This window comes from Nicotiana attenuata, unplaced genomic scaffold, assembly GCF_001879085.1.
Source record: "Nicotiana attenuata strain UT unplaced genomic scaffold, NIATTr2, whole genome shotgun sequence".
Classification (NCBI taxonomy): domain Eukaryota; kingdom Viridiplantae; phylum Streptophyta; class Magnoliopsida; order Solanales; family Solanaceae; genus Nicotiana; species Nicotiana attenuata.
In genome coordinates this window covers 297,052-369,140 of record NW_017670713.1, presented here as the reverse complement: position 1 = coordinate 369,140, position 72,089 = coordinate 297,052, and positions in this window count along the sequence as shown.

Sequence of the window (72,089 nt, the reverse complement as noted above, 5' to 3'; positions counted from 1 at the left end):
TGTAAGTTGGATTTGTCTTAAGATACTTGACATAAGTTCAAGGACATGATTATTTTTGAGGTTATAAGTGGTTATGCTAAGTTTAGAAAGTGTTGAGGAAGTGTCGTAAGATTAGAGGCCAACAAATCGAAGAAAATAAGTTTCATCAATATAATAACCCGTGCTTTCAGGCTATGGCTTGAGCCGCTTGACTTATGTAAGAAGAACCGAGCCATAAAGAATTTTGATCATATTCAAGTATGTAAATAAAGAGCACGATGTATAATAACATGAAGTCCCAAAATGATGTAGGACTTAATAGCGTGACGATGGTGGTAGGGCATAATATTTTTTGCGTATAAGGAGGATGTGGACTAGAATTATACCACATGATAGTGATAATGCATTTACGAAGTGTGTATAAAATAATTATTATTGAGATCTAGAAATTAATTATGTGACTAATTGGTTAAATATTGGATTTTAATGAAAGATTAATGGATTAATTATTGGATAATTATTGTTGTGGCCATCAATCCACGTGTGGTAGCTGGAATGACTAAGAATTATAAGTTATTAAGTGGCCTCTTAGGAGTTAAGTGCTTTATTAGGTGTATTCATGTTAGGGAACCTACATTTTATTATGTGGAGTCCAAACTCATTATCCAACTAAAAATAGTTATACATATTTTAAAAAGGACTAGTGTTCAGCAGAAAGACATACATATTTAATGAGTGATGTATTCCACTTGTGAGGAGTAGGGAAGTTTATGTATAAACTGACACAAAGGTCTCGGATGGAGGCAAATGGAGGTAGCAACATCACCTTCACTTTTGTGTGTAGCAGCCCATGATTCAATTGTGTAAACAGCAACGTCCCTCCTCCATTTTTAAGGAGATAACTCATATTCCTTCTCAACAAAATGGGTACTAATCTCTATGATTGAGGCAAACGCAGAAAACGACATAGATGTTATACCCACAGCGGTTTCCTCCGGATAATAGCAAATTTGAGATTTGTTCGTAGTGAAGTAAGGTGGAAGAAGACTAGTATTGGCATATAAGATTGAGGCGTGGAAGAGATTGTTCACGGATACAAGTAGGAAGTTGACATTAAAGGTATTTTAAGGCTAACCCTTTATTCTTTTGGCATGATCCATGTAACGAAACATAAACATAATGTTATTCCATAAATGGTTCTACTCTTAGTAGTTAAGGATGCCTACATTATTCATTCCTGTAAAATGCTATTCAAAATATGTCTAAGTATGTTTCTAAATCGCTATTGAGTCATTCAATAAAGATGTTAACGTTCATAATTAGAGTTATATCCATCTTAACTTACCATCGAGCTATAACCGGTCGGTCTTGCATCTTTATTTACTATAGAGCTACTGCCGGTCGGGCGTTCTTGCATCATTATTTACCACCGAGCTACAGTCGGTCGGGCAGTCATGCATATTCGTTTACCACCGAGCTACGGACACCCGGGCAGTCTTGCATCTTCATTTTCCACCTAGATACAGCCGGTCGGGTACTCATGCATTTACCACCAAGCTACGGCCGGTCGTCAGTCATGCATTTACCATCGAGCACGGCCGATTGGGCAGTTTTGCATTTACCATCGAGCTGTGGCCGGTCGGGCAGTTCAGAGGTTCATGTTGATTCTTATATTACTCTCATTAATGTTGACTCATTGTTATGTTTTAGTCTTGTCTTACATACTCGGTACATTATTCGTAGTGACGTCCTTTTTGTATTGGACGCTGCATTCATGCCTGCAGGTGTAGGTAATTAGTTTGACGAGCCCTCACAGTAGATGAGGTTAGCATTCAGCGAAAGATCGGTAAGATTCCACTTCATTCAGAGTGCAGCTGAGTCTATAAGTCATCGTGTCAGAGTTTTGCTACAGACTTATGGGTAGGCCGTGGGCCTGCCCGTTTGATCTCAGATACTATTAGAGGCTTTGTAGACACATGTTCATTTTGTATAGTATGTCAGAGGCCTTGACGACCCATGTGTATACACGTTTTAAGTACGATGGATCGCTGATATGGCGTTTGCCCACTTATAATCATGCATTACGAGTTGTGGCCATGTTGTCCCATGATGGTTACAGAAAGAATGAGTTTAGCCAACTCGACCTATGTATGCTCTAATTTTGGTCGAACGATTATGAGTCATAGAGGGGTTCACTCGGGCCAATACGACTCCAGGTGCCAGCCACGCTCCCCTAGGTTTGGGGCGTGACAAAAACCATAAATCCCATCCCATTAGGACAACTTTATTCCCGAAAGTGAATATTGTAGCAGCGTAAGATAAGTCTGAAAAAAGACAAAATAATTACCATGGTTGTAGACTTGGACGTAGTAGATGGCGAAATAGTTATCGTCATCATGATTGAAATAAACGGGAGAACAATAAGGGTTCTCAAAGTGATTCTTCAAAATGTAAAATTAATATTTGTCACCGATATGGTATGAAAGGTCATTGAGCTCGTATTTTTCGTATGCCCGATAATTTTGTCAATCTTTATCAAGCCTCCCTAAAAAAGAAATAAAATAATATGGAAGCACACTTGACCTTTCAAAATAATGATGAAGCAGGTCTCTCAAACAAATATAATTTTGAGGCACATCTTGCATATAAAGATGATGGTTTTGGAGGCCTTGCAAACATTACTCATTTAGAAGCTGGAGACTTCTTTATGGATATTGACTAAAGAACTAATCATCTTACTGGGGAACGAAGCTACAAAAAAAGTTGTTATTCTTTTTGGTAAATAAATTTGATTATTTACCAAATTAACTATTTACACGTATAATCGCAAAATTCCGAAGTTGGAAAGATGGCCCCAAGTTTCAGGTATCTCATCTCATCACTCCTCTTCCCTGATTACATGACTTAGGCTAGGGGTAGAAATTTAATCTATTTAGAACTCTAGACAGTCTTCGCTTCATACCACCTCTTAGTATACCTCTTGAATTATCAATCTAGCAATATCTGCACTGGTTCTCTTTCTTGATGTAAAGTTATACAATTCTTTTCTAACCAAAGATGATATATAGAACCTACTAGGGTAGTCCTATTGTAGCGATCCGACCGATCGTTTTGAGTATTATATCCCTCTTCCCCTATTTGTTGCTTATTCTCTGCTCATTTATTGTTATGTGACTTGCGGGGGTGGTTGATTTGTTTTCAGGGATGTTCGGTTTGAGTTGGGACACTTAGTCCCAAGTTAGAAGCCTAAGTTGAAAGAGTTTATTAGATGTTGACTTATGTATAAATGACTCTAAAATGGAGTTTTGATGGTTCTGATAGCTACGTATAGTGATTTTGGACTCAGTAGTGTGTCCGAATATTGATTTGGAGGTCCGTAGGTGATTTTTGGCTTGAATTGGCGAAAGTTGGAAAAGTTGAAGTTTGGAGAGTTGAGAAGTTTGACCGAGAGTTGACTTTGTGGTTACCAGACTCGTATTATAGTTCTGGGAGTTGGAATACGTCCGTTCTGTCATTTACGACTTTTGTGAAAAATTTGAGGTTAATCGGAATTGGTTTGGTATGTTGCGGCATTATTCTTATAAGTTAGAAGTTCATTAGGCTTGAATCGATGTGCGATTTGTGGTTTTAGTGTTGTTTGATGTGATTTGAGGCTTTGTATGATGTTTTACGACTTGTTGGTAGGTTTGGTTGAGGTTCCAGGGGCCTCGGGTGTGATTCGGATCATGTTCGGCTCATTTTTTGACTTGTTGGATTGCTATCATGACTATTGCTAGTTTCCTTATACGCGACCGCGATTGGAATTCTGTGATCGCAAAGGGCCGTTTGGGTGACTGGGCAGTTTTCTCTATGCTTTTGCGAGAAGGGGTCTATGATTGCGAAGCTTGGGGAGTCAGTTCTACGCGAACGTGTATGTTAGGTTGCGTCTGCGAAGAAGGAAGGATCAAGCTAGGTACTCCATGCAAGTGTTCTTCGCGATCGCGTGAATGAGTCCGTGATCGAGTAAGTTGATGATCCGGTGCATCGCATTCCTGTTGGTTTATATGCGTTCGCGAAGAGTAGTTTGTACGCATCATATTTGTTTTCCTCGCGATCGCGAGGGACTTCCCGCAAACGCGAAGAGAAGAATCTTGGCAGAATATAATATTTCAAAAATGAGGGTTAGCATATTATTTCATATTTGGACTTTGGGAACTCAAATTGAGGCGATTCTTTGAGTGATTTTCAAGGAATTGATTAGGGTACGTGATTCAAACTCAAATTTGGTTTACATACATGAATCTATCATTGTTTTACCATTTAATTAGTGTTTAGGGTTAAAACAATGGGGGAAATTGTAGAAACTTCATAGGCTTTAATTTGGAGATTGGAAGGTTGAGTTGAGATCGGAATTGAGTAATTTTGGTATGGTTGGACTCGTTGTGGAATGGGTGTTTATATTTTGTAATTTTCTTTAGATTCTGAGATGCGGGCCAGGGGTTGACTTCTTTGACTTTTGTTAAAGAACCTAGCTTTATCATATGGAATTGATTCCAATAGATTACGTTGATCGTATCAAGTTTTTTGTTAGATTCGAGTTGTTTGGAGGACGATTCGCGAGGTAAGGGGTTGTTGGAGTAGAGATTGGTATTTAGGTGAATCCTTGAAATACGTGTTATGTGATTGGTATTTAGGTGACGCACATTCTAGGTGACGGGCGTGTGAGCGTGCATCGTAGTGAGCGTGCAACGTAGTAATTGTGACTTGGTTGATTCCGTGGGACTGTGTGGTCATCTATTCTTGTAATCATCCATGTATTCTCCATGTGTTAGAGAAATTGAGATGTGATCCATGTTAGGAATCATGCTTAGGCTAAATGCTGGTAATGTTGGGACCCGCAGAGGTCGTTTTGCTATTGAATTATTTACTTAATTTGCAACTATGTACTCAGTCATATCTATCATTTGCGTATCATATCTCAGTCTCTGTTGCCATTCATTGATACATCATATTATCATTTTTGGGCTGATAGTCATGAGATATGTGAGCCCGAGAGACTAGGGAGATTGATGACTGATTTAGGGCCTCAGAGTCGTGTTGTGAGTGAGGTATGGATTGAGCTGCACGCCGTAGAAGGACTTCCTTGCTTTATATATATAATTATTATTATTATGGGTCGGGTTGCATGCCGCTCTAGGCCTTATAGGATATATATATTATTATTGAGGGGTCGGGCTGCATGTCGTTGCAAGATAGATTGGCTTTATATTAGAACTTGGGCAGGATCTGCCCCTCTGGAATATGACATACCAACAGTGAGCGTTGGTACCGTACATTGATGAGTGATTGAGTGTGATGAGTAAGAGTTGAGGTGATCAGATTGAGTATTCTGAGAGAAAGAGTACGTGAGGTTATCATTGTGATGCATGACATGCACATTTGACATGTAGATATAGAGATATAACGTTCCTCATATCATTCACAGTTGGCATATTTTATCCGTGTTGAGCTTAAACTGTTAAACTTGAAAGCATGTCTACATCTCTATGCTGTGTGCAAACTAATTATGACTTTTCTCTAAGATATTAGTGTCATTCTACCTGTCATATATATACTGTAAAAAATCTGGATTTGGACTGTACCTATCTTAGCTGGTCACTGCTTTCAATCCAAGGTTAGTCCTGTTACTTAATGAGTACATTAGGTCGGTTGTACTCATACTACACTATGCAGTTCATGTGTTGATCCAAGTACTTCTGGACACGGCGGTTGCTAGGTTTGGAGTTTCAGTTGCTTGTAGACTTTTGAGGTAGTTGCCTTGACGTCCGCATACCTTGAGTCTCCTTCTTTTTAGTTTATTAGCAATGTTCTATCTTTCTAAACAATTGTTTTTAGCAGTTAGACTGTACTGCCACTTAGATGTTCATGTACTCAGTGGCACCCGAATTTTGGGAAATTTTGTATTGAGTCGCGGTATTCTCTTATCAGTTATTTATTGGATTTTCATTATTAAGCTTATTTCAATGCGTGGTTATTTGTAATTGTCGGCTTGCCTAGTATTGCAATAGGCGCCGTCACGACATGTGAGATTTTGGATCATGACATGTTGGTATTAGAGCCTAGGTTACATAGGTCTCATGAGTCATGAGCAGGTTTAATAGAGTCATGCAGATCGGTGCGGAGATTTCTGTACTTATCTTAGAGAGGCTACTGCACCCTTAGGATTACTTCACTTTCTTGTATTCTTGTTGTGCTGATTTGTTGATTCTAGAAACTAAACTTCTGCTATTCTATTCTCTCACAGATAGTGAGGACACTTGCTACCAGATCGGACGGACGACCACCAGTACCACCTGCTAGGGCCATGAGAGGCTTGGGCTGTGGTAGATGGTGAGGTGCAGCTCGTACAATAGCTAAAGTAGGACCTGTAGACCCACCAGTTGCTCTGGCTCAGGAGTAGACCCCAGATATGGTTGAGACGGTGGGACAAGCTCAGGCACCAGCTGTGCCCATTGTGATTCCAGGCCTTCACGAGGCTTTGGCCTAAATATTGACTATATGCACTAGCCTTGCTTAGGCGATTTCAGTTCCGGTCGTGCCAGCCACTTCTCAGGCTGGGGGAGGTGCTCAGACTCTTGCCTCCCACACTCCAGAGTAGGTGGTTCAGGGATTTCAGACACCGGGGATATTACCAGCCCAACCAGTTGCAGCTGCTCAGGCCTAGGTGGGTCCACCGATGAGCGACTAGGAGCCGAAGAGACTAGAGAGGTTTGGGAGGAACAAGCCTCTAACATTCAGTGGGGTTGAGTAAGAGGATACTCAGAATTTCATAGACAGATGCCATCGAATTCTTCACACGGTGGGTATTCTGGAGACTAGTGGAGTCTCAATTACTACTTTTCAGCTGTCGGGGGCAGCCTTCAGAATGTGGGAGGCCTATGAGTTGAGCAGGACAGCCAGTGTTGCACCACTTACGTGGCACGATTTCTCTGTTATCTTCTTGGAGAAGTTTGTTCCACAGGCCCACACAGAGGAGTTGTATAGGCAGTTTGAGTAGCTATGCTAGGAGGGTATGTCACTAACCCTGTATGAGATGAGATTTTTAGAGTTGGCTCGTCACGCGATCAGGTTGGTTTCCACAAGAGGGAGAGGATTAGGAGGTTCATTGATGGCCTCAACTATGGACTGCACTTTTTCATGACTCGGGACATTACATCAGGTGCGAGGTTCAACAAGGTGGTTGATATTGCTAGGCGGCTAGAGCAGGTCCATAGTCAGGAGCGTGAGGAGAGGGAGGCCAAGGGCCTCATGGTTCGGGTGGTTTCAACAGTGTTTCTTCTAGGGGGCAGTCTTACCACAATAGGAGTCATCCTTATAAACTCGCTTAGATGACTCGATCGTGGTGCATCAGCTAGCCACGGTTCAACTAGTGCTCGTCCGGGCCAGTAATTTCTCATTGCCCTCCCAATTCTGAGTTCATCTCGTGCTCCATCAGTTCAGGGTTCATTTGTACTAGGTTCTGCTAGTAGCTATTCTAGTTCTCGGGGTTCGATTAAGTCTTCATCACCATTGATGGATCAGAGTCACACCGAGTATGGGGAATTTGGTCACGTGAGGAGCTATTATCCTCGTTTATTGGGAGGTCCAGTTCAGTAGAGGGGTCCGGTTATGACTTCTTCACCAGTTACTTCATCACCCGCTCTGCTAGCTTAGGGTGGGGCTCAGGCAGCTAGAGGTCCCCTAGAGGGGGAGGCCAATCAGGTGGCGGTCAGGCTCGACGCTATTCTTTCCCTACCAGGCCAGAGTCCATTGCTTCAGACGCAGTGATCACATGTATTATCATAGTATGCCACAAGGATGCTTCTATATTATTTGACCCTGGTTCCACTTATTCGTATGTATCATCATATTTTGCTCGTTATCTGGTATGTCCCGTGAGTCCTTAGTTTCACCTGTTCATGTATCTACGCTGGTGGATGATTCTATTATTGTAGACCGTGTGTATCAGTCGTATGTGGTGACCATTGGGGGATTGTGAGACGAGAGTTGATATCGTATTATATAGTATGGTTGATTTTGACAAGATTCTGGGCATGGATTGGTTGTCCCCATGTCATGCTATTCTGGATTATTGTCACGCCCCAAACTCGGGGACCGCGACCGGCACTCAACATAGTGAACCCGGTCAAGCAAGCCCATTGAACACTTTCTACCCAACTCACCCATGATTTAAAGAGAATGCTAACTTGAAGATTAACCAACAAGGAGATCATGTAGACAATACCAAATACCTAACCATTAGTTACTTCATTTAATAAGTCTCCAAAATAGTATGTTTCACAACCATAGTTTACAAATAGGAGCATGTGATACGATTAGGACATTTTTAGTTCAACTTTTCCCACACAAATACACAACCCACACTATGTCTACGGAGCCTCTAAAAATACCAATGAGTACAATGATAGTGCCGGAAACAAGGCTCTAGCTATACCTCAAAACATGATAGTACATACTAAATAAAAGATGCACAACCCCGGAATGAGATGGGGCACACCACGTCAGCTGGGAAGAATGATCGCCACTATCACTCGTCAATGACCTTCGCTGTGGAACAACCTGCATCCATTAAAGATGCAGTGTCCCCGACAATATGAATGTTAGTACATGTCGAATAATACTAGTATGAAAACCAAACACCTAATCAACAACTTGAAAATACAACATGAATATGGTGAATCTAGGTGACAATAAAATAGCATAGATGGCCATTGAAGCCAAAGCAAGTTTATCAAGAGTTGCCAATAACATTTGTAAATTTTAAGACGAGATCCTTTGTAACCATCATTACACAAAGCGGCCTCGCCACCTCACCCCAGTGCATGCGGGTGGAGGTGCAAGCACAATAGCATAACTTTACTCAAGCTGCCCTACTGCCTGACCCCAATGTTTGCGGGTGGAGGTGTGACCACTATACCAAAACCTACACAAATCGGCCCTGCCGCCTCACCCCAATATGTATGCAGGTGGTGGTGTAACAACAATACTCAAAATTTCACACAAAGCCGACCTGCCGCCTCATCCCAATGTGTATATGGGTGGAGGTGTAACAATAATACCCAAAATTCCACACAAAGTGGTCCTGCCGCCTCACCCCAATGTGTATGCGGGTGGAGGTGTAACAACAATACCCAAAATTTCACACAAAGCGTCCCTTCCACCTCACCCCAGTGTATGCGGGTGGAGTTGTAATCCGAATCGCAATCTCTACACAATTTGGCATATTAACTTTCATATGAAACATGACTTGGAATTACAATATGTAGATACACAATCCATATTTTGGAACACATCCTCCGTTTAGTAGTACAACATGACAAGGGCATTTGAAATATGTATTGAACATACATCTTTATCACAAGGCTTATTTAGAATAATCGGTTCATAGTGAACATCTTTGAACTTGCAAAAGTAGTATGGGGATCAATTCTTAAAGAAGAGTTTAGCCAACATAACTCAATTGAGCTTCCTTAAACTCTAAAATATTCTCGATTTCTTAGCAACTTATATCTATTTTAGAAATATAACAAATTGAACAAAAATTAGGAAGATGATCATGGTTCCAGCTCATTTGAGCATTTTATCAAATAAGAGGTGTGCATTAAGGTTTCAAGGTCCCTTTATTGAGAATCCCATCATCCCACCACCCATTCTTTACCATTTTTAGCTCACAATATTCCTACACCCTTTGATACACATGCATGCAAAATAAACAACTCCCACGCCCAAGAACTGTCTTACTTAGTACCCATTTTTAAATAAATCTCCAGATTAAGAGTTAGGGTGTAGAATCATACTTCTAGGATGAAGACCTAGTGTACTTTCCTTGTTAATATTCCAAGATATAAGTAAGACTTGGTGGATGAATCTTAGGAACTCCCTGTCTCACTCTATGTCACTCCGTCTCTCTAGAAATATATGGTCTGTCGTCCTAAAATGATCCCCAAGGGCGTTTTATTAGAATGGGGTGGGGTTCAAGAATTAGAAAAATAGGAACCCCGATGCAGGTCTGCGATCGCATACGCGCGACCTCATAATGCTTCTGCGGTCTGCAAAGTGAGCCGCAAAATGGCCCTCCGGAATTGGGAAGGTCTACCCCACTCTGCAGCCATTATGCGGTCCACAGACTTGTTCCGTGGCCGCACAATGCTCCGCAGAACCTCCCTCTAATAAATTTCCATGCTGAATCTGTGATCGATGTGCGGCTCGTGAAATCGTTGTGCGGCCGCATAATGGACCGCAAATTTGTCCTAAAATTTTTCTCAAGTTTCTGCTTCACTCTGCGACCTTTCTGCGGCCCGGGGAGTGATTCTGCTGCTGCATAGTGGGCCGCATAAATGTGTTTCTCTCTACGATCATGATCTCGTAAGCCTACCTTAGCACAAAAAAATCCTGGATTTTAGGTGAAATTTTATTAGGCCTTACATCCTCCCCCTCTTGAGATCATTCATCCTCGAATGAGGGTCAAAGTTCACTATTAGCACCCGATGTAACACAACTGCCATACTACATACCAGCGGTCCCAAATTATGACTAACTCCCAAAATTTCCAAAACATTCGCCAGAGTTTCCCTTGTAACTTTGCCTATCCACCTGCTAGAGAACCCTAGAAAAAATTCCTAACAACATATACATAATCCAATGACGTAGCATAACAGAAAACAACACCAACCATGCACTCTTAAGAAACATATAACCAGAAATGAACACCTTTAACATCATCTGTACAAGTGATACAAAATCCATAGGCGATAATTTGTTAGAAAGATTACATAGTTATTCAAACAAATAAGGATACTTCTTATTTATTTATTCATCGGCTTCCCATGTAGCCTCTCCAACCTGTTGGTTTCGCCATAGAACTTTCACATAGGCGATTTCTTTATTTCTCAACTTTCAGACTTGACTATAAAGAATGGCAACTGGAGTTTCTTCATATATCCGTTCTTCATTAACCTCAATAGTGTCAACTGGCACAATAGCCGACAGATCTCCAACCACCTTCTTCAACATAGACACATGGAATACCGGGTGCACTAATGACATCTCAGGTGGTACTTCAAGCTTGTACGCCATCTGGCCAATCATCTGAATGATTCTGTACGGCCCAACATACCTCGGACTCAACTTCCCTTTCTTTCCAAACCGCATTATACCCTTCATGGAGGAAACCTTCAAGAATACCCAATCATTTTCTCTGAACTCCAAATCTCTGCGACGAACATCCGAATAGGACTTTTGATGACTCTGGGCACTTTTCAACTAATCCTTAATGACCTTAACCTTCTCCATAGCCTGATGCATGAGGTTTGGTCCTATGAATTCCGCTTCCCTAATCTCGAACCACCAATGGGAGATCTATATCTCCTACCATATAAAGCCTCGAATGGTGCCATCTGAATACAAGTATGGTAACTGTTGTTATAGGAAAATTCTATGAATGGCAAATGGTCATCCGAGCTACCCTTGAAGTCAAGAACACAAGGACGCAACATATCCTCAAGATTCTGAATAGTCCGCTCTGCCTGCCCGTCGATCTGTGGATGAAAGGTTGTACCAAGTTTCACCTGAGTACCCAAACCTTGCTGAAATTTCTTCCAAAAATTAGCCGTGAACTGTGCCCTACGATCGGAGATGATAGAAATTGGAGTACCATACAAACCGACTATTTCCTTGATATACAACTGAGCATACTGTTCTGCTGTGTCGGTAGATTTAGATGGCAAAAAGTGTGCTGATTTCGTGAGCCGATCCAGAATTACCCAAATTGAGTCAAACTTTCGCGGAGTGCGCGACAGTCCTACCACAAAGAACATATTAATCATTTCCCACTTCCACATTGGGATTTCTATGTTCTCTGCCAACCCACCGGTACTTTGATGCCCGGCCTTCACTTGCTGACAGTTTGGACATCTTGCCACAAAGTCTACCACATTCCTCTTCATGTCATTCTACTAGTACATTTCCTTAAGATCATGATACATCTTTTTAGAGCCTGGGTGCACGGAATACCTAGAAATGTAAGCTTCAGCCATGATTCTTTCCCGAAGACCATGTATATTTGGAATACATATTCGCCCTTGGTACCGTAGTGCACCATCACTACGCCAAGAGAAATTGATGTGGTCTTATGTTTATGAATCCCCTCCTTCAACAGTACCACCAATGGATCATTGTATTTCTTCTCTTTGACTTCTACAACAAGCGATGCTTCAGCTCTACTTTGCACAATTACCTCTCCTTCACTAGAGTCCCCAAGACAAACTCCCAACCTAGCCAACCGATGAACCTCCTTGGCCAACGGCCTTTGATGTGCCTCCAAGTGAGCCAAACTACCCATAGATTTCCGGCAAAGAGCATCCGCCACAACATTGGATTTTCTTGGGTGATATAGAATATCGATGTCGTAATCTTTAAGTTCTCTGCCTCAAATTCAATTCCTTCTATTTGAAAATTTGTTGAAGGCTCTTATGGTCCGTGAGTATATCCACATGGACCCCATTCAAATAATGACGCCAAATTTTGAATGCAAAAACCACCGCCGCAAGTTCTATGTCATGTGTTGGATAGTTCTTTTCATGATTCTTGAGTTGCCTAGAAGCATAAGCTATAACCTTGCCATGTTGCATCAATACACACCCAAGCCTGATCCTTGAAGCATCGTAATAAACCACAATCCCATATGTACCCTCTGGTAGGGTCAACACCGGTGCCGTAGTCAATCTTGATTTCAGCTCCTGGAAGATCGTTTAACAAGCATCAGACCATTGGAACTTAACCGCCTTTTGCGCAAATTTTTTCAACGCAGAGGCAAGAGTAGTGAACCGCTCCACAAAAACATCCTATAATGTCCAACCAAGCCCAAGATACTGCGAATGTCTGTTGGAGTAGTAAGTCTAGGCCAATTCTTTACAGTTGCAATATTCTGAGGATCAACCTTAATTCCTTCCTTGGAGACGACATGACCCAAGAACGTGACAGAGTCAAGCCAAAATTCAAATTTTTAAAACCTCGCATGCAACTGGTGTTGACGTAGAGTCTATAGAGCTGCCCTGAGATGATTGGAATGGTCCTCTCGATTTCGTGAATATACAAGAATATCGTCAATGAACACTATCACAAAGGAGTCAAGAAAAGGCTTGAAGACTCGATTCATAAGAACCGTTAAAGTTACTGGGGCATTTGTTAGCCCAAAAGACATCACTAGAAATTCAAAGTACCCATACCGGGCCCTGAAAGCTACTTTCGAAATATCCTTCTCCCTGATTTTCAATTGGCGATACCCGGATCTTAAATCAATTTTTGAAAAGTACCTAGCACCCCGCAATTGATCAAACAAATCATCTATCCTTGGTAGTGGGTAGTTATTTTTGATTGTGACTTTGTTGAGCTTGCGGTAGTCAATGCACATCCGTAGCGACCCATCTTTCTTTCTTACAAAGATAACCGGTGCGCCCCAAGGCGACACACTCGATCGGATGAAATCCTTCTCTAGTAAATCCTTCAATTCCTCCTTTAGCTCCTTCAATTCTGCCGTTGCCATTCTGTAAGGTGGAATATATATAGGCTTCGTGCTTGGCACCGCGTCAATCCCAAAATCAATCTCCCTGTCAGGTGAGATCCCAGGGAGCTCATTAGCAAAGTCATCTAGAAATTCATTCACGACAAGCACAAACTCAAGTGTAGGTGCCTTAGCATCGGTGTACGTGACCTGGATCAAATGATATATATACCCCTTGTTATTTATCTTCGTGGCCTAAGGTAAGATATAAACCTACCCTTCGGCACCATGTTATCTCCCGTCGATTCAATCACTGACTCACTTGGAAATTCAAACCTGACAGTTCTAGTTCGACAATCAAGCTTGGCAAAATAGGAATAAAGCCAATCCATCACCATTATTACATCGAAGTCAACCATCCCCAATTCAATGAGATCGGCTATGGTGTCCTGACCACACACCGTGACAACACAATCCCTATAAACCCTTACAGCCACAATAGACTCACCAACCAGAGTAGATAAACAAAACGGCTCATGAAGCTATTCCGATTCTATCCCAAATTCCATACCAACATAAGGGGTGACATAGGACAAAGTGGAACCGGGATCTATAAGATCATACATATCATGCGATTGGACAGTCAATATACCTGTGACAACATCTGGAGAAGCCTCTGAATTCCGACGCCTCTGTAGAGCATAAAATCTACTGGGCCCTCCTATATTTTTGTTACCACCCCTAGATGCGCCATTTCCTACGGGTGCTGGAGTGCCCCGAGCTAGAGGAGGTGCGGATGTAGTTGCTGCATAACTTGCTGGCTGTGCCGCACCCCTGCCAATGGTCTGGCGAGCCGAGCGGCAATCCCTCTGAATGTGACCCCTTATACCGCACTAATAACATATAGGTAGGTCTAGGAAATAGACCCCAAAGTGCTTCCTCCCACACTTAGGGAATGGGAGCCTCCACTGCTACTGGAATCTCCCTCCAGATCGACCCTGCATGTGGGGTCCCTTGTTGCCCTGACTGGGCCTGAAACGACTCCACTGCTGCTGACTGGGCCCTGGTGGCTGTGCACTCATGGAAGACTGCGCGAAAGACTGAGATGGCCCTGATGGTCCTCCACTAAATGTCGACCTACTACCACCACCATCGGAAAAACCGCTAAAGTTGCCCACTGACCGGGCCTTGCTTCTACCTTCACGTTCCATTCTACTTTTAAGTTTACGGTTCTCTGTAGCTTGTGAAAATGCCACCATCTTACCATAGTTCATATCAAAATTCAAGGCAGTTGTCGCAGCCTCATTGATAACCAAGGGGCTAAGGCCCTGCATAAACTGGCACACTCTAGCCTCCATAGTGGGAAACCTGTGAATAACATACTTAGACAGGCGCGCAAACTCAATGTGGTAATCCCACACACTCATGCTCCCTTGTTTCAGGTTCTCAAACTCAATGGCACGGGCTGCCTTTGTCTCGGCAGGCAAGAAATGATCCATAAAGGCATCCGTGAACTTACTCCACCTTGTTGGAGAGCTCCCCTCCTAGCGGAACTCCTCCAACAACTCAAACCAAGAATAGGCTACCCCTTTCAAGAGGTAGGAGGCCAACTCCACTCCCTCTGTCACAGTGGCATGAACAACCCGGAGAGTCTTGTGTATCATATCAATGAATTCCTGGGGGTCATCCTCGAGATTAGTACCCGTGAACACTGGAGGATCTAACTGAAGAAACTTGTTCACCATGAAACTAGAAGATTCCCCTGGCTGATTGAAGTAGGCCCAACACTCGATCTCTGGGCTTGAGAAGCCACTAACTAAGCCAACATCTATATGGCTCCCCTAAGATGCCCATCGAGAAAACCAGGACCGGAAGCTGAGGCTGGAGGTGGAACTAGAATATCGGTTGGAGGATTTGTTGCACCCTCATCATGTGTAGGAACTGGCACATCATGAGCAAGAAGAGTAGAATCAGGCGGGATAGTAATTGGGGGAATATCCTCACCCCTTGGGTGTTCACCCGCATCATTAATTATAGAATCAAAAACCACTCCTGGGGTAGCATTGGCTCCTTGGCCGGTTCTTGCCTTCTTCCTTGGCGCCATTTACTGAAAGTTAGAGCCATGCACTAGTCAAAGGAGGAGCAATCTTACAGTCAGCTTTATCGCATGATCAAGAACATCAAAGAAGGATACTATTTCTAAATGTCCAGGTAGCCTCCTAATTAGATGTGGTCGACAACACGCCGATAAGAAGGACTCTACTAGTCACGGCTCGGAGACATCCTAGGACACATTAAAACCTTAGGCTTTGATACTAAGTTTGTCATGCCCCAAACGCGAGAGCGCGACCAGCTCTCAACCGAGTGAACCCGGTTCAGCAAGCCTGTCGAACACTTTCTACCCAACACACCCATGATTTAAAGAGAATGCATAACTTGAGAATTAACCAACAAGGAGATCATGTAGACAATACCAAATACCTAAGTTAGTTTCTTCATTTAACAAGTCTTCAAAATAGTGTGTTTCACAACCATAGTTTACAATTAGGAGCATGTCATACGATTAGGAAATTTTTAGTTCAACTTTTCCCACACCAATACACGACCCACACTATGTCTACGGATCGTCTAAAAATGCCAAAGAGTACAATCGTAGTGCTGACAACAAGGCTCCGGCTATACCTCAAAACATGATAGTACATACGAAACAAAATATGCACAACCCTGGAATGAGATGGGGTTCACCAAGTCAGCTGGGAAGAATGATCACCGCTATGACTCGTTAATGGCCTCCACTGTGAAACCACCTGCATCTATTAAAGATTTAGCACCCCCGACAAAAGGGACGTTAGTACATATCGAATAGTACTAGTATGAAAACCAAACACCTAATCAACAACTTGAGAATACAACATGAATATGATGAATCTGGGTGACAATAGAATAGCATAGATGGCCATTGAAGCCAAATCATGTTTATCAAGAGTTGCCAACAACATTTAAAAATTTTAAGATGAAATCCTTTGTAACCATATTTAGGTAAAGCGGCCCGCCGCCTCACCCTAGTGTATGCAGGTGGAGGTGCAAGCACTATACCACATCTCTACTCAAGTGGCCCTGCCGCCTCACCCCAATGTGTGCAGGTGGTGTGTGACCACAGTACAAAAACCTACACAAAGCAGCTCTGCCACCTCACCCCAATATGTATGCGGGTGGTGGTGTAACAACAATACCCAAAATTTCACACAAAGCGGCCCTGCCACCTCACTCCAATGTGTATGCGGGTGGAAGTGTAACAACAATATCCAAAATTGCACACAAAGCGGCCCTTCCACCTCACCCCAGTGTATGCAGGTGGAGTTGTAACAACATTACCAAAAATTCCACACAAAGAGGCCCTGCTACCTCACCCCAATGTATGCGGTGGAGGTGTAATCCCAATCACAATCTCTACACAATTTGGCATATTAACTTTCTTATGAAACACGACTTGGAGTTACAATATTTAGATACACAATCCACAATTTGGAGCACATCCTCAGTTTAGTAGTACAACATGACAAAGGAATTTGAAACTTGAATTGAACATACATCTTTATCACAAGGCTTATTCCGAATAATCGGTACATAGTGAAAGTCTTGGAACTCACAAAAGTAGTGTGGGGATCAATTCTTAAAGAAGAGTTTAGCGGACATGCTTCAATTGAGCTTCCTTAAACTCTAAAATATTCCGTAATTCTTAACAACTTCAATCTATTTTAAAAATATAACAAATTGAACAAAAATAGGAAGATGATCATGGTTCCAACTCATTTGAGCATTTTATCAAACACTAGGTGTGCATTAAGGTTTTAAGGTCCCTTTATGGAGGATCCCATCATTCAACCACCCATTCTTTACCATGTTTATCTCACAATCTTCCTACACCCTTCGATGGCACATGGATGCAAAATAAACAACTCCCACGCCCAATAATTGTCTTGCTTATTACCCACTTTTAGTTAAATTTCAAAATTAAGAGTTAGGGTGTAGAATCATACCTCTAGGATGAAGACCTAGTGTACTTTCCTTGTTAATCTTTCAAGATTTGAGTAAGAATTGGTGGATGAAGCATAGGAACTCTCTTTCCCACTCTATGTCACTCCCTCTCTCTAGAAATATATGGTTTGTCCTCTTAAAATGATCCCCACGGGTGTCTTATTAGAGGGTTGAAAAATTAGAAAATAGGAGCCCCAACGCAAGTCTGCGGTCGCATACGGGACCACATATTGCTTCTACGGTACGGGAAGTGGGTTGCAAAATGGCCCTCCGGAACTGGGCAAGTCTGCCCCACTCTACGACTATTATACTGTCTGCAGACATGTTCTGCGCCCGCATAATGCGCCATAGAACCTCCATCCAAAAAATTTCAACTCCACAGCGCACTGTTCACCCCAAAAAGTTGGTATTGCGGCGAGCTTGTGAGGCCTACCTCAGCACCACAAAATCTCGAGTTTTAGGTGAAATCTTACGGGGCCTTACAATTATCATGCTAGGACCGTGAAATTAGCGATGCCAGGATTACCTAGGATTCAATGGAGAGGTTCTCTGGACTATGTTCCTAGTAGGGTGATTTCATACCTGAAAGCCCAACGGACGGTTGGGAAGGGGTGTTTTTCATATTTGGCTTTTGTGAGTGATGTTGGTGGTGATACTTCTACTATTGTTTCTGTTCTGGTACTGTGGGACTTTCCAGATGTATTTCCTATAGAACCACCGGGTATGCCGCCTGAAAGAGACATTTAATTTGGTATTGACTTGGTGCCAGGCACTCATCCTATTTCTATTCCTTAGTATCTTATGGCACCAGCAGAGTTGAAGGAATTGAAAGAGCAACTTCAGGAGCTTTTTGATAAGGGGTTCATTAGGACTAGTGTGTCGCCTTTGGGTGCACCGGTTCTGTTTGGGAAGAAGAATGATGGCACTATGTGTCTGTGCATTGACTATAGGTAGTTGAACAATGTTTCAATTCAGAACAAACATCGTTTGCCACGTATGGATGACTTATTTGACCAGCTTCAGGGAGCGAGAGTGTTCTCTAAGATTGATTTGAGGTCTGGGAATCACCAGTTATGGATTCGGGACTCAGATATTCTGATAACGACATTTAGGATCCTCTATGGTTACTATGAGTTCCTTGTGATATCTTTGGGGCTGACCAATGCCACAGCAATATTTAGGCATCTGATAAACAGTGTATTCTAGCCATATCATGATTTGTTTGTCAATGTATTGGCTTAGTTCGGTGGCATTCTTGGGGCATGTGGTTTTCAGTGAGGGGATTAAAAGGATCAAAAGAAGATTGAGGCGGTTTATAGTTGGCCCAGACCGTCTTGAGCTACTGAAATTCTGAGTTTTCTCGGCTTGGCAGGATATTATCGTCGCTTCGTGGAGGGTTTCTCATCCATTACAGGCCTTTGACCAGGTTGACCCAGAAGGGTGCACCATTTAGGCGGTCGGATGAGTGTGAGGAGAGCTTTCAAAAGTTCAAGACTTCCTTGACCACAAGTCGAATTCTAGTTTTGCCTTCAGCATCGGGTTCTTATATAGTGTATTGTGATGCTTCTCGGATTAGTATTGGGTGTGTTGTGATATAGGAGGATAGAGTGATTGCTTATGCTTCACGCCAGTTGAAGTCTCATGAGAAGAACTGCCCTGTTCATGACATAGAGTTGGCAGCCATCGTTCATGCATAGTAAATTTGGAGGCATTATCTCTATGCCGTGTCTTGTGAGGTATTTGCAGATCACTGGAGTCTTCAGCACTTGTTCAAGCAAAAGGATCAAAATTTGGGGCAATAGAGATGGTTGGAGCTGCTAAAGGACTATGATATTACCATTTTGTATCATCCCAAGAAGGCCAATGTGGTGGCCAAATGCCTTGAGTAGGAAGGCGGTGAGTAAGGGTATCTTGCATTTATTCCCATTAGTGAGAGACCGCTTGCATCAAATGTTCAGCCTTGGCCAACTAGTTTGTGAGGTTAGATGTTTCAGAGTGTAGTCAGGTTCTAGCTTTTGTTGTTTCTTAGTCTTCCTTATATGATCACATCAGTATGATGACCCGCATTTGCTTGTCCTTAAGGACATGATTCTGCACGGTGATGCTAAGGAGGTTTCTATTGAGGATGATGGGGCATTGCGGATACATGGTCGGATTTGTGTGCCCAATGTAGATGGGTTACGTGAGTTGATTCTAAAGGAGGCCTACAGTTCACGGTATTCCATTTATTCGGGTGCCGCAAAGATGTACCAGGACTTCAGGCAGCACTATTTGTGGAGGAGGATGATGAAAGACATAGTGGAGTTTGTAGCTCGGTGCTTGAATTGTTAGCAGGTGATGTATGGGCATCAGGGGCCGGGCGGTTTGCTTCAGAGGTTTGAGATTCCGGAATGGAAATGAGAGCGTATCCCCATGGACTTCGTAGTTGGACTCCCACGGACTTTGAAGAAGTTTGATGCTATTTGGGTGATAGTGGACCGACTGATAACATTTTATTCTAGTTGGGACTACCTATTCTTCAGAGCAGATTGCTGAGATCTATATCCTCGAGGTTGTTCGGCTTCATAGTGTGCCGGTGTCTATGATTTCAAATCGGGGTACGCAGTTAACATACTAGTTTTGGAGAGTAGTGCAGCGAGAACTAGGCACACGAGTTGAGTTGAGTACAAATTTCCACCCTCAGACGGATGGACAGTTTGAGCGCACCATTAAGATATTGGAGGATATGCTACGCGCTTGTGTCATGGATGTCGGGGGTTCTTGGGATCTATTTTTGCCGCTTGCAGAATTTGCCTACAACAACAGCTACCAATCGAGTATTTAGATGGCTCCATATGAGGCCTTGTATGGGAGGCAGTGTCGGTCTCCAATGTGTTGGTTCGAGCCGGATGAGGCTAGGCTATTGGGTACTGACTTTGTTCAAGATGATTTGGAAAAAGGTTAAGTTGATCAGGATCAGCTTCGGACGACATAGTCTAGATAGAAGAGCTGTGCCGATCGAAAGCTTCATGATGTTTCTTACATGGTGAGGGAGAAGGTATTGCTAAGAGTTTCGCCCATGAAGGGTATTATGAGGTTCGGCAAGAAGGGGAAGTTGAGCCCTCAGTATATTTGCCCTTTTGAGGTGCTTGAGAGGATTTGGGAGGAGGCTTACAAGTTTGCATTGCCACCTAGTTTATTGAGTGTTTATTCAGTGTTTCATGTTCCATGCTCCGGAAGTAGTTTTGGGATTTGTCTCATGTTTTGGACTTCAGCACGCTTCTGTTAGATAGGGATTAGACTTATGATGTGGAGCCGGTGCCCATTCGGGATTGGCAGGTTTTGAAGTTGAGGTCAAAGAATATAGCTTTAGTAAGGGTACGGTGGAGAGGTTAGCCAGTCGAGAAAACTACTTGGGAGGCCAAGTGGGAGATATAGAGCAGATATCCACACCTATTTGAGACTCTAGGTATGATTCTAGGCCCGTTGGAGGATGAATATTTGTCTAAGAGGTGAGAATGTAATGAGATGACCGGTCGTTTTGAGTATTATAGCCCCTTCCCCAACCTTATTTCTTATTTTATGCTCATTTGTTGTTATGTGACTTTCCGGGGTGGCTGGTTTGGTTCCGGGGATGTTTCGGAATGAGTTGGGACACTTAGTCCAAAGGTTGGAAACCTAAGTTGAAAGAGTTGACCGGATGTTGACTTATGTGTAAATGACTCTAGAATAGAGTTTTTATGGTTTCAATAGCTCTGTATGGTTATTTTGTACTAGGGAGTATATCCGGATATTTATTTGGAGGTCCGTAACTTATTTTGGCTTGAGTTGGCGAAAGTTGGAAAAGTTGAAGTTTGAAGAGTTGAGAAGTTTGACCGAGAGTTGACTTTGTGGTTACCGGACGCGGATTGTGGTTTTGGAAGTTGGAATACGTCCTTTGTATCATTTACTAATTGTGTGGAAAATTGAGGTTAATCGGAGTTGGTTTGGTATGTTTCGACATTAGTTTTGGAAGTTAGAAGTTCATAAGTTCATTAGTCATGAATCGATGTGCGTTTCATGGTTTTGGTGTTGTTTTATGTGATTTGAGGCTTCAAGCGAGTTATATGATGTTTTAGGACATGTTGGTACATTTGGTTGAGGTCCTAGGAGCCTCGGGTATTATTTGCATCATGTTCAGCTCATTTTTGGATATGTTGGACTGCTGTCATGACTGTTGCAGGTTTCCTTATACGCGATTGCGAGTAGTATTCCGCGATTGCGAAGGACTGTTTGGGTTACTGGGGAATTTTTTCTACATGTTCACGAGAAGGGGTCTGCAATCGCGAAGCTTGGGGAGTCAGTGCTACGCGAACGCGTGTGTTGGGTCGCGTCTGTGAAGAAGGAAGGAGGAGGCTATAAAGTTCACGCAAGTGTTCTTCGTGATCGTGTGATGGAGTCCGCGATCGTGTAAGTTGATGATTCTGTGCATCATGCTTGCAATGGTTTGTATGCATTTGCGAATAGTAATTTGAGGGAAGCCTATTTTTGTTCTTCGCGATTGCGAGGGACTTCCCACTATCGCGAAGAGGAGCATCTAGGCAGAATATAAGATTTTAAAAACGAGGTTTAGAGTATTATTTCGTATTTGGACTGGGAACTCATATTGAGACTATTCTTGGAGGGATTTTCAAGGAAGTTATTGGGGTAGGTGATTCTAACTTGGATTTTGTTAATATACATGAATCTATCATTGTTTTACCATCTAGTTAGTGTTTGGGGATGAAAGAATTGGGAAAAATTGTAGAAACTTCACAGGCTTTAATTTGGAGATTTGAAGGTCGAGCTAAGATCAAATTAAGTAATATTGGTATGGTAGGACACATTGTTGAATGGGTGTTCGGAATTAATAAATTTTGTTGGATTCCGAGACATTGGCCCGGGGTTGACTTTTGCGTTGACTTTTTAACTTTTGTTAAAGAACCTGGCTTTATCATATGGAATTGATTCCATAGCTTTTTTTAATCGTATCGAGTTGTTTGTGGCTAGATTCGAGTCGTTCGGAGGCGATTCACGAGGAAATGCCTTGTTGGACTAGAGATTTGCACAGTTTGAGGTAAGTAATAGTTCTAAACTTGGTTCTGAGGGTATGAATCCCTGAAATATGTGTTATGTGGTTGGTATTGAGGTGACGCATATATTAGGTGATGGGCGTGCACCATAGTAATTGTGACTCGGTTGTTCTGTGGGACTGTGTAGTCATCTAATCTTGTTATTATTCATGTATTCTCCGCGTGTTAGAGAAATGGAGCTGTGATCCGTGTTAGAAATCGTGCTTAGGCTATATGCTGGTATTGTTGGGACCCACGGAGGTCGTGTTGCTATTGAATTATTTTCTTAATTTGCAATTATGTACTAAAGTCACATCGATCATTTGCATATCATATCTCACCGTTGCCTTTCATTGATACATCATATTATCCTTTTTCGGCTAATTTTCATGAGATTTGTAAGCCTGATTGATGACTGAGTTGGGGCCTGAGAGTCGTGTTATGAGTGAGGTATGGATCGGGCTGCTTGCCGTAGCAGGCCTTCTTGGATTTATATATATTATTATTATGGATCGGGCTGCATGCCGCAGCACACCTTATAGGCTTTATATAATATTATTGTGGGATCCGGTTGCATGCTGTAGCTGACCAGATAGGCTTTATGTTAGCGCTTGGGCAGGATCTACCCCTCCCGAGTTTGACATACCAGTAGTGAGCGCAGGTACCGTACAATGCTTAGTAATTGAGTGTGATGAGTGGGAGTTGAAGTAGTAAGATTGAGTACTCTGAGAGCGTGAGTACATGAGGTTATCATTGTGATGCATTAAATGTGAAATGCACATTTGAGATGTAGGTATAGAGATATAACATTTCTCATATTAGTCACACTTGGCATATTTTATCCCTGTTGATCTTAAACTACGAAACTTGAAAGCATGTGTACATTTCTATGCTGTGTACAAACTGATTTTGAGTTTTCTCTGAGATATTACTGTCATTCTTCCTATCATATATGTACTGTTAAAAATCTGGATTTGGAGTGTACCTATCTGAGCTCATCAATGCTTTCAGCCGAAGGATAGTCCTATAAGTTATTGAGTACGTTAAGTCGGTTGTACTCATACTACACTTTACACTTCGTGTGTTGATCCAGGTACTTCTGGACACGGCGGTTACTAGGCTTGGAGCTTTAGTTGCTTGGAGCATTTTGAGGTATTTGCCTTGATGCCTATAGACCTTGACTCTCCTTCTTTTAAGTTTATTAGCACTGTCCTATCTTTCTAAACAATTGTTTTTAGCAGTTAGACTGTATTATCATTTAGATGCTCATGTACTCAGTGTCACCCGAATTTTGGGGAATTTTTTATTGAGTCACGGTATTCTCTTATCAGTTATTTATGGGATTTTCATTATTAAGCTTATTTCATTATGTTTTCAATTTATTGATGCGTGGTTATTTGTGATTGACGGCTTGCCTACTATTGCGATAGGAGCGATCACGACATGTTAGATTTTAGGTCGTGACAATTTGGTGTCTGAGTCTAGGTTACATAGGTCTCACGAGTCATGAGTAGGTTTAGTAGAGTCTTGCGCATCGGTACAGAGACACCTGTACTTATTTTCGAGAGGCTGCCTAACCCTTAGGAGAACTTCACTTTCTTGTATTTTTGTTGTGCTGATTTGTTGATTCCAGAAACTGAACTTCTTCTAGTCTGATCTTTTGATGGTAGGCGAGAAACCCATATTTTAGTCATAGTTTGCACTCTAATCAAAACATTTTACTTGTGTTTGAGCTTTAATAATGGTAATTTGCGCTTTTTACATGTTTTATGCCTTGCAGGAGATGATTCCGAGCTATTAAGATAATTTGGAGCTAACATAAACAAGTTGGAGCTTTGAAGTCTGATTAAATACCAAGCAATTAGGTCGGGATCACGTTCAGGGGTCGAGGACTAAGTTTGGATGTCAAAAAGTGTGAAAAGAAAATTACTCTGAGAATATTGCACTAACGCGCTGCACCATGCGTAGCCGGCGCGAGGCGCTAGTGCAAAATTCGTATAGAGTGAAAAAATAGGCCTCTGAACTTTTCCACTAATGTGGCGCATGGTGCACCGCCCGATGCACCGCGATAGTGTATTTTGTCGTTCAACTTTTCCCACTTCGGCTTGGAAGGATAGTTTCGTTCGGGCCCATTTCTACAAGGTATAAATTCAACAAGAACACAAATTTTAGTGGAATTTTTGTTTACCGTGAAAATGATAACAACAATTAAATTTGTAAATGGGATTCTAAAAATACGTGATCTATTCCCGAGCTAGTTTGAAAGGGTGATTAGTGCTAAATGTGGAGTAAAAACAGTAAAGATCGAGCTAGCCAAAAACGATAATCGAACCAGTAAGGGATGTTCCCGGGCTTAGGACAAGCCAGTAGATACCTCGGGTCCAGGCCTCGAGCCTACCTCGGGCCTATCGAAGATAACCTTATCGAGGGTAATCGGGAAGGGGATAACAGATAAGTATATGCACACAAGGCTTTATACCGTCAATCTTGAGCTAAATGATGAAGAACAAATGAAGAACAATAAAATGTTAGGGCGACCTTGGGGTCGAAGAACACTGATAATTTAGAAGAAAGAGAGAGAGAGAGAGTTTATTGCTTATTGGAGAAGTGGAGCAACATCAGTCCTCTACAAGGTAGGATGAGTCCCCCTTATATAGGTGAGGGGACTCGATAAAGTAAATATATATTAATTGCAAGGGTACAAAGATGGGAAGGCCTGACGTAAGTCCTCTCAGTAGGCTCTTAGATAGGTCATACCCGTCAGGTATAGCCATGCGCTTAGGAGATTTCCTTTCTTATCCTGACCTCGGGCCCTGCTTCCTTCGATTCGGACCTCGACGAGCCCTGAAATCGGGAACTTGATCGTGGCCTTCCTCCCTCGGGGTCTCGGGATTGCGATTTTACCGCGTACAGATAGTCTCCGCATTTCTCATGACGAAGTGATGGGAATTGATCTTGACACTCGACTCCTCGAGCTCCTTTTAGCGATGCTAAAATGGCAATTCAGATCGCGGCGCGATCTTCCGTGAAAGATGGCGTGTTTCATAGATCTCCGCTCGATGTCCTATCATTTTCGTTCCTCGAGGCAAAAGTGCTGCTGTCGGTTCATTTTTTCAAAGAGGTAGTAATTACACCCGTCGGTCAATTTTTTAGAGCATCGATGATCGTGGCGTTTCTCCTCTATAAATGAGAGCGTTTTGTGGCATTGTATCCTTCGTCTCAATACTTCTGCTGGTATGCTTTGCTTCTTCCTTCCCATCTTCTTTTACCTTTGATTGACACGATGGAAGATTTCTATCTCAAGACTGTTTGGAGGAGTTCTCCCGGGCCGCGTCGAGGCCTTCTGCCGGGGCCTCCCTTCGTTCAGCATAAACATGCTGTCCAGATATTGCTGCGGTCGTCGGCATGTAGGTCGTTGCTGCTAGCGTCGACCCGAGATAGTGTTGAGTGGAGAGTTGGTTTCACCTTCACGTAGATGGCCATTCGGAGTATGCACCGCTGCTCAAAAGGGGGCTCGGAATACCCACCGCTGCTCACCTTCATCCCCCGGCTCAACGTGGAACTCTGCCCCTAGCTGGGAGCTTGCACGGCTTGATGCTCGAAGAAGAGTATTCGAAGCAGTCGTACAAGTGGGACCAAGGATTGTTCGGCCCATCATCTCTCCGGTGCTTCCTTTGCAAATGCGGGTCCTCGAGCTACGGAGAACTATTGCATTTTTTCATCCCTTCCTGCTCCATTCGCCTTCTTTTTCGTCTTCTTCCCTGAAGTGCTACTTTGAGGGACCGGGGGGAGACTGTCGAAGGCATGCCCTCGGGGGTAGAGTAGGTTGTAGGTCTTTTCTTCATGTATCCTCTTTTGGCGTATCTGTATTGGGAACCCTTTGTAGGCTTTACACTTCATATGTGATGACCCTCCGGGACTTTGTAATCGATCGCCGTGACCCTTCGGGGGCTGTTGTACTTGAAAACTTCATAAATGAGAAATGAACTTTGTTGACTTCTGCTTCTGATGTCGCTTTGTTTCTGTATGCTTACATGCCTTTCGAGGCCCTTCGAATGTATCCTTTTGTTTATGGGCCGTTGTAGCTTGCTGTAGCTCGTTCTAGTCTCCAGCTGATTGGCAAGGCTCTTCCCCGCTTTCTTTTTCTCGTACTTTGGACTGATGGAAGGCCTACCGGATAAGCTTGAGTTATCGGAGCCTGCAGGATCATTTGGGGATCTTGTATCAAATTTCGGGGCCTTCGGGGGCGATGCCCCGGGTGAGGATCATCCTTGGGTGCCTCGTTGGGCCCTGTTGATTTTGATGTGGATAACTCTTTCAAAGAGTGTGAGGTTGGCTCCTGTTTGAGGAGTTTGCCTACATGCGGGGCGCTTCCTCGGGGCCTTGTCGAGCTTTGGAGATCGGAGCTTCCCGGGCCTGCTCCTCCGGAGAAGGAATCGTGATCCCGGGCGCGCGCCTCGCGTATGGCACTAGCGCCATGGAGCTCAATGCGATCCTGCTTCTTGACGGATGGAGGTTCCAAATGCGAAACGTCGCCTGGAACATGGAGATCATTCGTTTGGATCCTCGAGCTTGGTTGTCTGTTGGAGGATGTTCCTTGGGTTGGGTATTGACTCGTCGATCCGTATCGAGGCCATTGGCTTCCTGGAGCTTACATATGGTAGGTGACTTTTTCCACTGTCTTTTGTATATAAGAGGTGTAGCTTTGGCCTCTTTGTAAGACTTTGCTATTTTTTGGGCAGCTGTTCTTCCGTCTCGACATAGGGCTCCCTATCTTATAAAGCGCGAAGAGCGTCTGTGCTTCTTCGCTTTATTTCGTTAGTTCTGCTTCAGTTATGGCGACCACTTCGGAACCGTCAAGGCAAGGGGTAGGGAATGTCGTTCCCGGTGTTGGAGAGTCGAAGGGCTTCGCTCTGGAGACGGCGTCCTTGATGAGAGAGGGATGCCTGGAGAAGGCGAGGCAATACTGTGGGTGGAGCGAGGGGATGACATTGTGGGTGTTTTCCCTTCGCGAAGGCATTGCAGACTCTGCTGATGGGTTTTTGAGTGTGTACTTGTACCCTTTCGCATTTGGCCCTCTTCATAAGGTCGTGCTCGACCTTTGCTCGAAGTATCGGGTTACCTTGGCGCAAATTCATCCGTCACTTTGGCGGACGGTGTTGATGATGAGATTTTTCGCGAAGAAGGCCGGACTTGAGTTCACGCTTGACCATCTCATCAGGCTGTACCGGGTTTCCACCATCGAGGACTGCTAACCTTGAGGGATCGCTCGTCCATGCCCTTCGTTGTTGACGATGATGAAGGTGGAGATCGAGGGTGGGCTAGTTGGTTTGTCCGAGTCAGGACGGCCGATGTCATCCCTGAGGAGTTCCTGCCGTTCCCCTAAGGGTGGAATCACGCATGTAAGTGGGGCGCTTTGCCTTTCCTTCATTTTCCGTTCATAGCAAAAATCGGCCAAGTAATCAGTGTTACTTCCCTTGTTGCAGCAACTTCGTGGATGCCGGGCCAAGTTCATGATTTTCCCAGCTGGGTTCGGCGACTGGTGACCCATTCGTCTTGCGACGAACGCAGGTGGCGAGCCATGTCTCGCATCAGGTGGGGAGTGTACCATCGAGGTACGTGCGTATGTTGCTTTTCTCTCGCTGATATGTGCTCGAGGCGACATTTTCCCATCTCCTTTAAGCTTGATTCACTATTCTTTGTAGATATCGGGCGGTTCCTCGAGGCGAGGCAGCGCTTTCCCGGAGAGGAGATGGAGTTGTCGGCCTCTGAGCCGTGAGACGGTAGCAGCAAGAGGGACCGGGACCCATCATGCGAAGGAGCTTTTAGTGGCACTGGCCGACCGCGTGCTTCTGGAGACGGGGCATCGCCCGAGTCAGCTGTCCCCGGGGTACGTGTTTCTCGGCAAGCGGCTCCCTCGAGTGAGCATGTTACGCCTGGGGCCGGTTCTTTTGGGGTTGCAGGAGAAGTACTATCAGGAGCGTGTTCTGATCTGGAGGAAATCTGCCGTCTTCACTTCGCGGTGAGTTAGTGCATATTTCTTTCATATCCCGCATCTTCCTCCTCTTATTGAATCTTACCTGCGCAGGCCTGTGATAGGCTTAAGTCCGAGTTGTCTCGTCAAAAGGCCAAGTTCCAGAGGATTCGGGATGAGGGAGAATCCCTTAGGCTCCTTTGCAAGGAGAAGGAAGCTGAGCTGCAACATTGGCGATATGAGGCGTATTGAAGCTCGAACTATGAGAGCTATTTGATGGAGCAGGTAACTTTCTGTAGTGTGTTATTTGCTTCTTTTTAATTTTTAAGGCTAACTTCTTCTTGCCGTGTTAGCTGCAAAAAAAGACAGAGGCCATGGAGTACCTCAAGGGTGAGGTGAACCGTGTCAGAGCAGCCTGTGAGGAACTGAGGGGCTAGGTGCAGGCTCAAGCCTTGGAGGAGGTGAGGGCTTCATCCAAGATTCCTGCCTTCGAGGCCCAGCTCAACTTGTCCCGAAGTAACGCCAAGGTTCAAGCGGATATGATCTAGAAACTGGAGTCTGAACTCTCGAAGGTCAGGGGCAAGATAGTTGATGCCCAGGCGGAATCGGTGCTGAGCCGAACCAGGGCAGATCATGAGATGGCGATTTGCATAAAGGAGGCTGCCGATGCCCAATCTAAGTTGAGGCAAGCCCTTGATCATGAGAAGAGGATCAAGGAATATGTTCGTTGCCGATCTCGAAGAGAAGTGTTCGAGGAGGTTTGAGCGAGAGGCTTTATCCTCTCGCAGGAATTGGCTCAAGCAAGGGCGGACGAGCGTGAAGCTCGGTCACTCCTCGCGGGTGTTGCAGTGGACGATCTTGACGGGTTGTAGCCTTTCGGTACAAAGTATAGCTCCTACTATTTTGTATCTTGGTCTATGGCGCGCGCAGAGCGTGCCTGTAGACGGAGAATGTTTTTGTCGTAGGTAATGTTAGGAGAATTTCAAAGCGTTATTCTTTTTGTACCTTTTTCTGTCGTTGCTCTTTATCGTGTAGATTGGTTTGTGGGATCGCTCCCTGAGCCGTACCATGGCTCGGACTCTGATTGGCCTTCCGATTTTTTCCCTTCTTCATGAGCGAAGGGTGATGACCCTCTGTGCTCCTGGACCAAAGCGTTCTTGCGGGCGCGTGGCCTGGGGATTTGTCGCGACTATTGATAGCGTCATCAGGGCCGTGCTTTTAGGCGTATAGTGATTGAATTGCTCTCGGGTTCAGTCTCCGAGTCGGGATCCCGACTCGAGCTTATCTTACCCTTAAGCCCGCTTGGGCTGGTGGTAATGACTTTCATTCTCTGTCCTTGGTCGTTCGGCGATTTTCCGGGTCAGTCTCCGAGTCGCGTTGCGACTTGGGCTGTAATTGACCCTTGAATCTTATTTGAGCTTTCGATCAGTGGTGATAGCCTTTCTGCTGTTTGGTCATTGAGACCTTTTAGTTTGAGGCCCGGAGGCATGCCCATTTGGCGACAGTGGCACTTATGTTGCTGGGTCGTAGAGACCTTTCGATATAGTGCCCGGAGGCTCGCTTAGCCGACGACAATGGCACTTACGCTGTTTGGTCGTATAGACCTTTTGATATGAGGCCCAGAGGCTTTGCTTAGTCTAACTATTTTGGATCCGGTCTCCGAATCGGGTTACGATTCGAGCTCACTTTAATCCTCAAGCTGTCAATTTTCAATTTGATGTTCGTAGAGACCTTTCGGTGTGAAAAACGGAGGCTTTGCTTAGCTGGCGACAATGGCACTTACGCTATTTCGATGTGAGGTCTGGAGGCTTTTTGTAGGCTTTGTTTCCTCTCGTTAAGGTCTTATTAATTATTTTGCCTGACCCGTCGTCTGTTCTAAAAGAACCTCGATTTTCAAGTCGTAATCGGTGATGTTGAGCACCTCGAAAGGTTCATAGCCCATAGGTCGAGTAGATCGACGCCTTTTTGATTTTGGAGCCAACGTGGTCGGGACTCGTTTGTTGCCTGTTGAGGGAAGCCTGTGTTTTAACCGGTTCTTTCCAAAGTAGATTCGGAGGATTTTTTTAGCAACAGTCGGGCGTCCTCGAGTCGCGTTTCCGAAGTAGTTTTACGCTTCCACATCGAGGGTATGCCCTTTAGGGATTCTTACAAATGCGACGTGTAGCCTAAACTGCGGGATTTTTCATTCCTGTTTAGGTCTTACAATTTATCATGCATGTTGAGGTCTTACAGTTGAACATGCCTATTGAGGTCTTACATTTTAGGGAGAATAGATCTGGTTTTGCCGAGGCTGCCCATTAGTGTCTTACCATTTAGGATTTTCCAGTGTGTGGCGATTGGCGACAGTCTCCGAGTTGTCGAGTTCGCTTGAAGACAGCTTCTCGTGAGCTCGGAGCTGTTTTCCGGAGGCTTGGTGAGCCCGGAGTTCCGACCCTGGGGTCGTGCAAGTTGTCGAGTTGCTCATGGTGAGTCTCCGAATATATCGGATCACTTTAGGCCTGAAGACCGCCTTTCTATAGTCTTGCGGCCATATCGCGAGGGCTTTGTGAGCCCGGAACCTCGAACCTGCGGTCGCGAGGGTGCCGAATTGATTAAGTGTCGGAGCATTTCGAGACGTATTTGATGTAGAGGTTTTTTGTTGGGGATAAGCCGAGATATTTTTCTTCGAGGCGTCGAATGCTTGGAAAATACTCTTTATTGCTTGGAAAAAATATAAGTTGCAAAATACATGTTGTTCTGTTGTTATGAGTCTGGTCTACATGGGTGTGACTCCCCTGATTATCCGATGTGTTTGCATGGTTCCATATTGGAAAAGAGAGAGAGATCGCGGACTTGTTGGGTCCCTTCCCTGGGGACGTGCAGTCCTGCTAATAATCTTGTTGGCGGAACCCTCTTCCTGATAGAAACCCGATCGAGGAAAGAATGCCAGGTGGCCCCATGGCGGCCGCGGATCCTCAAATCGGGATCCAGAACCATTGAATGCCTCGGCTGCGTGCCTGCATACAGAGTAGCAACAAGAAAAGAACAAGGGAAATGACAAAAGAATGATGCGTTCCTGGGAGTATGCCCCTCGGCAGCCGTATTCCTCGTCCGGCCAGGCCGGGTCGAAGACGCGAGTGCTCTTACCCTTTGACCTTATTTGAGGATAACGCCGGCCATGGGCGTAAGGCGAGGAATCTCCCTCTATCGCTTGTAGCCAGATGCTTTGGCTCCGCGTCAATTGTGGAGTTTCACACCCTTGGAGGAGTAGGGCTGGGGTTCTGTCTCGGGCGACGTATTCGCCGTTGTCTGCACAAAGCGTCTGCATCCTTTGTCACCTGAGGTATTAGCCCGAGCTCGGGCGGGCCGCGCTGGGGAAGCAGTTTGGATGTTGTGGCAATCGCCATTGGGGACACATTAGCGGTCCGGCGCGAGGGCGACATTGGTCCAGACTGTCCTATTGGCTTTGGCCCGACATTGTCGGTACATCTTTGGCTGATATACCTGTAATCATTAATGTATGTTTTAGTTGAAAATGAGCTCGAACGAAAGAAGGGATTAACAATACGTTAATGCGATGCCGAGGTGGAGTCTCGGCGTCCTTTTTCATCGAGCGAGAGGGTGTCTTTGGGGAGTGCTCCCCGAGATCATCCCCTTCTGGCGACGGGCGCTTGCACTCTACTTTTTACGGATCTTAGTGGGGTAATGGTCTTGACGATATGCCGCGGCTTGCCGACTCTGCTTTGTTCGATTTCCCCTTGTCCGTTGAGCTGGATCCGGGTTCGCTTGCCTGGCGATGCTTCGTGGTCACCTTTGTTGGATGGCGTACTTGCTGCTCTCTTGGGTATATAACTCCGATCATTTCGTGGCTCTCGTGGCGGGCCACAGTTTCCTTGGAGGGATTTTGGTCGAATAGGTCTGAGCCACCCGGAGTTCCCGGCTTCACTTATGGTGACGACTATGCTTTGAACTGTAACGTTGAAGTCAAACTTTATCGGGCGAGGTTTCCTTTCCGGTTGCGTTTCGTTTCATTCGGTATCATTGGGAGTTCCTCGAAGGTGTCATCTTCGGGCCACCGCCTTGTTGTCGCGAGATGCGCTGTGCCTCAGATTGTTTCTTCCATTCGCGCCATATGGACGATGACTCCGTTCGTTCGGTGCCGGCTTCTCTGTTGGGGATCTGCCTGGATACGCCGATCCAGTGGGGATCTCTCGAGGGTTATCTGCGGCTCTGACTTGGGTCTGGTGTTGGTTGCTGGTATATGACCAAGCCTCGACCGGATATCCGACTAAGCTTTGCTCGAATTGCTCCGGAGATACCGGGTATGCTTTGTTTGGGTTTTGGGCGAAGGCCTATGCCACCATACTATTCGGGACCAGGAGTGGTCTCATTTGTCTTGTTGGATAGCGGGGCGCGGCTTCCCGTGATATTTTATTTCTTCTTCTTCTCCCGGCCTTCGATGCATTGAGCTCTTCTGGCATTATTCCAATGGCGTTGGCGTGTGTTTCCACGGATTGCGATAGTATGGTGAGTGAGTTTCCGAGATCGGATGTCGAACAATGATGCCGCGTCGCGGTTTCTTTTGGGGGAATTTCTTCAAATCTACTCATCGGGGCAGGCCCGAGTTCTCCATTTTGAGGGTCGTCGTTCCTGAATGGGCGTGCGTGAGTGGTGATGTACCTGTGAGGACCTGGGGGTCCTGTCATCCCCAGGGAATTTCGTTGTTTCTGACTTATGCGAAATGAGTCCTGGACCATATCCCCGGGAGACGGTTGCTGTAGGAGTCTCCGCGATCGTGAGTCGATCTTTTCGATAATTTCCTCCAGCATCTTTGCCGTTACAGGATAGGTCGTTGGTTCGTCGTTGCCCGATACCTTGGATACAGGCTCGGGGCGAGTAGATATTTTGGGTGCTATCGCGCCAAGAGCCTTCGGGCGGCTCTGCAGCTGAGAGATATCCAAATGTTGTTCCTGCAACATTTCAAAAATAACACGTAGATCAACTTCCCATTCTACCGGGGCTGGGATTTTTCGAGTTTCCCGTAGGTTAGCGTGTTGCGTGCCGTCGTTGAAGCGCAAAACTTCATTACCCCGCTGTGCAGCGTATGAATCCATATCCACTCAGACCGATCTAGATGCGTTATCGGGGTCCTGCGGTGTCGCGCCAGCCGTTAGGGTGGCCACATTGTTTTCCTTGCGATTTGTGGGGTTATCATCCTCGATTTCCCTTATCGAGCTGACCATTAACCTGAAATCGAAAGGTCTTGGGCAAGAAAAAGTGTGAGAGATATCGTGCGTTTAAGTGACGAAACTAGCAAGAAAATAATCACTATTATTTTTAGCCCCACGGTGGGCGCCAAACTGTTTACCATGAAAATGGTAACAATAATTAAATTTGTAAATGGGATTCTAGAAATACGTGATCTATTCCCTAGCTAGTTTGAAAGGCTGATTAGTGCTAAATGTGGAGTAAAAAATGTAAAGATCGAGCTAGCCAAAAACGATAATCGAACCAGTAAGGGATGTTTCCGGGCTTAGGACAAGCCAGTAGATACCTTGGGGCCAGGCCTCGAGCCTACCTCGAGCCTATCGAAGATAACCTTATCGAGGGTAATCGCGAAGGGGATAACAGATAAGTATATGCATACAAGGCTATATACCGTCAATCTTGAGCTAAATGACAAAGAACAAATGAAGAACAATAAAATGTTAGGGCGACCTCGGGGTCGAAGAACACTGATAATTTAGAAGAAAGAGAGAGAGAGAGAGAGAGAGAGAGAGAGAGAGAGAGAGTTTGAGAGTTTATTGCTTATTGGAGAAGTGGAGCAACATCAGTCCTCTACAGGGTAGGATGAGTCCCCCTTATATAGGCGAGGGGACTCGATAAAGTAAGTATATATTAATTGCAAGTGTACAAATATGGGAAGGCCTGACGCAAGTCCTCTCAGTAGGCTCTTAGTTAGGTCAGACCCGTCAGGTGTAGCCATGTGCTTAGGAGATTTCCTTTCTTATCCTGACCTCAGGCCCTGCTTCCTTCAATTCGGACCTTGACGAGCCCTGAGACCGGGAACTCGATCGTAGCCTTCCTCCCTCGGGGTCTCGGGGAAGGCTTCTAAAATGTCTTTGATAGCAAAATCAAGTCTTCTGATTTTACCGCGTACAATTTTCTACCTAGGAAGCTTTGGGAGAGCGTTGGAGGCTAAAAGACACAACATTTCATCATCTTTCCATCAATTCAATATAGGAGTTTGGATTGTAACGTTAGATTGATGTTTTCTTATTCTTTAATTATATTTGTGATAGCTTCCTCCATGATTATGGAGTAGTTTCCCTTAGGGTTTGACATATATGGTGTCTTGATAAATCTTTGTGGATTTTAACTCTAGTTGTTTTCTTGAATTAGTTTATGGAGCTTAGAATTGTTGCAACTTTATTCAGAGGTCTATTTAATCGAAAGAGGAATATTTTTGTGATTATCTTTGCATTATTTTTTTTGATTTAGTTCATTGATTCTCTTAAGAAATCGAAAGAGGTTGTTGAACTGTTGATTAAATCAAGTTAGGAGAATATTCAAGAGGCGTTATCCTAAAGACTAATCCATTAACGCATGCTTGCATAATTTCACAACGTTTATATTAGTTCAGCTCATAGAGTTAAGATTTAATCGAGAGAGGAGTCTTGACTACACGTTTGAACTAATCACCGAGTGAATTCGTGAGAATTATTAGAACATTAGAGTGAATTAAACTAGAGTTAAATCCCAAATAGCTATCTTGCACCTTTCCCGTCAAACCCTTATTTCTTACATAGATAAGAAACCAACTCTGCTAATCTCTAGTTCTTTGCAGTCAATTGCCAATTGCATTACTTTAGTAGTTAATCGTAGTTCGTAATCAATCCATATCAAGTTTTGATCATCCTAAAAACCAAATAAAGCAGAAATTACTAGAGCATTGTTTAAATCCAATCCCTATGGAGACGATAATTAAACTATACTATCTTTGGCTAGCGAACATCAAATTTCATGTTGTATTTTGCACTCGTCAAATTTTGGCGTCGTTTCCAGGGATTGGACATCAATAGTGTTTAAAGTTAGTTTTTGGTTTAGGAACCAATTTTATTTTATTCTTCATGGGTTTTCTCTTCAGTGTGCAAGCAACAAGTTAGGCTATTTTATGTATGACTCGATCTTCTTCTAAGGAAGTGATTTCATATGGTCCATAGGCGGAAAAGCGCCTGCGACAGTTAAGGAAAGAGAAAGAACTCACACAAAAATTCTTGGCGTAATCTTCAATCCAAGAGAACATGGCTACGAATGGTGAGGATATAGTTTATTTGGCTGCACGGGAAGTAGCACAAGAGGAAGTAGCCGCACGGGTAGCTACTGAAGTAGGTCTCAGAGCTGATAAAATGGTTGACAGGAATGGAGGACGAAGATTCAACCTGAACCGACCTCTGGTTGAAGACGAATTTAAAAATAATATGCCTAGGCATGGACGATCACTAGGAGACTACGCCAGGCCAGTCTACAACAAGGAGTATCTAGTGTGAGACTCCCCCCGATCATAACAAATAATTTTGAGATTAAGCAAGGGCTACTTCAGACCATTCAGAACAATTGTGTCTTCCGTGGAAAACCTAATGAAGATCCAAATACTTATTTGGTGGATTTTAATGAGATTATGAATACCTTCCAGCACAACTGAGTACCGAAACTGTATGGCCCTGTGAAAATTTATACCCAAAAAAACTCAAAAGCTCGTAGTGCCAAATTAGGAATATGTTTTAGAAATGCGTAAAATTCTTCGCGTCATGCTTGCTCACCACGGTTCGGACCCTTTGTACTGATCTATGCATTAAAAAGTCAAGAATTAAACTTTTACAGAAAAATGCGATTATGCGGTCGAGAATGCGGTCGCATATCAGGTATGCGGACCGCATATCCGCCGCTGAGTGAGTCAGTGTGTTGGTCTAATTTGAGGTCAACTATGCGGTCGATTATGCGATCGTATAACCAATATGCGGACCGCATAGTCGTCGCATAATTTCCTTAGGAATTTGTAATGGGCAGTTCTGCGGTGCATTATGCAATCGTAGAACGTGTATGCAGACCACATTCCTGCCGCAGACCCAGACCGTGTGTTCAGTTTAGGGGAGCATTTTTGCGGTTCATTATGCGGACCGCATGTCAACTTTGCGATCACAGACCTGAGTCGGGGCTCTAGTTTTCTAAATTTTAAACCCGACCCCCTGTCGTTATATCCTGTGCAATAGCTCATTTTGAGCCTACTTCCTGACACTTTTAGAGAGAGAGGGGGGGGGGGTCCAAGAGAGGGAATGTGCATCCCATCAAAATTACTCCATGAGTCCTTGTTAAATAATTGAAGATAATCAAGTGAGAGACCTAAAACTTCATCCCAACAGGTAAGACTTCATCACCTCAGCTCTTATTTTTACACATAGCTACAAGGGGTCATTAGGGAGGTAATTCATGGGGATAAGGGGGATTGCATTGCATGGATGTGTTCTTGAAGAATATGGGGAACTATAAATAAAGAGGCATGGGTAATGGGCTAGTGTAATCTTGCATAAAAGAACCATAAGGCCTTAATGAACACTAAATGCTTGATAAAATGCTCAAGAGAGCCTAGATTATGATCTTTTCTTGATTATGAGTTAAATTGTGCTATATTGCTTAAATAGATTGAAGTGCGAACATTTCGGAACGTCATAGGATTAAGAAAAGCTCGGTTGAGGTATGTATTGATAAAACCTCGTCTTTAGAAATTGAGCTTTATCAGTGGTTGTGTGAGTACGGTAAGATTAAAAATTGAATGTTGTATTGATTGTTATTTCACTTGAATTTGTGTTGCAACATCATATGCGTGGAAAGTATGTCTCAATATGGTATTCTTGATAACTCGAAAAGGTGCAAAGACTATGGATCAGGAATTGAAATGCTTAGACCTTAAATTGAAATCGAAGCTACATATGTTGTGCCATCTATGTGAAGTCTCCTCTATGCCTATAATTTTAATTGCTCTTGTGTGCACTTATTATCTTGAATTGCAAATCTATCATTGAAACTGGGAATGTTGTGAAATGTGGCCTAGTGCCAAATATATGATGTGACAGCTATGGCCCCAAGTGCCTATGAGACGATTTATGGGAAACAAAGATCGAAATGAGATAATTGATGGAAAATGGAAACTCCATGGTAAGGCGGCCTAGCCGATCGGGCTGAGATCGGACGCCATGTCACGCTCATGGTGGTAATGTGTTTGTGATCGAAGTAAACGTCTCAATTGAGGCAACCTAGCCGATCGGGTCGAGATCGGACTCCGCTCTAGATAGCGGTGGTAATGTGAACAAATGTTGAATAGTATGAGATGTTCCAAAATAAAGGCTATGGAAACATGATGTGAAAATTGTACGTTTCTTTTATGTTGATAATGTTGTGATTGTTTAAAGCTTTTGAGTGATACTTGTGATTTCCTTATTTGTGTGTGCAAGTTCTTTCTAATTAGATGGTGTTTAGTTATACATACTATAACTATTCCATGGTACTAACGTCCCTATTGCCGGGGGTGCTACATTTTTAAATGAATGTAGGTGGCTCCCTAGCGGATAGTGCCGATTATGTGTAGCGGAGCATCCTTCTTCTCAAAGTCTTGGTGAGCCGCTTTCTCCTTCAAGAGGTTATATTGCACATCTTTTGTTATAGAATTCTACTTTTGAGGTATAGCCGGGGCCTTGTTGCCTGCATTGTCATACTTGTCTTATACATCATTAGAGGCTCCGTAGAAATATGTGTGGGTTTTGTACGAGTGATGGGTGGGTCTACGAACTATGTTGAAATTTTAACTCTCGTTTCTCTAAAGTGTAATTGTATTTGCATGGAATCTTGGAACTTATGCACGGTTTAACGTTATGATTTAAAGTGAACTAACAATGTAGAATGTACTATCTTTCCTCATCTAAATAAATGAATGAAAGCATGGTTACCTTTTTCATATCAAGTTGGGTAGGAAGTGTTTGATAAGGCTTGCTCAGTTGGGTTCACTCGATTGAGCACCGGTCGTGCTCCTCGGTTTTTGGGACGTGACAAACTTGGTATCAGAGCCTAAGGTTTTAAAGAATCCTAGGATGTCTCGCAGCCGTGTCTAGTAGAGTCCTTCTTATCGGTGTGTAGTCGACCAGATCTATAAGACTGAGGCTACTTGGGCATTTAGGAATAACACCCTTCTTTGATAATTTGGATCGTGCGGTGAAACCGTTCCCTCTCTAATTAGTGCATTGTTCTATCTTTCAGTAAATGGCACCTAAGAAGAAAGCAAGGATTGGCCAGGAAGCCAATACTAATGCCACTTCAGGAGTGGGTGATGATTCACTGCTTGATACTGTGGGTGAGGGTAGCCGCCCTGCTATCACTCTGCCTGATTCTTTTATTCCAGAGCAGACTACCCCAGTTCCTACACCTGTGGAGGGTACCACTATCCCTCCCGTTGATACCTCTGTCCCGCCTCCAGCCCCAGTTTCCGGTTCTGGTACTTCTGATGGGGATCTTCGGGGAGCTATCCAGATGCTGACCCAGCTAGTGGCCTCTCAGGCCCATAGGTCAAATTTTGCGCCCAGTTCATCTATCCAGCAAGGGGATTCCACCAGTTCCAGGGTGAACAGATTTCTTAAGTTAGACCCTCCAGTGTTTACGGGTGCCAATCCAGAAGAGGTCTCTCAGGATTTTATTGATGAGATGGACAAGACCCTTAGGGTTATGTGTGCAACCGAGACAGAGGGAGTAGAGTTGGCGGCCTACCGTCTGAAAAGGGTGGCCTATTTGTGGTTTGAGTTGTGGGAAGATTCCCGTGAGGAGGGATGCTATCCGGCAAGGTGGAGCGAGTTTACCAATGCATTTATAGACCATTTCTTGCTTGCCGAGACAAGGGCAGCCGTGCAACAGAGTTTGAAAATTAGAAACAATGTTACAGAAGTGTGTGGGAGTACCACATGGAGTTTGCTCGCTTGTCCAAGTATGCCATTCATATGTTGCCCACAATGGAGGCTAGGGTGCGCCGAGGACCTTAATTCTTTGACTATTAAGGAGGCTTCTACGACTGCATTGAATTCTGACATGAATTATGGGAAGATGGTAGCATTTGCTCAGGCCACAGAGAACCGTAAATTGAAGAACATGATGGAGAGAGAGGGTAACAGCAAGGCCCGGTCTACGGGCAACATGGGAGAGTCACTAGGTGGGGGAAGATCAGTTTTTAGGGGGGGATCATCAGGGCCTTCCCAGTCTGTTGCACAGTCTTCAGCCAGTGCACCGCCATCAGGGCCCAGCCAGCAGCAGTGGAGTCATTTCAGGCCCAGTCAGGGCAATAGGGGATCCCATCAGCGGCGTCTGTCAGGAGAGAGGTCCCAACAGCACCAGAGGTCCCCGTGCCCCAGGTGTGGGAAGATGCACTCAGGGACTTGCTATTTGGAGTTACTTATATGCTATGGATGTGGGATGGGGGGTCATATTCAGAGGCATTGTCGTGTGTCCCTCCAGGGAGCGGGTAGGGGCACAACACAGCCATCGAGTCCAGCAGCTGCTACATCTTCAGCCCATTCTCCAGCTCGAGGTACCCCAGCACCCGCAGGGCGTGGTACAACTAGGGGTGGTGCACAGAGTTCAGGAGGACCCAGCCAGTTCTATGGAATGAGTGGTCGCCAGACTTCATAGGCTTCTCCAGATGTTGTTACAGGTATTCTGACTGTTCAATCTCATGATGTGTATGCACTTATTAACCCCGGTTTCACCTTGTCCTATGTTACCCCTTTTGTTGCTATGGGATTTGGGATAGAACCGGATCAGCTTCATGAGCCATTTTTGGCGTCTACTCCGATTGGTGAGTCTATCACGGCTGCTCGAGTCTATAGAGGTTGTGTTGTTACGGTGCGGGGTACGGATACCACGACCGATCTTATTGATTTAGGGATGGTCGACTTTGATGTAATAATGGGAATGGATTGGCTTTATTCATGCTTTGCCAAACTTGATTGTCGGACTAGAACCATGAGGCTTGAATTTCCTAATGATCCCGTTATTGAATGGGAGGGAGATAATGGAGTGCCTAGAGGTCGGTTTATTTCCTACCTTAAGGCCGCGAAGATGATTAAGAAGGGGTGTATCTATCATTTAGTTTGGGTTATGGACACCAATACCGAGGCATTTAGCCTTGAGTCTGTACCTGTTGTGAATGAATTTCCGGATGTTTTTCCAGATGAGCTCCCTGGGATTCCACCAGATAGGGAGATTGATTTTGGGATCGATGTGATGCCAGACACGCAGCATATATCAATTCCACCTTGCGAATGGCACCGGCAGAACCGAAAGAGCAAAAGGAACAATTGAAGGATTTGTTAGAAAAGGGTTTCATCCGGCCGAGTGCATCACCGTGGGGTGCACCGGTCTTGTCTATAAGGAAGATAGATGGGTCCTTGCGGATGTGTATTGACTACCGGCAACTTAACAAAGTCACAATCAAAAACAAATATCCTCTGCCAAGAATAGATGACCTGTTTGATCAATTGCAAGGTGCTACATGTTTCTTAAAGATTGACTTGCGTTCCGGGTATCATCAACTGAAGATAAGGGAGCAGGATATTCCAGAAACAGCTTTCAGAACTCGTTATGGGCACTTCGATTTTCTGGTGATGTCTTTTGGGCTAACAAATGCCCCGACAACTTTCATGGTTCTTATGAATCGAGTCTTCAAGCCTTTTCTAGTCTCATTTGTGATGGTGTTCATTGACGATATTCTTGTGTATTCCCGCAGTTGAGAAGATCATGCTAACCATCTCAGGGTAGTTCTGCAGACCCTTCAGTAACATCAACTATATGCTAAGTTTTCGAAATGTGAATTTTGGCTTGAATCTGTCGCGTTCTTGGGTCATGTCGTCTCCAGGGAAGGGATTATGGTTGATCCTCAAAAGGTTGCTGCAGTGAAATATTGGCCTAGACCTACCACTCCAACAGAGATTCGCAGCTTCTTGGGTTTGGCTAGGTACTACAGAAGATTTGTGGAAGGGTTTTCTACTCTTGCCTCTCCCTTGACTAAATTGACCCAGAAAGCAGTTAAGTTCCAGTGGTCCGACGCTTGTGAAAGGAGCTTCCAGGAATTGAAATCAAGACTGACTACAACACCGGTGTTAACCCTGCCAGAGGGTACAGAGGGGTTCGTGGCGTATTGCGATGCTTCAAGAGTCGGGCTTGGGTGTGTGTTAATGCAACATGGCAAGGTTATAGCTTACGCCTCTAGGAAACTCAAGAATCATGAAAAGAATTATCCAACTCATGACTTAGAGCTGGCGGCGGTGGTGTTTGCGCTAATGATTTGGCGACATTATCTATATGGGGTCCATGTGGATATATTCACGAACCACAAGAGCCTTCAATATATTTTGAAGCAGAAGGAGTTGACTCTGAGACAAAGAAGATGGCTAGAGTTACTCAAGGACTATGACATTGATATTCTCTATCACCCGGGGAAGGCTAATGTTGTAGCGGATGCTCTTAGTCGAAAATCTATGGGGAGCTTGGCTCATTTGGAGGAATATCAGAGGCCGTTGGCCATGGAGGTTCACTAGTTGGCTAGCTTAGGAGTTCGCCTTGCGGACTTTAATGAAGGAGGAGTAATTGTGCAGAGTAGGGCTGAATCATCGCTTGTGGCGGAAGTAAAAGAGAAGCAATTCAACGATCCGTTGTTAGTACAACTGAAGGAGGGGATTCATAAACACAAAACCACAACTTTTTCCTTAGGCATGAATAATGGTACCCTACAATACCAAGACCGCCTATGTGTTCCTGATATTGACGGTCTTCGAGAAAGGATCATGGCGGAAGCTCACACTTCCAGGTATTCCATGCACCCAGGTTCTACGAAAATGTATCATGATCTCAAGGAGATTTATTAGTGGAACAACAAGATGAAGGATGTGGCGGACTTTGTGGAAAAATATCCCAATTGTCAGCACGTGAAGGCCGAACATCAAAGGCTCGGTGGATTGGCTCAATGCATAGAAATTCCAATGTGGAAATGCGAAATGATTAACATGGATTTTGTGGTAGGGTTTCCGCGCACTCCTCGCAAGTTCGACTCGATTTGGGTAATCGTGGGCCGACTCACGAAATTAGCACACTTCTTACTAGTCAAATCTACCGACACAGCAGAGCAGTATGCTCAGTTGTATATCAAGGAAATAGTCAGATTGCATGGTGCTCAAGTCTCAATCATGTTAGATCGAGGGGCTCAGTTCACGGCCAACTTTTGGAAGAAATTTCAGCAAGGCTTGGGCATGCAGGTAAATCTTAGCACAGCTTTTCACCCCAAACAGTCGGGCAAGCAGAGCGGACTATTCAGACGCTTGAGGACATGTTGCGTGCTTGTACTCTTGATTTCAAAGGTAGCTGGGATGACCATTTTCCGCTCATAGAATTTTCTTACAACAACAGCTTCCATGCTAGTATCCAGATGGCACTATTCGAGGCATTGTATGGTAGGAGATGCAGGTCTCCCATTGGGTGGTTCGAGGTTGGAGAAGCGGAATTGATAGGCCGGACCTCGTGCACCAGGACATGGAGAAAGTCAAGATTATTAAGGAGAGGTTGAAAACTGCTCAGAGTCGCCAAAAGTCTTACTCGGATGTTCGTTGTGGAGATTTAGAGTTCAAAGAAGATGATTGGGTATTTTTGAAGGTTTCCCCTATGAAGGGTATCATGCGGTTTGGAATGAAGGGAAAATTGAGTCCGAGATATGTTGGACCATACAGAATCATTCAGCGGATTGGTCAGGTGGCATACAAGCTCGAGCTGCCACCCGAGATGACATTGGTACACCCGGTCTTTCATGTGTCTATGTTGAGAAAGGTAGTAGGAGATCCGTCCACTATTGTGCCAGTTGAAACGATTGAGGTTAATGAAGAGCTATCATATGAAGAAGTTCCAGTTGCCATTCTTGATAGGCAAGTTCGGAAATTGAGAAATAAGGAAATTGCATCCGTGAAAGTGTTATGGCGGAACCAGCAAGTTGAGGAAGCCACTTGGGAAGCCGAGGATGAAATGAAAAAGAAGTACCCATATTTGTTTGAATAGTCATGTAATAGCTCTTATGCATTTGGTTCCTATAAAATCATATCTTTTGATTTAATCTATGTAAAACTGTTCCATTTCAGTTGTGCCTATATGGCCATGGTTAATGTGGTACTAGTTATATTATGTCTATGGAATATGTTTATGCTGCTAGGATATGTTTCTGGGGCCCTCTGACAGGTGGATAGGCCTAAATACAAAGGAAAACTCTGGCGAAAGTTTTTGGAAATTTAGGGAGTTAGTCAAATTTGAAGACTATTAATATGTTTTAGGTTATAAAGAGGCAGAAGATTGCATGAAGACTGCTAATAAGTGAACCTTGATCCCCATTCGAGGACGAATGATCTTATGTGGGGGAGGATGTAAGGCCCTGTGAAAATGTTTCTACAAAAAAAAAACTCAAAAGCTCATAGTGCCAAAATAGGAATATGTGTTAGAAATGCGTAAAATTCTTCACGGCGAGCTTGCTCGCCATGTTTCGGACCCTTTGTTCTGATCTATGCATTAAAAAGTCAAGAATTGAAGTTATCCAGAAAAGTGCGATTATGCGATCGAGAATGCGGTCGCATATCAGGTATGCGGACCGCATATCCGCCGCAGAGTGAGTCAGTGTGATGGTCTAAATTGAGGTCAAGTATGCGGTCGATTATGCGATCGCATAACCAATATGCGGACCGCATAGTCGTCGTATAATTTCCTTAGGATTTTGTAAAGGGCAGTTCTCCGGTGCATTATGCGACCGCAGAACGTGTACGCGGACCGCATCCCTGCCGCTGACCCGGACAGTGTGTTCAGTTTTGGGGAGCATTTTTGCGGTCCATTATGCGGACCGCATGTCAACTTTGCGATCGAAGACCTAAGTCGGGGCTCCAGTTTTCTAAATTTTAAACCCGACCACCTGGGATCGTTATATCCTATGCAATAGCTCATTTTGAGCCTACTTCCTGACACTTTTAGAGAGAGAGAGGGGGGTCCAAGAGAGGGAAAGTTCTTCCCATCAAAATTGCTCCATGAATCGTTGTTAAATAATTGAAGATAATCAAGTGAGGGACCTAAACCTTCATCCCAAGAGGTAAGACTTCATCACCTCAGCTATTATTTTTACACATAGCTACAAGGGGTCATTAGGGAGGTAATTCATGGAGATAAGGGGGATTGCATTGCATGCATGTGTTCTTGAAGAATATGGGAAACAATAAATAAAGAGGCATGGGTAATGGGCTAGTGTAATGTTGCATAAAAGAACCATAAGGCCTTAATGAACACTAAATGCTCGATAAAATGCTCAAGAGAGCCTAAATTAAGATTTTTTCTTGATTATGAGTTAAATTGTGATATATTTCTTAAATAGATTAAAGTGAGAACAGTCCAGAAGGTTATAGGACTAAGGAAAGCTCGGTTGAGGTATGTATGGCTAAAACCCCGTCTTTTAGAAATTGAGCTTTATCGGTGGTTGTGTGAATATGGTAAGATTAAAAATTGAATTGTTGTATTGATTGTTATTTCACTTGAATTGGTGTTGCAACCTCATATGCGTGGAAAGTATGTCTCAATATGATCAATATGCTATTTTTGATAACTAGAAAAGGTGCAAGGACTATGGATCATGAATTGAAATGCTTAGACCTTAAATTGAAATCGAAGCTGCATATGTTGTGCCATCTACGTGAAGTCTCCTCTATGCCTACAATTTTAGTTACTCTTGTGTGCACTTATTATCTTGAATTGCAAATCTATCATTGAAACTGGGAATGGTGTGAAATGTGGCCTAATTCCAAATATATTATGTGACAGCTATAGCCCCAAGTGCTTATGAGATAATTTATGGGAAACAAAGATCGAAATGAGATAATTGATGGAAAACGGAAATGCCATGGTAAGGCGGCCTAGCCAATCGGGCCGAAATCGAATGCCATGTCACGCTCATGGTAGTAATGTGTTTGTGATCGAAGTAAACGTCTCAATTGAGGCGACCTACCAGATCGGGTCGAGATCGGACTCCGCTCTAGATAGCGGTGGTAATGTGAACAAATGTTTAATAATATGAGATGTCCCAAAATAAAGGCTATGGAAACATGATGTGAAAATTGTACGTTTCTTTTATGTTGATAATGTTGTGAATTTTTAAAGCTTTTGAGTGATACTTGTGATTTCCTTATTTGTGTATGCAAGTTCTTTCTAATTAGATGGTGTTTAGTTATACATACTAGTACTATTCCATGGTACTAACGTCCCTTTTGCTGGGGGCGCTACATTTTTAAATGAATGTAGGTGGCTCCATAGCGGATAGTGCCGATCGTGTGTAGCGGAGCATCCTTCTTCTCAAAGTCTTGATGAGCCCCTTTCTCCTTCAAGGGGTTATATTGCACATCTTTTGTTATAGAATTCTACTTTTGAGGTATAGCCGGGGCCTTGTTGCCGGCATTGTCATACTTGTCTTATACATCCTTAGAGGCTTCGTATACATATGTGTGGGTTATGTACGAGTGATGGGTGGGTCTACGAACTATGTTGAAATTTTAACTCTCGTTTCTCTAAAGTGCAATTGTATTTGCATAGAATCTTGGAACTTATCCACGATTTAACGTTGTGATTTAAAGTGAACTAACAATGTAGAATGTACTATATTTCCTCGTCCAAATAAATGAATGAAAGCATGGTTACCTTATTCATATCGAGTTGGGTAGGAAGTGTTTGATAAGGCTTGCTCAGTTGGGTTCACTTGATTGAGCGCCGGTCGTGCTCCTCGGTTTTTGGGGCGTGACAGAAACATGCTATCTACTTAAGGACATTTCCTTTTTCACTGAGTGAAGATGCTAAGCATTGGTTGCAGAGTTTGTCGATTGGGTCAATTCAAACTTGGGAAGACATGACAAGAAAGTTCCTCCAAAATTATTTTTCAGCTGCAAAAATAGGGAAACTTCGAAGAGAGATCCACAACTTCGAGTAGAATGAGACAGAAACGGTGTTTGAAACATGGGAACGATTTAAGAATATTGTGAGAAGATGTCAACATCATGGAGTAGACTTATGGATGCAACACTTAGATTTCTGGGATTGTTTGAAACCCTCTGGCAGGATGACGCTAAACAATGCAGTTGGAGGTCCTCTTATGAAGAAAACTCCCGAGGAGATTGTTGCAATCCTGAATGAATTATCTGAAGATACAAATCAATGGCCTGCAGATGATAACTATAGAAGAACATCAGCTAGGGTGCACATGGTAAACTCTAACACATCACTGCAAGCCTAGCTAGACACCATGGATAGAGAGATAAGAAGGTTAACATTGGCCAAGGTACAGAGTGAGTCACAAGCAACATGTGGCTTTTCTAGAATGGGACACCCTACACACGAGCGTCAAGCTTCAGCTGAAGCAGTAAATGCTGTGGGGATCATTGAGAAAGGAAACTACCAAAGTGGTAACAATTTTAATAATTTGGGGCAGAGGCACCCAGGTTTTTCTTAGATTTCACTAGGTGGTAGTGCAAACGGATGGCTGCAAAATAACTCCAGACCCCAGGGGCAGGAAGCTACAAGATTTAAAAATCAGTAGAGGCAGTAATATCATCCTCCATAGTCTAATCAGTCTAGCATGGAAGATCTGATGAAGGCCTTTATTATTAAGACAAATGAGAGGCTTGAAACCCATGGCACATCTATCAGAGAACTGGGCACGCCTTTTTGAAACTTGGAAAAACATGTTGGGCAACTAGCTAATCTATTGTTTGAGAGGGTTCTAGGAACTCTCCCTGCTGATACTGAAAGAAGTCCAAAAGAGACAATAAATGCGGTGTCTTTAAGGAGTGGGCACGTATTGGAGGATCTAGGGCAAAACAAAAGGATGAGCTAATTGAAAAACAAGTGGAGATTGTGGAGGAGAAGAAAATGGACAACACTCAAGAAGGTGCAGGGATGGTGGACGATGATCTGAAGAAGAAGAAGGGGAAGACTAGATCTCAGAAGAAGAAGAAAGATGAGAATGCAATAAATGAGAAGAGTGATGAAAGTAAATATATGCATGCTCTGCCTTTCCTGCAGAAGTAGAGAGAAGAGAAGTTGGACAAACAATTTGGGCGCTTTCTAGAAGTGCTCAAGCAGGTGCATGTGAATATACCTTTCATAGAGGTGTTATCACAGATGCCAGCTTATTCTAAATTTTTGAAGAAGATATTATCCAAAAAGAGGAAAGTGGAAAATACATCAGCTTTCAAGCTCACAGAGCATTGTAGTGCCATTCTGCAAAACAAGCTCCCTCAAAAATGTGGAGATACAGGGAGATTTAGTATACCTTGCTCTTTAGGAAGTACTAAATTTAAAAAATCTTTGTGCCATTCAGGTGCTTCTATTAATCTTATGCCTTTGTATCATTTCAAAAAATTGGAGAGAGAGATTGGAGAAGTCAGATTGATAACGGTGTCCTTGCAGCTGGCGAATCAAACCACAATCATACCTGAAGGAATAGTAGAATATGTGATAGTTCGGGTGGAAAAATTTGTCTTTCTTGTGGACCTCATTGTGGTGAACATGTAGGAAAATAGGGAGGTCCCTCTGATTTTAGAAAGACCCATATTGGCTATTGGCAGAGAAATTCTTGAAATTCAGGAAAGGCATCTCATGCTCGGAGTGGGAGAATAAAGGGCGATCTTCAAGATGGAAGGAGCAATAGGGGCTCTAAAGGAGTAAACTGGAGAGAGTAAAACTGATAAGAGTGGGGTGTACCCAAAGAAGGCCGAAAAGAAGCTCTTAGCACGGATGTGTACACTAGGTTGAGCGTGCAAAGGTGATACCGACTTCGATACAGACCCCGACTAGATGAATCAAGGAATTTTCCTTTACCTCTTGCTTTTTATTTGTGTGTCATGGGAATATACCACAATTTAAAGTGTGGGGTGGGGGATGGTGTAAATATGTATCTGTGTGATTGTTTTCGTTTCTTTGATTCTTTTAAAAACATTATGGTAAGAACACGTGCTACTAGATCTGGCAGACGGCCACTAGTACCACCAGCTAGAGCTACGAGAGGCCGGGGCCACGGTAGAGGTCGAGGTGCAGCTCGTACAATATCAGGCGTGGACCCACCAGTTGCTCCAGCTCAGGAGAAGATGCCAGATGTGGTTGAGCCGGTGGGACCAGCTCAGGCACTAGTTGTGCCCATTGTAATTCAGGGCCTTCAAGAGGCTCTGGCCCTGATATTGACTGCATGCATTAGCCTCGCACAGGTAGTTTCAGTTCCGGCCGCGCCAGCCACTTCTCTGGCCAGGGAAGGTACTCAAACTCTTGTCGTCCGTACTCTAGAGCAGGTGGTTCAGGGACTTCAGACACCGCGGGTATTATCAGCCCAGCCGGTTGCAACTACTTAGGCGTTGGTGGGTCCACCGATAAGTGACGAGAAGCAGAAGAGACTTGAGAGGTTTTGGAGGCTTAAGCCTCCATCACTCAGTGGAGTTGGGACAGAGGATGCTCAGGATTTCATAGATCGATGCCAGCGGATTCTTCGCACTACGGGTATTCTAAAGACTAGTAGAGTCTCATTTACTACTTTTTAGCTATGGGGGGTAGCCTTCAGATGTTGGGAGACCTATGAGTTGAGCAGGCTAGCCGGTGCTACACCTCTTACGTGGCACGAGTTCTCTGTTATCTTCTTGGAGAAGTTTGCGCACTTCGTAGTTGGACTCCAACGAATTTTGAAGAATTTTGATGCTATTTGCGTGATACGGGACCGGCTGACTAAGTCCGCACTTTTCATTCTAGTTGGGAATACCTATTCTTCGGAGCGGTTGACTGAGATCTATATCCTCAAGATTGTTCGCCTTCTTGGTGTGCCGGTGTCCATTATATCAGATCGGGGCATATAGTTTGCATCTCAATTTTGGAGAGCAGTGCAGCGAGAGCTAGTCACATAGGTTGCATTGAGTACAACATTCCACCCTCAGACGGATAGACGGTCCGAGCGCACCATTCAGATATTGGAGGATATGCTACGCGTTTGTGTCATGGATTTCGGGGGTTCTTGGGATCAGTTTTGTTACATCCCGCATTTTCGTTTCATCTTCAGTTAATCGACGTAAGTTCGGGAATGGATTTATTTTGAGATTATAAGCATCATGCTATTTCAACAGGTAATGAGTAAATTCGTGAAGGTGAGAGGGGAAGCAAGTCAAAAAAAATAAATTTTCGTCCAAGTTTGGCATATTGGGGTAAAATGCGGGCCGAGCGATAATACCCGATATTTATGGACTAGTACCATACAAGATACCATATGACCATGATAGTAGGATGTATAAAATGTATTAAAAATAAGTAGAATTTTAAGTAATTTGAGACAATTCTTAATTATGTGGATAATTGGTTAATTACCGGGTAGCAGGATATTACCTAATTAATTAATTGATTATTGGATAATGTTTAAATCCCCCACCCAAAAGAATTACGTGGCAGGCCATAAAGTCACAAGAATGTGACTCTTAAAAATTACACATAGGTGGCGAACCATGTTGTGATCCACGTTAATGGAACATGATCATTCTTATCTAAACCCTTTACTACACTTACTCCAGCACTTCTATTTAAGTAAAACATGAAATAATATAATATATAGTAGTACTTAGTAGACATGATCACAAAATGAATGAACGCAAAGAGGAATTACGGGAGAAGTAAGAAAAGGTTCGGGCACTCAAGCTAATTATCTCAAGTACATAATCAACGAGACTGCCAACAATCATTCACCAGAGAATCACATGAGATAGAAACTTTCTTATACACTTATACTTAGGCTTGCATACGGAGGAATCTCAAAAACCAAAAGGAGTGATATGAAGTCTTTAAAAAGTAATGAATGAAGCTCCAAAGTCGTAAGAAAATACAACATGCATGAAATCGCGGTTCTAAGGGATTGTTAAGGGAATTGACTCAGGTATGTTAAGGCCATTCTTCTTTCTTTTTGGCATGGTCCAAGTTATATAGAAGAAACGAGCAAACCCATAATTTTTATAAACGACTCTATTCATAGAAATACTAGGGGTCTCTTTGTTCTAGATTCCCCAAGTGACCTATTGTTATATCTTCTGTTCATGGGTCTCAAAATAATACACAGTTGATAAAATTTATCCGAAAAGAATATTGAGATTTTTAACGTATTTTCATGCATTGCATTCACGTACCATGACCCATGACCAGATAGGTTATGACGTTATATACGCACCACCACCTGATCAGCTGGTATACGTTGATGATTTTGCCCACAATGGTCGAGATGATATAATGGGACGCCCTCAGAGGCTGATGACGTTATGAAACACGTACATATGACGACATGACATTCATACGCATATGCATGATACTATAATTATTTCATGATTTAGAAAGTTATCCAGACTTACAGGTGGAGTCATTTACTCTATATTTCCTCCACGTCTGTTATGTACTTATTTATGTGCCTTACATACTCAGTATATTATTCATACCGGCACCCCTTTTTGCCTGGGGACGCTGCGTTTCATGCCCACAGGTCCCGATAGACAGGTCGAGATCCCTCCAAGTAGGCTATCAGCTCAGCAGAAGACGTTGTGCGCTCCATTTGCTTCAGAGTTGCTTGTTTGGTTAGTATAAGTTAGATGTGTATTGTTTGGTATGGCAGGACTCTGTCCTGACCTTTATGAAAATTATGTACTCTTAGAGGCTTGTAGACATATGTCATGTACGTAAAAGATTGTATGGCCTTGTCGGCCTATGTTCAGTGTTCAAGTGATTATTTTGGTCTTAGAGGCCCATATGTCTTATGTATATGTTGGCATTACCTGTTGTGTTCTACATATTTCACGGCAGCCTCTCCGGCTTAGTTATTTAGGATAGTATGACATGAAAAGATACGTTATATTGGTACTCGGTTGAGTAAGGTACCGGGTGCTTTTCGTGGCCCATCGGTTTGGATCGTGAGAAAAGTGGTATCTGAGCAGTTCTGTCCTAGGAAGTCTACAAGCTGTGTCTAGTAGAGTCTTTTTTATGGGTGTGTCGTGCGCCACAATTATAAGCATGAGGCTACTGGGCATTTAGGACTGTCACTCTTTTTTCTTACTCTAGATCGTGTGGTAGAGATCACTTATAAGAATTCAAATTTCGAAATTCTATTGTATTTGTAATAAGACGATACTTACATCCGGAAAGAAGGTTGGAAAGAGCGATAGTTGTGGAAGAGCTGAGTTAGAGGAATTTTATTTTTGTATGATGCCTACGATAAGTAAATGTGAGGTCTTTGGTAGATCATGGGTGTACAAAAAGGTGTAAGCTTCCTGATAAGAAGCGTTAAGGCAAGAATACCTATCCACCTTAATGGTGAAAGGCAATGAGAGATTCAGAAGATAAATACAAGTTTCAACAAGCAAAAGAAGCAAGATGAAGAAGAGTACGAGACGCCAAATTAATGAAGGTTAACTGTGTTTATAATTGAAGCAGAGGAATACAAGCTTTTTGAGTTATATGCAACATTTACAGAGGCATGTATAATTGGCCGTACCCATCTCATGTATTCCCTGTGGGGGCTAACAAGTGTAGTTTAAGAAAAGGACGGAACATCAAGATCCGGCTGGGGTTAGAGTAACCCAAAATGGTGAATGGATTGTTTGTGTTAGTTGACATTTCCGAAGAGTATTACAAATGTGCTAATAGATATTCTTGTGAGACACCCAGATGGTTCACACTAGAATATTACGATTAGATGTGAATACTAGAAGAAAAAAAATCAGAAGATAGGCACTAAAAGTAAGGCCCCGTAAAATTTCTACTCAAAAATCCAAAATCTCGTAGTGCCAAGTTAGGAATATGTGTCAGGAACTTATAAAATTCTACGCGGCTCGCAAGCTCACCGCGGTTCGGACCTTTTGGATTGATATGTGCATTTAAAAGTTAAGGAATAATGTTTCTCCGAAAAGCGCGTTTCTGCGGTCCATTATGCAGTCCCATAATAGCTATGCGGACCGCATAGTCGCCACTGAGTGAGACAGTTTGCTGGTATGTTTTGAAGTCAACTATGCGGCCAATTATGCGATGTCATAATCAATATGCGGGCCACATAGTCATTGCATAACCTCCTTGGAATTTTGCGAGGGGCAGTTCTGAGGTGCCTTATGCGACCGCTGAACAGGCATGCGGACCGCATTCTTGCCGCATACCCGGCAGATTGTTCAAGTTTTGAGGACCATTTTGCTTTCCCTTTTGCGGGCCGCATGTCAATTATGTGGTCGCATATGCGACCGCAAATTGTGTTGGGGCTCCCATTTTCTAACTTTTAAAACCCGACTCCATTCCGATAAAATCACCCCATTAGACCCTCCTGAGCTAATTTCTACCACATTTAGAGTGAGAGCAAGAGTTTTAGAGGGAGAAAGTGTTTCCCACCAATCCTCTACTCAATCATTGCCCAAATTCATGAAGATTACCAAGTAAAGCTACTAGGCCTTCATCCTAAGTGGTAAGAACTTGTGCTCTAACCTTTGATTTTGAAATTCTTACTAAAATAAGTAATTAACAAAAAGGCTTCATGGGTATAAGGGTTGATTGTCTTGCATGCATGTATGATAAAAGGGCATGGGGGAGATTGTGAGCTAAGAATGTAACAAACGGGGTGAAAAATAATAGAATTCTTCGCAAAAGACCTTAAAATTCATAATGCACACTTAGTGCTTGAGAGTATGCTCAAGTGAGCTAGAATCTTGATTATTTCTCTAGTTTTTGATAAACTTGTAATTCTCATAAATAGATCGAAGTGGCTAAGGGTTTCAGAATTATTCTAAGAATTTAAGAAAAAGCTCCATTGAGGTATGTATGGCTAAAACCCCCCTCTCCTTAGAAATGGAGCTCCGTTGGTGCCTATGCAAATGTTGTAAGACTAAAACTTGATTGATGTATTGATTGTTATTGCACATGAACTGGTTTGGCAACTATATATATATATATGTATATATATATATATATATATATATATATATATATATATATATATATATATATATATATATATATATATATATATACGTGAAAGGTGTGCCTCAATGTGTGCAATGTACTATTCTTGATAATTTAAAGATGTGCGAAGAATATGAACCATGTGTTGAAATGCCTAGACTTCAAGTCAAGATTAAAACTGAGATTCGTCATGCCAACTATGTGAAGTCTTGCCTATGCTTACAACTTGAATTGCTTTTGTATGTGCCTATGATTCTAAATTTGCAAGGTTAACATTGAAAGTGGAAATAATGTGAAATGTGGCCTAATGCCAAGTATGATGTGATAATTGTGGCCCTAAGTGCCTATGAATTAATATATGTGAAATAAAGACTGAAATGAGATGATTAATGAAAAAGGGACAACTTCTTGGTAAGACGGATTAGCCGATCGGGCCGTGATCGGACGCCATGTCACACACATGGTGGTATTATGCTGATATTGAATTTCGGAAATTGAGAATGTGATTGTGATTGAGGTATATGTCTCAAATGAGGAAACTTAGCCAATCGGGTCGTGATCGGACTCCGCTCAAGAAAGCGGTGGTATTATGAATGATGATGAACAATACTAAATGCCCCAACCTAAAGTTATGGAAATTATGTGAACGTTATATGATTCTTTTATTTGATGATGTGGTGTTCGTTTAAAGCTTTTAATTGTTCCCTGTGATTTCCTTGTTCTTGTATTATAGTTCTTTCTAATGAGATGGTGTTTAGTTATACATACTGGTACTATTCCATGGTACTAACGTCCTTTTTGCCGGGGGCGCTACATCTTTCAATGGATGTAGGTGGTTCCATAGCAGATAGTGCCGATCGTAGATAGCGGAGCATCCTCCTCTCAACAGTCTTGGTGAGCCCCTTTTCTTCCAGGGGTAATGCAGTATGTATTTTGTTGTAGACTTTCACTTTTGAGGTATAGCTGGGGCCTTATTTCCGGCATTATCATAACTATCTTTTGTATCTTTAGTGGCTCCGTAGACGTTTGTGTGGGTTATGTACGGGTAATGGACGGGTCAATGAACTGTGTTGTAAATTCTAAACTCTGGTTCTTCTAACTGTATCTGTATGAAATCTTGGGAGCTTAACTATGGTTTAAATGTGGTAATATAAATGAATTAGCAATGTTATTTGCACAACCTTTCCTACTGTTTAAATAAATGAAAGCATGGTTTTCTTGGTCAAAGTGAGTTGGGTAGGAAGTGTTCAAAAGGCTTGCTCATTTGGGTTCACTCGATTGAGCATCGGTCGCGCCTCCCGAGGTTGGGGCGTGATACTGAAAGCCTGGATGGGATAAATATTACCTTAGTGTGACTCTCGTCCCTAGTAGAGTGAGGACGTTGAGCAACCCGAAGAGCCGATGAATGAAGCAAGGAGAGCTAAAAGCGAAAGAATCTCGTGTTGATGTTTTCACAAAAAAAGGGATATGCAGAAATATTAGCAGAGTAATGAGAAGAGAGATAAGGAAGAATTATGAATAAGGTGTGATACATGGATAACGAAGGCAGGAAAAAAGAAGAAGAAGAAGAAATGACAGTATACAGAGTCTAGTCAAGTGAATGAAGAGACAAGAGGTGACAAGCCTTAGGACAACAAAAGAGTATAGGCCGTGAAGTCATATCCTCATTTTATGAAGTAAGTTCGTGACTCTAACATGATTACCAATAGGAAAAGCCAGACCCAAGAATAAAGAAGGATTATCACAAAGCGAGTAAGGGTCATCGATGATGAAAGGACGCCGAAGATGAAGAGGTAAAACGTCTATAGGTAGGTCATCGTAGCTCCAACTCTTAGTACTCTCCTAAAGGGTAGAATATTGAGTAATGTGGAGTTATGTCAGAATTAAGTGATTTTAGTAATTATGGAATGGTAAAGGAAGAATGCGATAAAAATGAGAAAGAAATGAGATTGCAGTTATCCAAATCCTACCGATATGCTATGATTCCAGAATATTATGCAAGCACGACGTCAACGGGAGGAAGTAAGGGTTCCGACTCAGGATGTTTTTGATAAATAAGGAGACAATGCGAGATGTAAGTTAAGGCAAAAGGAATAACCCAAGAAAGATTAAGTGGAATATTGAAATGAGAATGGGCCAACGAGTAGTTAGCAATTGATTCAGGAAGAGCCTAGTTATGGTCAGACAATTTGTTACAGACGAATCAGCAGATCGTGCAAGATAAACATAGTAAAACCCATTATAGTGAATTCAGCCTCGCAGTAATTTCATTATAATACTTGAGATATATTCAAATAGGAGTCAGGGTAGTCAAAGGTACCGTAAAAGTGTTACGGGGATAAAACAAAGTACCACTGGGAAGGCAATCAAAATATCAGCTCAGAAGCAATCCTACAAGCACAAGGGCACGGAGGTAAGCAACTACGGATGATTATAGGCAAGGAAGGACATCAAAAGGTCCGTAATAAGCTCACATCTTTACGAGTGTTAAGGGTTCTCCATAAGTACTACAATGAAAGACTAGCTGAGGAAATAATGAAGGAGGCTTCAACCTAAGCGCAACGACCTAAAGAGGAAATGGTCGTGTAAAAACAGTCTCACAACAACATTGGAAGCACTCCGAAGGAAAGTGGCACCTACCATAGATAATGAACGGGAAGTAAAATTAAAAGTAATATTCGAGATCATATGAGTTGCACGAAAACTCTGGCATGTGTGGGCACTAAGATAAGCTAAGTATGGACACAACACGGGGACATAAAGACCAGGAAAAGTAATAGCTTACGTTGAAAGAAAGCTAAGATGGAACGAAAGAAATTATTCGATCAATGATCTAGAGTTGGTTATATTATGAACGCACCTAAGAGTTTGGAGTTTTATACATGTAGCAGATAGAGCCGTAGAAGACTCCAGTATAAGTAAGGATTGAATTATTAGAAGATTGTATCCTGGATATTCAATAGTTTCCATGAAGGGTTAAAGTATAACTAATACCATGGTCCGCAGATCAGAATATAGCTTAAGCCTACAAAAGGGTTGATCAAAGGGAAGTGGAAATTAAAGAGTTACATCAACTAATTAAATCAGGAGTATGATTATTGGACCTAGAAAATTATAGAAATCGTGATCGAGAACATTGCAAGATCACTCTTAATATCAGAGGTACAAGAGGGATAATACAACAACCATAATTTATAATGGCTCTACAAGAAAGCTGGTTAGAAGAAGTACCAGCCTTATAAGAAGTCAGTATAAAGCTCTCACCGAATTGTGTATACACCAGAGGTGCAAGTATTATAATAGAGCTTTAAGTTGTGAATATGAAATACACCTATGTGGGAAGGAGGTCATGAAAGAGATAAAAAGATATGATGCGAGATTTTAAGGTAAGTAAGGTAAAGGTGAACAATGTACAAGATACTCAAAGGCAGAAGATCGTGAATAGTCGATGCTTCGGATAGAAGGCTAGAAGCACTAGGATTCAATATCCAGGAACGATGGCAGCATCGTCAGTGGTATACCTTCCAGCCTATGGTATCTAAGTACCGAAAGGTCTAACTAGAAAGTAAAAGAAGAGCTAGAAACGATGTGATGTCTCTCTTGATGTTCCAGAATAACATAAGAACATCAACTTGCTAGCGAACAAGTATGAATAGATATGTGTAGGTCGCAAGCTAAAGTATGGTAGAGCGACAATGTTTTAGGAAGATAGGAGTAAGGATAAAAAAAAGGGTGAGTCAAAAGGTGACAAAAGTGACAAGAATAGATAAGTTCTTAGGATTAAGCTCATGAAAATAACAGAGCTGATGGATTCTCTAAGTTATAGATGGTAATCGCAGCCAACTCTGCACTACTAATAAGTAGCAAGAAAGGGTCGCAATAGCTTTTACCTGATTTTGGGTCGGGATCGAACCCACAGAGAGCTACGATTGGAATCGAGTATCTATCTAGTTTAGGATTGCGTATGTGCTCTTAATTGGTCTTCTATTCATTTTTGGATTTTCTTTATGATTCTATTTTTATCAAACTACTAATTGAAAATGCAACTAGATTAAGCTAAGAGATAAATATTGCAAGTTGTATCTAATGGTTTAAAAGGCACTAGGGCAGTGACATCCGCCTAGGTGGCCAATTGACGGGTACTTGCATCCAAGGCACGATCGACATGATTGGGGAATATGTTATAACCCTGGCTCAATACTACCCACTCTACACCTCCGCCTAGGTGGCCAATTGACGGGTACTTACATCCAAGGCACGATCGACATGATTGGGGAATATGTTATAACCCTGGCTCAATACTACCCACTCTACACCTCTCGCTAGAAAGAGTGATTTTGCCTAATTGACTTTCTCAAGACCAATTGGGTATGCATATTTGCACAAGCAACTTAGGGTTCAATTAGGGTATTACTCTCTCGAGGTTTAACCCTTTAATTGGGCCAATCAATATCTTGAGTACGCCCCAATTCATTGTTGGACCAATTTCGGAGACTTAGGCTCTCTTTCTCAAGAAGAGCTCAAGTCAACTCAACACAAACTAGTGTTTACAACCACTAATTCATAAATTAACCATGAAATTATCCCAAATAACAAACACCCAGAGTCAATTTAACCTTAAATTACAAGACCCAACAATTGCCCACAATAGGGTTGAGCCACAACCCTAGCTATGGGGTCTAGCTACTCATACTAGGAGAAGAAAAGCAAGAAATAGAAGAAGATAAACACATATTAATTAATTACTAAAGTAAATACAAAGATTCAACGATTAAAACTAAGTAAGAGTGCCCAAACTGTCAAAGAAAAGTCTTCTCACGAGCGCAGCTACTTTATTACAACGTCAGAAGCCCTAACAATGGAAAAAGAATCTATTTATACTAAGCTAGAAAAACTGGACAAAAATGCCCCTGCGGGGTCAGTGCGGACCGCACAGAATGGTGTGCGGCCGCACTGGGCTGTTGACTTGAAATCCTGAGTCTCTGAACCCAGGCTCCGCGGACTGCACAGAATGGACTACGGCCGTGGAGGCTTCTAATGCGGTCCGCGCAGAATGGACTGCGGACCGCACAGGCTTCATCTTCTGAATTTGGCATCTCTCTGAACTTTGGCTCTGCGGACCGCACAGAATGGTAGTGCGGCCGCGGTTCCTTCAGTGCGGACCGCACAAAACCCTCTGCGGCCGCACTGCCTTGATGCCTGAAAATCCAACTCTCTGAATCTCCCTAGTGCGGACCGCACAAAGTGTAGTGCGGGTGCACTAGGCCTGTTTCTCCTGAGTTTTGTCTTGTCTTTGGTACTTGTGCAGGTTTCACTCCTTTTGAGCCGATCTTTGACATCTTGTCACTTTTGTTGATCAAACCTACAATCAAGCACAACTTATGAGCCTTTTTGGGACTATTTTGAATGGATTTATAATCAAAGCGTAAGCAAGGAGTATAAAATGCATCAAAATCCCTAGTTATCAACTCCCCCAAACTTAAGCTTTTGCTTGTCCTCAAGCAAACAAAGTAAGACCCACCCCTTAAGGGAAAATCCAAGAAATTTTTAGCTGTCTTAAAGCAACCTCAACTAGCATCAATTGGGACTAACAATTGCCCTCAATACAAATGAACCATTAACAACATTTACTCTTTGAACGAACATGGATCAAGTGCGACACAAGAGCATCAAGAGTTGACTCAACACATCAAAGAACTCTTTCAATTACTTTGGTCATTCTGGAACCCAAACTCACACATCTTCAACTCTCCCTAAGCAAACCTCACCTTTAGAATAGAAGCACAGAAAACGAGGTTAATGGGAATTCACTCATCTCTCTCAAGGAAAGGTCATAAGTCCGGCTCTAAGTACCATATGCTTGCCCCTTGTGTGAGTATCCACTAATGTAAGCTTCATTCGACTCAAGATGATATAGGGCTTTTGTGGAGTCATTGTGAAGGCTTTTGGTTCAGGGTAGGTCATGTTTTTGTTCAAGTGGGTTACATCTTCCCTTAAGCACTTCTTTTGATTCATTTGGCACAATTCACTTGACTCTTTGAGTCATTTCCCTTCTTTCTAAGGGGTTAGAGAGACACATTGTCACTCTTTCTTATGCATTTCAAACCTTTTCTCCTTTTTCTACTTTCCACACCTTTCTTTCTTTGCTTTTCTTGAATCCCTTTGTAGTCTTTTTTACCTTTTTGTCTTTTTGCTTTTCTTTCTTTTTCATTGCCTTTCCTTTTCTTCACTTCTGTGCCTTTTTACCACTTTGTTGCAATCCCCGTCTCTCCCCCCAAACTTATACTTTTTCCATGTGCTAAAGGAATGATTTGGGTGCCAAGAGAGGGTATCTTTTTAGAACGGGTATAGGCTTGTATCATGGTTCTTGAAAGAAAAATGTCTAAGGCTCAAAAGGGTTGACTAGGGATCTTATCATTTGTAGTTATGAAATTGTTCAATCTATCATTTGGATCACGGAGAGTCTATAATCACGCCTCAAGTCAAAATTCACTTAGGATTTTGCCTCAACAAACATTCAGGGCAAGTTCTAGACCAATGGCTCGGGACCTGGACTTGCAATTCAATTACTCACCACAGAAGCTAAGGGATTGCTAAAGACATAGAGTCGGGGACCCACAACGACATTAGATATGATTTGAGCACACAATAGTCCCGAAAAACCAGTTGATGATTATCGGCCAACGCAAGAGTCTCAAGGTCACAACTTTCACCATCCTAAACACCACAATTTGTTTTTGACCATAAGATCAAAGGCAAATGTGCTAGGCCCAAGTGAAGCTTCGCTTGAGGTACCCTTAACTACAAACTACTAAAAACAAAAAGAAAAATGGACTCAGACCCTTAAGAAGGTTGTCACGCCATCCATCATTGGGAAGAGCCACCCGGTTCACACAACACTCCACTTTTGGAAAGAACCGTGGCATTAAGAAAACCAAAGGCTTATTGCAAATTCCGAAAACAAAAAGCTACGAATCACAAATAAGAAGCTAAAANCGGAGAAGTCCATGAGCTATCGGAGATTGGATACACCACGCCTGCATCTAGCCACTTGATCACTTCTTTCTTCACCACCTCTTGCATTGCTTCATTGATCCTCCTTTGATGTTCCAAGGAGGGCCTTGCATCATCCTCCAAAATAATCTTGTGCATGCAAAATGCGGGGCTTATTCCCCGAATATCACCCAGAGTCCATCCAATTGCTCTTTTTCGCCTTTGAAGCACCTCCAAAGTGGCCTCAACCTGCATGTTAGTAAGGCAAGAAGAAAGAATAACTGGTAAAGTTGAATTAGAGCCCAAGAATTCATACCTGCAGTGTGGAGGAAGCGGCTTCAACTCCAACACCGATGGCTCCTCAATTGATGGTTTGGTTGGTAGAGTTTTCCGATTTTCAAGATCCAAAGACAATTTTCTGGGCTCATAGGAATAAGAGCCCATCCCATGTAATGCATTCACACACTCCACTCTGCTTGCATCATCATTGTCATCAAGATTTAATAGCACGGCCTCAAGGGGATCCTCCACGTTAATCATAGAACTGGTGTCATCCACTGTCACAGCTGTGACAAGGTCTACAAATGAGCACACCTCGGTGCTATTGGGTTGCTTCATAGACTTGCACACATGAAAGACAACCTTCTCATCACCCACCCGGAAAGTGAGTTCACCCGCTTCAACATCAACCAAAGCCTTCCCCGTAGCAAGGAAAGGTCTACCTAATATGATCGGGACCTCATAGTCAACCTCACAATCCAAAATCACAAAGTCCGCTGGCAGGATAAATTTGTCCACCCGGACAAGCACATCATCAACTATACCCAATGGTCGCTTCATTGATCTATCTGCCATTTGTAGTCGCATGGAAGTTGGCCGCGGAGGCCCAATACCTGAAGTCTTGAAAACTGAGAGGGCATTAAATTGATGCTTGCCCCAAGATCACATAAAGCTTTGGCAAAGTCTGCACTACCAATAGTGCAGGGGATAGTGAAAGCACCAGGATCCTCTAATTTCGGGGCCATTGAATGTACTATGGCACCAACTTGATGGGTCATCTTGATAGTTTCACAGTCCATTGATATTTTCTTTGTAACCAAATCTTTCATGAATTTAGCATAACCAGGCATTTGCTCCAAAGCCTCCACCAAAGGTACGTTGATGGATAAGATCTTCATCATGTCAATGAACTTTTTGAATTGATTCTCACTTTTCTGCTTGGCAAGCCTCTGAGGATAGGGGGACGTGGCCTAGGCAAAGGTGCCTTGGCTCTTGGAACAACCGGCTCCGGCATGTCAATTACGTGCTCCCTAGACGGGTTCACGACCTCTTGAGTTTCCACCTCGGTTTCATTAATGTCAATCCTCACTTATTGTTCACATTGTCATCAACCACATCTTCAACTACCAAAGGAACCGCATCTTCTTGCAACTCAACATCATCATCAACAACTTGCTTTTGTTTCGAGGGATTCACATCACCACCTCTCCCACTTCGTGTTGTAACCGCCATGACATGGTTGTTCCCACCCTTTGGGTTCACTACCGTATCACTTGGTAGGACACCCTTCAGGCTAGTATTCAATGATTGAGAGATTTGTCCTAATTGCACCTCCAAATTTCTGATAGAGGTATTGTGGGAAACCAACTGTGCATCCAAATCCGCATTCTTCTTCATCATCTGTTCGAACATCATTTCGATTCTACCCATATCATTACCCGAAGAACTAGGACCTTGAGAAGGGAAAGGGGATGGATTGTTCGGTTGTTGGTACATTGGGGGCCTTTGAAAGCCTTGCCCCCTGTTTCCTTGATTTCCATTATTCCATCCACCTTGATTATTGTTGCCACCCCATTTGTTGTTATTACCATTCCAATTCCCATGGTTGCCTTGATTGCCCCAGTTGTTATTTTGGTTGTTGTTCCCCCAATTACCACTGTTTTGTTGTTTATTGCCCTAATTACCTTGAGGTCTCCACTGTTGTTGGTTTGAAGAGTTGCCCCATTGGCCTTGAAAATTTTTCACATATTGTACCTCTTTATTTTGCTCATCATAGCCATCATTTTGAAACCCATCAAAATCATTAGCAAATTGCTCAGAATTCCCTTGGTTTTGTTGCCTTCTTTGCCTCCTCTTATTGGTAAGCATATTAACACCTTCCATAGAATTCACTTGGCGAGGGTTTTGGACCTGTTGCAACTGTGCCTTAGCCAATTGGTTCATAGTAGTTGTCAACTCCGCTATAGCTTGCCCATGATCGTGTAATTCCTTATGCAAATGAATAACCGTAGGGTCACCTTGAGGAACATTGGCTCTACTTTGCCATGCGGAGGTTGTATCCGCCATCTCATCAAGAATCTCACTAGCTTCGTCATAAGGCAACTTCATGAAATAACCCCCAACATATTGATTGAATATGCATTGGTTTCTAGTATTGATGCCCCGATAGAAGCTTTGTTGTATCATCGCCTCCGTCATATCATTATTGGGGCATTCCTTCACCATCGTTCTAAACCGCTCCCAAATCTCATGCAAATGTTCCGTGGCTTCTTGCTTGAAGGCCAATATCTCATCTCGAAGTGCCGCCATGTGCCCGGGTGAGAAAAATTTAGCAATAAACTTATCCGCCAACTCATCCCAAGTTGTGATGGAATGGTCGGGGAGTCTCTCTAGCCAATCCAATGCTTTCCCCTGAAGTGAGAATGAGAAAAGCCTCAACCAAAGAGCATCCTCGGACACATTCGTCTGCTTGCTACCCAAACATGTATCCACGAACCCCTTGAGATGTTTGTAGGCATTTTGATCCGCAGCGCCCGTGAAATACCCATGCTGCTCAAGTAAGGTCAACATCACATTGGTTATCTGAAAATTGCCCGCCCGGATTTTGGGTGGGACAATAGCACTTGCATAGCTTTGGTTCGGTAGCACCCGCGGAACCGCTCTTGGAGGTGGCGGAGGAGGGTCTGGAACGTTTTCATTAGCATTGTCCTGGCGGCCTCGTCGTGGTCCGGGAGGTATAAGAGGCACCTCATCCTCTCCAATTTCATCAACCTCCTCCCCCGCAAGCATATTTCCAAGAGGGTCATTTGCATTTAAAGCCATTTTGGTACCTGTAGTATTGACACACACAAATTAATAACAAAGAAGGAGAAGAACAACACACAAAACTAAATAAATAGATAGCCAAAACTGTTAGCTCCCCGGCAACGGCGCCAAAAAGTGATCGTAGCCGACTCCGCACTACTAATACGTAGCAAGAGAGGGTCACAATAGCTTTTACCCGATTTTGGGTCGAGATCGAATCAACAGAGAGCTAGGATTGGAATCGAGTATCTATCTTGTTTAGGATTGCGTATGTGCTCTTAATTGGTCTTCTATTCATTTTTGGATTTTCTTTATGATTCTATTTTAATCAAACTACTAATTGAAAATGCAACTAGTTTAAGCTAAGAGATAAATATTGCAAGTTGTATCTAATGGTTTAAAAGGCACTAGGGTAGTGACATACGCATAGGTGGCCAATTGATGGGTACTTGCTTCCAAGGCACGATTGACATGATTGGGGAATATGTTATAACCGTTGCTCGATACTACCCACTCTACACCTCTCGGTAGAACGAGTAATTTTGCCCAATTGACTTTCTCAAGACCAATTGGGTATGCATATTTGCACAAGCAACTTAGGGTTCAATTCGGGTATTACTCTCTCGAGGTTTAACCCTTTAATTGGGGCTATCAATCTCTTGAGTACGCCCCAATTCATTGTTGGACAAATTTCGGAGAGTTAGGCTCTCTTTCTCAAGAAGAGCTCAAGTCAACTCAACATAAACTAGTGTTTGCAACCACTAATTCAGAAATTAACCATAAAATTGGCCCAAATAACAAACACCCATAGTCAATTTAACCTTAAATTACAAGATCCATCAATTGCCCACACTAGGGTTGAGCCACAACCCTAGCTATGGGGTCTACCTACTCATACTAGAAGAAGAAAAGCAAGAAATAGAAGAAGATAAACACATATTAATTAATTACTAAAGTAAATACAAAGATTCAACGATTAAAACTAAGAATGCCCAAACTGGCTAAGAAAAGTCTTCTCACGAGCGCAACTACTGTATTACAATGTTAGATGCCCTAATAATGGAAAAAGTATCTATTTATACTAAGCTGGAAAAATTGGACAAAAATGCCCCTACAGGGTCAGTGCGGACCGCACAAAATGGTGTGCAGCCGCACTGGGCTCTTGACTTGAAATCTGTACTCTCTGAACCCAGGCTTCGCGGACCGCACAGAATGGACTGCGGACCGTAGAGGCTTCATCTTCTGAATTTGGCATCTCTCTGAACTTGGGTTATGCGGACAATACAGAATGGCAGTGCGGCCGCGGTGCCTTCAGTGCGGACCACACAAAACCCTCTGCGGTCGCACTGCCTTGATGCCTGAAAATCCAACTCTCTAAATCTCCCTAGTGCAGACCGCACAAAGTGTAGTACGGCCGCACTAGGCCTGTTTCTCCTGAGTTTTGTCTTGTTTTTTGTACTTGTGCAGGTTTCACTCCTTTTGAGCCGATCTTTGAAATCTTGTCACTTTGTTGATCAAACCTGCAATGAAGCACAACTTATGAGCCTTTTTGGGACTATTTTGAATGAATTTATAATCAAAGCGTAAGCAAGAAGGAGTATAAAATGCATCAAAATCCCTAGTTATCAGATGGCTCAGTATAGCCAGAATGAACTCAAAGGAGTCTAAGATAGCATTTAGAAGAGATGGAATGCTGCCCTGGTAGTGGAATGAGGGCGTAACTTTGATAGATAAATGATGACGTTTGGGCCTTCGATTGAGTGATGACCTGATGAGGATTACATGAAGTGTAAGGGGCTGAAAATACCCACGTAAGGTGAATCATATTGGGATGCTATAAAATAGGATTATTGAAGTAAAGTATCGCCCCTAAGTGGATTAGGAAAATCACTTCAAATATTCCTCGATGCAACGTAAGCCCTAATGGCAATGTATTACGTAAGAAGTTTCTAGTCTTCAAGTAGAGGATTGTAGATCAACATTGAGGTGAATCAACAATGGATAGATACATGTTATAAAGTATGACATGAGATTAAGCCATCGGTCTTAAGATGAACAGTAATGAAGAAGCGTTAAAAGACTTAGCTTTATGCATATAGGATAAGCAACGAGAGTAACCTGAAGTTGGTTGCAGACCTCAGTAACGATAAATCGAAGTAAGAATTATAGCATAGTATGACCTACGTGGATGCGGTAAAGTCATGCGAATGGATAACTAGGTCTATGAAATAGGATATAACCATGTTCGCAAGTTCTACAAAGTACCGAGTGAAGAACTTCAGTACACCTATAGATGCCTAGAGAGGCAACCTATTAAGCCTTGTAAATGTTTACAAAGTAAGGCCTAGAGATTGGCTAAAAGATGGAGGAAAAATGAGAGAAGAGTCGCATATGCACACTTACAAGGTCAGTATCCTAAAGGCTGCATGATTGAAGGTAGCAAGAGTTACGAAATTGGAAGGAATTCGATTACAGGTCGTGGTGTGAGAAAGAGGCCTAAAGGTGGGAATGCCCTGCCCTTTGGATTTATTCACAAAACTATTGCCTAAATGGCAAGGAGAGTATTAAGGTATTCACAAGAGCTATAAGTTATGAAAATGATAAGAGCATCAGTCAACATTCGAGGACGAATGTTCCAAACGGGGGAATAATATATTCGTTTCGTCTTCAGTTAATCAACGTAAGTTCGGGAATGGAATTTTTTTTTTGAGATTATACGCATCATGCTATTTCAAACAGGTAATGAGTAAATTCGTGAAGGTGAGAGGGGAAGCAAGTCAAAGAAAATGAATTTTCGTCCAAGTTTGGCATATTGGGGTAAAATGCGGGCCAAGCGATAATACCCGATATTTATGGACTAGTACCATACAAGATACCATATGACCATGATAGTAGGATGTATAAATGTATTAAAAATCAGTAGAATTTTAAGTAATTTGAGACAATTCTTAATTATGTGGATAATTGGTTAATTACCTGGTAGCGGGATATTACCTAATTAATTAATTGATTATTGGATAAAGTTCAAATTCCCACCCAAAAGAATTACGTGGCAGACCATAAAGTCACAAGAATGTGACTCTTAAAAATTACACATAGGTGGCTAACCATGTTGTGATCCACGTTAATGGAACATGATCATTCTTATCTAAACCCTTTACTACACTTACTCCAACACCTCAAGTATATAATATAATAACATGATCATTCTTATCTAAACCCTTTACTACACTTACTCCAGCACTTCTATTTAAGTAAAACATTAAATAATATAATATATAGTAGTACTTAGTAGACATGATCACAAAATGAATGAACGCAAAGAGGAATTACGGGAGAAGTAAGAAAAGGTTCGGGCACTCAAGCTAATTATCTCAAGAACATAATCAACGACACTGCCAACAATCATTCACCAAAGATACACATGAGATAGAAACTTTCATACACACTTATACTTAGGCTTGCATACGGAGGAATCTCAAAAACCAAAAGGAGTGATATGAAGTCTTTAAAAAGTAACGAATGAAGCTCCAAAGTCGTAAGAAAATACAACATGCGTGAAATCGCGGTTCTGAGGGATTGTTAAGGGAATCGACTCAGGTATGTTAAGGCCGTCCCTTCTTTGGTTTTGGCATGATTCAAGTTATACAGAAGAAACGAGCAAACGCACAACTTTTATAAATGACTCTATTCATAGAAATACTAGGTTTCTCTTTGTTCTTGATTCCCCATGTGACATATTGTTACATCTTCTGTTCATGGGTCTCAAAATAATACGCAGTTGATAAAATTTATTTGAAAAGAATATTGTGATTTTTTGACATATTTTCATGCATTGCATTCATGTACATTCACCCATGACCAGATGACGTTATATATGCATATATATGTAAGTATATATATGTATATGGGGTATGGAAAAGGTTATGGCTTTACATACGCACCACCACCTGATCAGCTAGTATACGTTGATGATTTCGCCCACAGTAGCCGAGATGATATGATGCGATGCCCTTAGAGGCTGATGATGTTATGAAACATATATCGATGCACGACATGACATTCATACACATATGCATGACACTATAATTATTTCATGATTTACAAAGTTATTCAGACTTACAGGTGGAGTCATTTACTCTATATTTCCTCCATGTTTGTTATGTACTTATTTATGTGCCTTACATACTCAGTACATTATTCGTACTGACGTCCCTTTTTGCTTGAGGACGCTGCGTTTCATGCCCGCAGGTCCCGATAGACAGGTCGAGAGCCCTCCAAGTAGGCTATCAGCTCAGCGGAAGATGTTGATGCGCTCCATTTGCTTCGGAGTTGCTTGTTTGGTTAGTATGAGTTAGATGTGTATTGTTTGGCATGCCAGGACTCTGTCCCGTATAAAAATTATGTATTCTTATAGGCTTGTAGACAGATGTCATGTACGTAAAAGATCGTATGGACTTGTTGGCCTATGTTCAGTGTTCAAGTGGTTATTTTGGTCTTAGAGTTGTCTTATGTATATATTTTCATTAAGTGTTGTATTCTACATATTCCACAGCAGCCTCTTCAGCTTAGTTATTTAGGATAGTGTGACCTGAAAAGATACGTTATGTTGGTACTCGGTTGAGTAAGGTACCGGGTGCCCGTCGCGGCCCATCGGTTTGGGTCGTGAGAGGTTTCTGCCGCTTGCAGAGTTTGCCAACAACAACAGCTACCAATCGAGTATTCATATGGCTCTATATGAGGCTTTGTATGGGAGGCGGTGTTGGTCTCCGGTTAGTTGGTTCGAACCAGTTGAGGCTAGGCTATTGGGAACTAACTTTGTTCAGGATGCTTTGTAAAATGTTAAGTTGATTCAGGATCGGCTTCGCACAACGCACTCTAGACAGAAGAGCAGCGCCGATGGGAAGGTTCATGATGTTGCTTACATGGTTGGGGAGAAGGTTGTATACGGTGAAATCGGAGGGTCCAATTCCTCGTCATCGAGGCACCGCAGAAGATCATCTCGAAGGCTCGAGGCTAAAAGGCTATGGTCGAGTTTCCGCCCTCGAGGTTCGTCGACGCTCGACCTTGGGACAATGTTGACCCCGACTGGGGTAGAAATGGGGAGTTCCCAAGGCACACAGCTAGGGCTGACAAAGTCTAGTAGGCTACTCTAAACCCAAATCAGGGCATCATCTAGCTGTCCCATCTCCATATCTTTGTAATTAATGTAATTTGTACTACGTTGGGATTCCCCCTATATATAAAAGGGATCCTTTCCATTTTGTGGACTGGTTGGTGACTCCATACTAAATATACTAGAACATTCTCTCTGCACTCTAACGCTTTCTCTTGGTCTCTCCATCTCATTTATTGCTAATATTTATTGTGTTCTGTTCATTGTTCATCATTTATTGCTTATCATTGACCATAAAGAGCCTTTGTTGATTTTGTTATAACTGTTAGTCGCTCCAACTGCCTTCAATAGCTCCCTGTCGAGCATCGGAATTGATCTAGAGGCCCTGAACCGACAAGCTCGAGGCCCTGATTGTTAACCTATCGATTTGGTTATCACCGTATTCCTAACTCTTATTTCATTTCTAAGTCTCACACATAGCATCAACTGCTTAACAATCAGCATAAAAATAGATCACGTATTTTTAGAGTCCCATAATCAAATTTAATTGTTATTACCATTTTCGCGATAAATAGTTTGGCGCCCACCTACAAATAATAGTGATTATTTTCTTGCTGGCTTAACCACGTAACGCAAGTTATCTTTCACACTTTTCTTGTCCAAGATCTTTGATTTCAGGTGAAATGCATAACTCAGTATACGCACGTTAAAACATCAACCTTGAAGACTATGGAGAAAATGGCATTGACGTCCCAAGTGCTGGTGTACCACCATGAAACCCTAAGAACGCACCGGAACTGATTCCCGTGGACGCGGTTTCACGCGACGCTCAACACGTCAAAATAAGCTCCCACACCAATAGGAGCATACACCAAGGCGACCAATAGGAAGCCCAGAAAACCCCAGCTCGGGAAGAACGGGAGGTTAGCCTTCATGTTATTTTAGAAATGTTGCAGGCACAACAGCTGGCTATTGCTCAGCTACAAAGCCTCTAGAAAACTCCTAGCACGGTAGCTCCGGGGACAGCTCCCCCAGCCGAGCACATACCGGAGAGATCGAGCAATAACGGGTGGATAGCTGATCCCGTCATCATAAAGATTCTCGAGGACCTCACCATAAGGATCGAATCGGGCGAGAAAATTATAGAAGACAATGATAAGAAGGTCGAGACTTACAACTCCAGGGTCGATCAAATTCCAGGGGCGCCCCCGATCTTGAATGGTGTGGACTCAAAGAAGTTCGTACAGAAGCCGTTCCCATAGGAAGCGGCCCCAAAACCCATTCCAAAGAAGTTCAGAATTCCAGATCTTCCGAAATATAACGGTACCTCGGATCCCAATGAGCACGTTACCGCCTACACCTGTGCAGTAAAGGGCAACGACTTAAGGGACGACGAGATCGAGTCTGTCCCACTGAAGAAGTTCCGGGAAACACTTTCTAAAGGGGCAATGATGTGGTATCACAACCTGGCCCCAAAGTGCTGGCAGATTCCTTCATAAAGGTGCATGCCGGGGCCATCAAGGTAGCCACGAGGAAATCCGACGTCTTCAAGATTTAGCCGGGGGATAATGAGATGTTGCGAGAGTTCGTATCTCGCGTTCAGATGGAACGAATGGAACTACCGCCAGTCTCTGACAACTGGGCGGTACAGGCCTTCACTCAAGGTTTGAACGAATGAAGCTTGGTGGCTTCGAAACAGCTGGAGCAGAACCTAGTCGAGAAACCGACCGTGACCTGGTTGGATGTTCATAACCGATACCAGTCAAAAATCAGGGTCGAGGATGACCAGCTAGGTGCCCCCACGGGCTTGGTATACCCAAGCAGGCTTTTGGCAAATGAGCCAAAAGCAAACAAAGAAAGGTACCAGCCGTACACCAAAGACAAGAGAAACACCCCAAGGCGCAAGATTCCCCGCAACGATCGAAGGATTGACCGAGGACAGAATCCTCAGGGACTCGTCAACAGAGCCGGATTTGATAGGCATACAGGGCCAACGGAGGCACCTCGCTTGTCAGAATACAACTTCAACATCGATGTATCAGATATCATTTTTGCCATCACTAAAATTAGAGATGCCAAGTGGCCCAGGCCCGTACACTCAGATCCTTCACAAAGGAATCATAACTTAGTGTGTTAATTCCACAACACGCACAGACAAGACCGAGGATTGCCACCAGCTACAAGAAGAAGTATCCAGACTACTCAATTAAGGTCACCTACGAGAATTCTTAAGCGACGGGGCCAAAAATCATTCAGGGAAAGAGAAGCGACCAAGAAGAACGAAAGAAGTGAGCCCCAACATGTCATCCATATGATCTTGGGAGGCATCGACACCCCACAAGAGCCTGTGATGAGGAGAAGAAAAACATCCATCACCCGAGAAAAGCGAACTCGGGGCTACATACCCGAGAATGCCCTCACATTCAGCGATGAGGACATCGAGACCTTGTCTAAGCCTCACAACGACGCACTGGTAATCACTTTCATTATAAATACATTTCAAATTAAACGTGTACTTATGGATATAGGTAGCTCGACAAACATTATCAGGATGAGGGTAGTAGAGCAGCTCGGACTGCTCGACCAAATCGTACCCGCCTCTCGATTCCTTAACGGATTCAATATGGCGAGCGAAACAACGAAATGGGAAATTACCCTCCCAGTTAACGTGGCTGACGCAACCCAAAACGCAAAATTCCATATCATCGACGGAGAAATGGGATATAACGCCTTGCTCGGAAGGCCATGGATACACTGCATGAGAGCAGTACCATCCACCCTCCATCAAATGATGAAATTCCTGACAAAGGATGGGATTAGAACCGTCTACGGGGAGTAGAATGCGGCGAGGGAAATGTTCGCGGTACATGACGTGTCCCTGACACCAACACCTTCGCCTTGAATGGAGCCAAAGTATAATCAAACTATATCTTCGGTTAAGCCCGATTGAACGAATCAGACGACCGTACCGCATCCCCGTCACAAGCGACCAAAGCATATCGGACCTCGAAAAACCACTCGCACATCCCACACTGAGGTATGACCATCTCCCTTTGTACTTTAGTATATACTCCATTCTGACCTTTATGCAGGCATCCGACCGAGGCAGTCGAAACGCTAAACCAAGTTCGAAGACCTTAAGGTTTTAAAGCGTCCGTTGCACTCTTTTCCTCCGACCAGGTTTTATCCCGAAAAGGGTTTTACCGGAAAGGGTTT